Source organism: Lithobates pipiens, unplaced genomic scaffold (genome assembly GCF_037356315.1).
Source record: "Lithobates pipiens isolate NorthernLeopardFrog02 unplaced genomic scaffold, aLitPip1_a1.2 Scaffold_8, whole genome shotgun sequence".
Taxonomy (NCBI): Eukaryota; Metazoa; Chordata; class Amphibia; order Anura; family Ranidae; genus Lithobates; species Lithobates pipiens.
The window spans coordinates 655,028,328-655,100,416 of record NW_027507903.1 but is presented as its reverse complement, the minus strand read 5'-3'; the positions used below and the strand labels follow the sequence as shown (position 1 = coordinate 655,100,416).

The 72,089-nt window shown below is 46.2% G+C and overlaps 1 protein-coding gene across 1 annotated transcript; it reads left to right on the top strand.

Moving 5' to 3' along the window:
* Nucleotides 1-30,334: 30,334 nt before the first annotated feature.
* Nucleotides 30,335-67,705, top strand: LOC143962475 (asialoglycoprotein receptor 1-like). Its single transcript, XM_077471749.1, has 9 exons — nucleotides 30,335-30,401; nucleotides 37,650-37,730; nucleotides 43,142-43,180; nucleotides 46,200-46,271; nucleotides 50,098-50,111; nucleotides 52,370-52,469; nucleotides 57,533-57,684; nucleotides 59,319-59,425; nucleotides 67,555-67,705. Exons 1-9 carry the CDS (start codon nucleotides 30,335-30,337, stop codon nucleotides 67,703-67,705), a joined length of 783 nt encoding a protein of 260 aa, XP_077327875.1.
* The last annotated feature ends 4,384 nt before the right edge of the window (nucleotides 67,706-72,089 follow it).

Below are 72,089 nucleotides of genomic sequence, written 5' to 3'. Positions count from 1 at the left end.
GTATCATGCCATGGGGACTATTTCCCCGGGAGGGAGTCTGGCCCTCCTTGGTTCAGGATTCTGTCCCAGCTGTTGGGTTCAGGCTGTAGCATGACCCGATCGTATCCGGTGGGACCTGGGTCCTGCGTCCGGTATGGTTTCTCCTGGTTGACAGTATTATTGCCATGGTGCATGGGCCTTATCCGCTTACTCCGTCACATCCATCAGGTTTCCAGCTTTTCGCACTCCTGCTAGTGGTCTTTTTTTGCCACTCACCCTCTTGGGGGGGTATGACTCTGGACTATTTCACTGGAGTTCATTGGGGTATTTCGCCATCTTTTGCAGGGGTTTCATCGGGCCAGGCCTTGTTCCTTTCCCCTCTCGTATTCTCTCATTTCACAAGCAGTTCATTCTCGGGTCTGGGTGTCACGGGCATCCGGCTCATTCAATCTTTCAGGGGTTGTTCAGTTGGGTTCAGGGTAATGTCACAGGTTCGATAGGGGGTTCCTTCTCATCGCCAGGTCAGGAGTCGGTGTGTTCTTTGCCATTGCGAACACTTTCCGGGTACTTGCGGGATACGTACTGCTGCCGTCCGGGAGCACACCTTTATCCGTGATTGTTCATTACCTTCCCTTCTTCACCTAAATTTTGTGTCTTTTTGCCCTCTTCTCAGGCGTACTGACCAGCTAGGCCAAGGCACACCTCAGGCCTTGGTTCTTAGGAGTATCACTTTTCCCGCTTGAAGACTCTGACTACAAGTTGTAAGGCTGGCCGCAGGCCAGCCTGGATTTGTAGGAGGAGCCTGAGAGGGCTATTTAAACCCCCTCCTCTGTCAGGGCCAGTGTCGGTGGGATTTCTGGATTCCCACCCACCCGTTCCCCAGTTTCATACATTCTCATAGTATTTTGTTCTTATTCTTACATTCAGGGTATGCCCTCTTCTCAGGCGTACTGACCAGCTAGGCCAAGGCACACCTCAGGCCTTGGTTCTTAGGAGTATCACTTTTCCCGCTTGAAGACTCTGACTACAAATAATAATCATTGTACTGGGACCAGTCCAGGAATTGTACGACACGTCATCTGAGACTGGGAGGAAGTTGGGAGTTTTAGTTTCAGGGTAATTCTTAGTTTTATGTGGTAAAGGTGAAATTTAATCTGCTTGTGGGGGTACCTTTTGCATGTGTGCGCACTCATCAGTGCCAGGGAACAGAGACGGGGACTGCGTTTATGTGAGCATCAAACATTAAAGAGGAAGTAAAGTCTTCCTCTTTAATTGGTATAATAAGGCCTATAATAAGGCTTTCCTGTAGGTACTGTAAATATCTCTTAAACGTGCACTTATTTAGGAGATACAGTATTCACTATATACTCCGTCATCTGCGCATGCGCACTAAAGAAACAGCCCGCTCGTGCCGTTTCTTCAGGACCCGTGCAGTAACCGGCGGTACACGCACGCATGCACGGGAGTGACGTCACTGTGGCTCTGTCCAATCACAGCGCCGGAGCCTGCAAACCCCCCCCCCGAAGGAAAGATATCAGCCATGGGAGGCACTGCAGGGCATCATTCTAAGGTAAGTATTTCATAATGAGCTAGTACGTGATGCATACTAGCTCATTATGCCTTTGTCTTGCAGGTCTTTTTTTTTTTTTTCCAGAGCTTTACAACCTCTTTAACCACTTAACCCCCAGACCATTTTGCTGGCTTAAGACCAGAGCACTTTTTGCGATTCGGGCACTACATCGCTTTAACTGACAGTTGCGCAGTCGTGCGACGTGGCTTCCAAACAAAATGGACGTCCTTTTTTTCCCACAAATAGAGATTTCTTTTGGTGGTATTTGATCACCCCTGCAGTTTTTACTTTTTGCGCTATAAACAAATAAAGAGCAACAATTTTGAAAAAAATGCAATATTTTTTACTTTTTGTTATAATAAATATCCCCAAAAAATATATAAAAAAAACATTTTTTTTCCTCAGTTTAGGCCGATACGTATTCTTCTACATATTTTTGGTTAAAAAAAATCGCAATAAGCGATTATTGATTGGTTGGCGCAAAAGTTATAGCGTTTACAAAATAGGGGATAATTTTATGGAATTTTTATTAATATTTTTTTTTACTAGTAATGGCGGCGATCAGCAATTTTTATCATGACTGCGACATTATGGCGGACACATTGGACATTTTTGACACATTTTTGGGACCATTATCGTTTATACAGCAATCAGTGCTATACAAATGCATTGATTCCTGTGTAAATGACACAAAGGGGTTAACCAGAAGGTGGCAGTGTAGGTGTTAAGTGTGTCCTAGGGCGTGTTTATAACTGTGGGGGGCGTGGCTGTGATTTACAGAACACTGATCTCTGCTCCAATCACAGGGAGCAGAGATCAGTGTCACTTGTTGCTAGGCAGAACGGGGAGATGCTGTTTACATCGGCATCTCCCCATTCTCTTTCCCCGTGAGACGATAGCAGGTATCCCTGCGGCGATCAAGTCCGCGGGAACCGCGGTCGGACTCACAGGGGTCCCGATCGACCCACAGTGGTGTTTCCTATGTCGCATGGTATTTGGGCAGCTGGGCTAACTGTGTGGCTTGGAAGTATTTAGTAAAGTTGAGATTCCTTGGCCCCCTTTGGTTTTAGGAAGAAAGAGGATGTTTCTGGCAATGTGGGGTCTAGTGTTGCCCCAAATGTAGCAGAGTGTACGACATTGAAGGATTCGTAAGTAGTACGATGGGACGGAGATAGGTAAGACCCTGAATAGATAGAGTATCTTCGGCAGTATGGTAATTTTAACAATGGTGATGCAGCCCAGCCATGCCAGGGGCAACGTAGACCAAGAGGACATAAGGTTTGTTAGGTGTGTCAGCAATGCAGGGTAGTTGGATGATTATAATGCCGCAGGGTCTGCGGTCAGTTTTATACCAAGGTAGGGAATGTAATGGGGTGACCAGGACAATGGGAGGACCTATTGGAGTTGAGAAAGGATCTATGGGGTTAGAAAAATGGTTAGTGATTTGGACTTTTGCAGATTACCCACTAGGCTTGAGATTGCCGCAAAGCTGTCTAAGGTCCTGAGAAGATTAGGGGAGGAAATTAGCAGAGAGGAGAGGAAGAGGAGGATATCATCTGCGAACAGGCAGTGCTTATGATGGTGGCCACATAGCTCAACGACTTTTATGTCTGGGTTGGAGTGGATTAGTTGGACTAAAGGTTCAAAAGCCAAGGTAAAGAGAAGTGGAGACAGGGGGCAACCCTGTCTTGTGCCTTGTTGTACAGGGATGGGGTCTGACTTATATACTGCATACCTTAGATAGGCCACGGGGAAGGTGTCTAAGGAAGTTAGAAAATGGGGACCAAAGCCCCGGCGGCGAAGTATAAAGTTCAAGTAGGGCCATGACAGGGTATCAAAAGCTTTTTTAATATCTAATGATACTTGGTGGATATGTTGCAAGTACGGGCAGCGTGGGCGATCAGAACTGCCCGTCTGACATTGTCTTTAGCTTTCCTTGAGGGTGCCAAATTGATTTTCCTTGTTAAACGTTTGCTCTGGTATTTGTCCCTCAATGCAGTGCCCAGCCTCTCCTTGTCAGTTGTTTGACAATCCCTTGCCTAGAAAATGGCCAGAACCTTTTATTACCATTCAGCTTCCATTGACTTCAGTGGGCTTTAGATTCAACACTTGAACTTTAGTCAGTTGGAACCAAACACAGGTACATTTGGCTCATTGCTGTTCCTGACCCCAAAAATGGGAATACAACCTTCACACTTCCCATTCTGTTTTTGATCAATCAACATTCGCCTTTACATGGTGACTTGATGAAGATGTTGGCGCTCCCTGTGTGGATAGAAATGTTGGGGGATCTTCCTGACACTCATTAGAAGTGACTTGGAGAAGCTACAAAGCATCTTCAACATTACAGAAGAAGTCCAGTTGAGTGTTACCAACAGGGCAGGACTTACCATTGGGCTTGACTGGGCTCAAGCCCATAGGCCCCACCGAGATACATAGCTGAGTGCACTCGGCTCTGTTCCGCTCACAGTCACGCCCAGTCCTGCCCTGTGATGGACATAACACAGGGACTGGGCGTAACTGTGAGCCGAGCCAAGTACACTCAGCTACACTCAGCTCTGCTCGGGACTGTGAGAGACTGAGAGGACCCGAGAGCCGCCAAGAGCCTCCAAGAGGACCCTAGAGCCGCCGAGAGGACCCGATCGCCTCTGATATACACAGGACTCTGTATCTCGGAGGCACCATTTTTAAACTTCAAGACTGCAATGACAAGGCTGCCAATGGATGACAAGGCTGCAGATGGACACTGATAAGGCTGCATTGATGGGCATTTACATGTAAGTTTTTTTCCTTGAAATTCCCTCCTAAACTTGGGGTGCATGTTATACGCCGATAAATATGGTAATGTATAGAAGGTAGGGCCTGAAAGTGACTCAAGCCCAGGGGCCCCCACCACCCTAAGTCCTGCCCTGGTTACCAACTACTACTATCTGTACCAATGATAATACATCGCCCAAACACTATGCGGTGCAGCACTGTCATAAAGTGTCTGTAATGCTCGGGGCCACAGATCATATTCTATATCAGTGTTACTTCTATTTCTTGCAGTAAGCTCTGAACTTCCACAATTGCAGATGATAGAAATATCATGGCAAATGGCCAGAACTCTGAGACGACGGCCGAGGAAGGTTAACCGCAGACCCGAGGAAGGGAAGTGGCTTCCGCTAAAAAATGTCCACAGACAGTCTGGTGATATCCGTGTGATGTCATCAATGACTGTTATTATAATATTAGATTCATAGAACATTACTATTGTGATTACCTATTTAATGTATGTGTGGGAGATCCAATCTCATCTCCCAAAATCAATAATTATTATACAGCAATATTATACATTGTGGGTGCCTTTACGAGGACCATCTCTGTACCAAGTTCCCAGGTCTAAACACATTATAAGGGGTTCCCTCCCTCCCTGAAAGAAGTTCCCAGGCCTGCATTCCTGCTGTACCCATTATTAGAGCTTCCAATCTTCTCTACACCGATTTAAAAGGTCTGTACACCTGCAGTGTCTATTATGAGGGTTCCCCCATCCATGTGCCTTGTTCTAGGGTCTGCACATTATGAGGGGTTCCCACAATTACTGTGCTGAGTTCCATTGTCTGTATATCTACTGTTCCCATTTTGAGAGGTTCCTCTGTGTTCTCTGATCTTTATACCTCCTGTGTCCATCATAGGGGCTCCAACCATTTCTGCACTAAGATCCTGGGTCTTTGCACCTGCTATAATCTTTATGAGGAACTTGCACCATCCCTGAATAAGGTTTCTGGGTCTGAGCACCTGCTGTGCCTATTATGAGGGGTTCTCACCAATCCTGTGCTGATTTCCTGGGTCTGTATACCTGCTGTGCATATTATGAGGAGTTCCCACCATCCTTGTGTCGAGTTCCTGGGTCTGTACACCTGATGTGCCCATTATGTGGAGTTCCCGCTCTCCCTGTGCTGATTTCCCAGGTCTGTACACCCGCTGTGCCCATTGTGAGGGGTTCCCACCATCCCTGTGCTGGGTTCCTGGGTCTGTACACCTGCTATGTCCATTATGTGGGAATTTACTGTAACTGGGACTGGGTGGGGGACACTTAAAACGGCGGGCAAGATTTTTTTTCTTCGTGAAATGTCACTTTCCTGTCTATTGTATTTCATTCCGCTCTGGTTTGTGGTTGGAATATATGAGAAGGTCAGTGTGGTGAAATCTTTCTTCTTCAGAAGTCTCTATCAGAAAAATCTCTAGTTCCTTATGAAGCGTACAGCACAGAGCACATATTTCTACTTACCAGCGGAGAGCATTAAAGGGGAAGGAAGAGATTGAGATGGTGTCACGTTATCTACATATAATAATCATTGTACTGGGACCAGTCCAGGAATCGTACGACACGTCATCTGAGACTGGGAGGAAGTTGGGAGTTTTAGTTTCAGGGTAATTCTTAGTTTTATGTGGTAAAGGTGAAATTGAATCTGCTTGTGGGGGTACCTTTTGCATGTGTGCGCACTCATCAGTGCCAGGGAACAGAGACGGGGGCCACGTTTATGTGAGCATCAAACATTAAAGAGGAAGTAAAGTCTTCCTCTTTAATTGTACCTATAATAAGGTACCTATAATAAGGCTTTCCTCTAGGTACTGTAAATATCTCTTAAACGTGCACTTGTTTAGGAGATACAGTATTCACTATATACTCCAATGTCATCTGTGCATGCGCACTGAAGAAACAGCCCGCTCGTGCCGTTTCTTCAGGACCCATGGAGTGACCGGCGGTACACGCACGCATGCACGGGAGTGACGTCACTGTGGCTCTGTCCAATCACAGCGCCGGAGCCTGCAAACCCCCCCCCCCCCCCCCAGGAAAGATGTCGGCCGTGGGAGGCACTGCAGGGCATCATTCTAAGGTAAGTATTTCATAATGAGCTAGTACGTGATGCATACTAGCTCATTTTGCCTTTGTCTTGCAGGTCTTTTTTTTTTTACCGGAGCTTTATAACCTCTTTAACCACTTAAGCCCCAGACCATTTTGCTGGCTTAAGACCGGAGCACTTTTTGCAATTCGGCACTGCGTCGCTTTAACTGATAATTGCGTGGTCATGCGACGTGGCTCCAAAACAAAATTGACGTCCTTTTTTTCCCACAAATAAAGCTTTCTTTTGGTGGTATTTGATCACCTCTGCGGTTTTTATTTTTTGCGCTATAAACAAAAAAAGCGCAACAATTTTGAAAAAAAACACATTATTTTTTACTTTTTGCTATAATAAATATCCCCAAAAAATATTAAAAAAAACATTTTTTTTCCTCAGTTTAGGCCGATACGTATTCTTCTACATATTTTTGGTAAAATAAAATCGCAATAAGCGATTATTGATTGGTTGGCACTTTTTTTTTACTAGTAATGGCGGTGATCAGCAATTTTTATTTTGACTGCGACATTATGGCGGACACATCGGACATTTTTGACACATTTTTGGGACCATTGTCATTTATACAGCAATCAGTGCTATACAAATGCACTGATTCCTGTGTAAATGACATGAAGGGGTTAACCTAGTCCTACGGGCGTGTTTATAACTGTGGGGGGCGTGGCTGTGATTTGCATAACACTGATCTCTGCTCCAATCTCACAGGGAGCAGAGATCAGTGTCACTTGTTGCTAGGCAGAACGGGGAGATGCTGTTTACATTGTCATCTCCCCGTTCTCCCTCCCCGTGAGATGATCACGGGTATCCCCGCGGTGGTCGAGTCCGCGGGACCCACGGTCGGACTCACTGGGGTCCCGATCAGCACACACGCGCACCGCTGGCGGCGCGCACGTGATGGCATGGGGGCAATTTTAAATGGACGTACCTGTATGCCAATTTGCCTGCTCGTGCCATTCTGCTGAGGTACATCGTTGTGCTTTAGTCAGGAAGCGGGTAACCATATCAATACAGGGCACTTACACCCCCTTCCTGCCCAGACCAATTTTCAGCTTTCAGCGCTCTCACATTTTGAATGACAATTACTCAGTCATGCAACACTGTACCCATATGAAACGTGCATCCTTTTTTTTTCACAAAAATTTAGATTTCTTTTGGTGGTATTTAATCACAGTTTTTTTTTTTTTTTATTGTGCTATAAATAAAAAAGTTTTTAAATTTTGTGAAAAAATGCCTTTTTCATTGTTTCTGTCATAAAATTTTCCAAATTAGTAATTTGTCTTCATAAATGTTGGTCAAAATTTATACTGCTACATATCTTTGGTAAAAATAACCCACATTAGTGTATATTATTTGGTCTTTGTGAAAGTTATAGAGTCTACAAACTATGGTGCCAATATCTGAAAATTGATCACATCCAATCACACCTGATGTACTGAAGGCCTATTTCATTTCTTGAGACACTAACAAGTCAGGAAAGTACAAATACCCCCCAAATGACCCCTTTTTAGAAAGTAGAAATTCCAAGGTATTAAGTAAGTAGCATGGTGAATTTTTAAGTTGTAATTTTTGTCCCACAATTCTTTGCAAATGAATATTTTTTTTTTTTTTTACAAAATTGTCATATTATCAGGTTATTTCTCTCACAGAGCATATGCATACAACAAATTACACCCCAAAATACATTCTGCTACTCCTCCTGAGTATGGTGATACCACATGTGTGAGACTTTTACACAGCCTGGCCACATACAAAGGACCAACATTGAAGTAGCATCTTCAGGTGTTCTTCGAGCAAAAATGACACATCTCATTTCTCAACCACCTATTACAATTTTAAAGGCCCTGGAATTTCCCCCAAAATGACCCCCTTTTGGAAAGAAAACACCCCAACGTATAATCTATGAGGTATAATGAGTCTTTTGAACAGTTCATTTTTTTTTTCCAGAAGCTTGGGAAAACGTGAAAAAAAATGAAAACGCATTTGTTTTACACAAAGTTGACCATTTATAAGATATTTCCAACACATAGCATGTATATAGCAAAGATGACACCCCAAAAATACATTTTGCTACTCCTCTTGAGTATGTCAATACCACATGTGTGAGACTTTTACACAGTCTGGCCACATACAGAGGACCAACATCCAAGTAGCACCATCAGGCGTTCTAGGAGCATAAATGACATATATAATTTCCCGGCATCCTATCATTTTTGAAAGCCCTTCATATTTCTAACACATAGCACGTACATACTGAAATAGATATTTTGTAGATAGGCAACTCCTATCCTCATATTGATTAGTGGTTCCAAATTAATAGTAACTACTGCAGTAGGGAACAGACACAAAAGATACACTCAGCATCTTTCCAAATAACTGTTCTCCTTTATAATGACGCATTTGAAGGTTTTTATACACATGATTACGTAGGTATCACATTAATATTACAATTGTACGTTTATGGTAACAAGGGGCGTTACATAGGCAGGCTAATTCTAATCAGGACTCGAAAGAATGCAAAACATGTATTGAAACGGTGAGGGCAGTGTGCAATACATACAAAATAGAACACAATTATATACAGAACTTACAAATTTCCATTACAATACCAAGAATTACAATCGAAAAATTCTATTGCGGAAAGGGTAAAAAACAGTATTACCTGTACTTTTAGTAGTATCCACAGAGGAGAGCACTGGTCCAGGCAGCAGGCAGGGATGTGCTTAGCGACAGCAATAGTAATTATCCAGGCAGCAGGCAGGAATATTGTCTATAGCCAGTACAAGGATGTTGTCAGCACAGCACAGTCCATAGAAATTATCCAGGCAGAGACAGCCAGCACAGCCATAATATTGGTCCTGATACACTGTTACCTGCAGACACTCATTATTGTACATCTCTCCAGCCCTTCATAAACATACTGCCTCTTGCTACAGCTAATTATTTGCATAGTCCAGGTAGCGGTGTGGTCTGTTCATGCAGCAGGCAGAGGCAGGGTGGAAGTAAGTCAGCAGCAGGCTGAGGGCCACAATCAGGTAAGACCTGTGCACAGGGCCACAGGGGTAGAGGCTTCGACCCACCCAAATCTCTATGAAGCCTCCGGACTCCAGACCCTAATCCGGAGATTCTGAAACCTGGAGAAAACAAAAAAAAACAGTTTTCTCCATCTGGAAAAACAATTCTGGAGCCCCTCACATATGTAAGACCCCTGTGTACTACAGTAGCAGGGCAACAGATCAGTCCAAGCAGTAGACAAAAGCATAGTCCATAAAACAGGCCAGGGTCAGTTCACGTGCAAGCAGTCCAAACGGTAGGCAGCAGCATAGTTGATAAAACAGGCCAGGGTCAGTTCACGTGCAAGCAGTCCAAATGGTAGGCAGAGGCATAGTCACAAAACAGGCCAGGGTCAGTTCACATGGAAGCAGTCCAAACGGTAGGCAGAGTCATAGTCAAAAAACAGACCAGGGTCAGGTCACATGGAAGGCAGTGGCATGGTTATTTGGGTAAGCATGGAAAATGGTCAGCACAGATGATGAAAATGGGGAAATGGTTAAAAATATGGGCTAATATTTTAGGCATGTATGATAAAGTTAGAAGCATTCACCAATGCAAAGACCAGGTTGGGATGGGACACTGGGGACAATGGTAGCAGGTATCAGGTATCTTTTCATAATCTTCTTTTGGTGCACATGCGTCTTTGGCCTACTTCAAATGGTGCGCTCATGAAGTCAGCAACCAGCCTCAGAGCGAAGGTCTTCGGGGGGGGTGGGGGTCTTTGGTGATAGATGAGGGACGTGACAACTTCTTCTATGAATTTTAGGAAGGGGGCGGGGCTTTCCATGGATTTGGTGTAGACTACGTAGGAATTATAAATGGCCAAATGGATGAGATAAATTGCTACTGTATTTTATCAGAATTGGGACCCCCTTATTGACAAGTAGGGCTGAATCATTTGATCATTGAAATCCACCCTCCCCATGTAGAGATTATAATCTTGGACACATGTTGGCTTTTCAATGGGACCTCGTCTTCTTTGAACCTCAATTGTAGTGTCGTCATGGATGGTGAACATCATTTGCACATCCCTTTTATCCTTCCACCTCAAGGCCAGCACTTCGTTGCGTCTCAATGATGCTCATTCCCCCTTTGCAGCTTTTTGTTCGCTAGAGATTGTGGGAAGCCCTTCCTATTTTTTCTGGAGGTTCCATGTATAAGTGTTTGAAAAGGGGCAGGCTAGTGTGGCATTTGTCAAGGTATATGTGATATCCTTTGTTCAGAAGTGGGTATGCCAGGTCCCATACAATCTTTCCAGATGTGCCCATGTAGGCCAGGCATTCAGTGGGCTGGAGCTGGGAATCTCTTCCTTCGTATATGCAGAATCCATACAGATATCCCATGGCTCTCTCACAGAGCTTGTATAATTTTACTCCGTATCTGGCCCTTTTGCTAGGAATATATAGCTTTATTCCTAAAGGGACTCATCGACACATATATTCTGATCGGGGACATAGAGTTCTGCAAATTGTTGGTAAAAGAAATGTATCAATGGGCAAATTTTATATAACTTGTCGTAATTTGGATGATTGTGAGGAGGGCACTGGGTGTTGTCGCTGAAGTGAAGAAAGGGCATTATCATCTTGTATCGGGACCTGACCATTACGGCAGAATAAATGGGCATGTTGTGGACCAATAGGCATGTCCTTAATTATTTTTTGTAATCCCCATGTTTATGGTGAGGCCCATAAACAATTTGAACTCCTCCAAATTCAGATCTCTCCACTAGGGATGAGCTTCAAGTTCGAGTCGAACCCATGTTCGACTCGAACATCGCATGTTCGGTTGTTCGTTGAATTGCGAACGTTATGGGTGGTTTGCGCCAAATTTGCGTGGCGCTTCACGGCCCATAATTCACATTGTATTGCTGGCTGATGATTGGCCAAGCATGCACTATGACCCGCATGCTTGGCCAATCACAGTGCCTTGTGTTGAGGCGGCGGAGAGAGATAGACAGAGAGACAGTGTCATTTGATTTAAGTTAGATAGAGTAGGCAGGCAAGACAGTTAGCTGCAGTTAGTGTATGGAGGATATATATGCATCTCAGGTGTTTTATATATATATATATATACATATATACACACTGTATTCAGTTTAGCTAGATCCGTTCCTGTTATTCTCTTCCTAATATACTAACAGGCAGGCAGGTGATTTTAGTACTTGCAGTATTTACAGTTAGTGTACTGTGTCCTCTGCACAGTGTGCACCTAAAGATACCTTAAAGACAATTGCTGGTGTTCTGATCATATTAATACCACAGACAGGCAACTGCAGTATTTACAGTTAGTGCACTGTGTCCACTGCACAGTGTGAACCTAAAGCTACCTTCGAGACAATTGCTGGTGTTCTTCTGATCCTATTAATACCATAGACAGGCAGCTGCAGTATTTACAGTTAGTTTACTGTGTACTCTGCACAGTGTGCACCTAATGCCGCGTACACACGATCAAACAATCGGGTGGAAAAGTCCGGCAAACTCAAGTCAAGACAATCCCCCCGTGTGTATCCTCCGGCAGACTTTTTTGACCCAAAAGTACGGCGGACTTAGAAAGTAGTTTTGCACTCCAATCTTCCCGCCGGACTCTCATTTCAGCGGACAATCCGGCCGTGCGTATGCCAGTCTGCCGTACTTTTGAAATGAACTGACTTTTCCCACCCGGAGAAAAGTCCACTCACTTCGAGCGGGTCTCCAGGTAGGCGGGGCCCGCGAAGGAGACGTCGCTGGCCCCGCCACCTGGTATGGACTTAAAGGGGAACCCCCACGCCGAAAAAAATCAGCGCGGGAGTTCCCTCCCCGGTCCACATCAGACCCTTGTCTAAGCACGCCACCCGGCAGGCCAGGAAAGGGGGGGACGAGCGAGCGCCCCCCCCCCCTCCTGAGCCGTACCAGGCCGCGTGCCCTCAACATGGGGGGTGCCTTGGGGAAGGGGGGGCAATATGGCACCACATACTTGACCAGACATATGTTGACCTGCCATGCAGTTCATTGGCAAGCGTACCTAAAAGACCCACACCAAAGAACAAACCGGACCTCTCCTTGCTCCTCATCAGCTGGGATCTCCAATGAAGGTGTAGAATTAGGTGTGTCACAGCCAAGTACTTGTGGACAATCTGCTATCGGTACACTGACATCAGATAGTACCAGGTAAATGTTCCTGCCCCAACTGCTGCACCGCCGAAAGAAGTTAGCTCCCAGCCATCCACATGCCCAGCGGTTGAATGCTAGCTTGGCTAAATTGCTAGCACTTCAACTGCTGCCTTTTCAGTTGGTAGACTCTGCCCCCTTCCATGAGTTTGTGGAATGTGCAGTTCCTCAGTGGCAGGTTCCCAAACACCACTTTTTCTCACGGAAGGCGATTCCGGCTCTCTACCGGCATGTAGAAGGAAATGTCTTAGCCTCCCTGGACGGGGCGGTCAGCGGTAAGGTGCATATTACCGCTGACTCATGGTCCAGCAAGCATCGGCAGGGACGTTATCTATCTTTCACTGCCCATTGGGTGATTCTGTTGGCAGCTGGGAAGGATTTAGGACAAGGTGCAGTAGTGTTGGAGGTTGTTCCACCACCACGTTTCCAAAATACTACTACTGGTGATTCTGACACAACTCTCTCCTCCACCCTTTCCTCTTCTTCTTCCTCCATGGTCTCTTCCTGTGCTTTGTCCTCAGAACCAGCGGTGCTCTGTAGGTGTTCAAGGGGCTACGCAAGTACGCAGGCAAATAGATGCTTGAGCTGGTGTGCTTGGGGGACAGGAGCCACACTCGGGCAGAGATTCTGTTAGCTCTGCAGGGGCAGGCTGAGAGGTGGTTGATGTCACGCCAGCTTAAGCCAGGAATGGTGGTTTGCGACAATGGCACCAACCTCCTCTCCGCCCTCCAACAGGGACACTTCACCCATGTTCCCTGTTTGGCTCACATCCTTGACTAGGGATGAGCCGAACACCCCCCCCGGTTCGGTTCGCACCAGAACTTTCGAACGGACCCCAAATTCGAACGAACTTTAGAACCCCATTGAAGTCTATGGGACTCGAACGTTCGAAATGAAAAGTGCTAATTTTAACGGCTAATATGCAAGATACTGTCCTAAAAAGGGTTTGGGGACCTGGCTCCTGCCCCAGGGGACATGGGTCAATGCCTAAAATGTTTTTAAAAATGGCCGTTTTGGCGGGAGCACTGATTTTAATGACGATTAAAGTGAAAAAAAAAGTGAAATATTCCTTTAAATATGGTGCCTGGGGGGTGTCTGTAGTATGCCTGTGAAGTGCCACGTGTTTCCCGTGTTTAGAACAGTCCCTGCACAAAATGACATTAAACGGAAATAACACCATTTAAAACTGCTTGCGGTTTTAATGTTATATCTGGTTCCTGCAATATGGTTGAAAATCATTGAGAAAAATGGCATGGGTAGCCCTCCCTGCCCATTACCAGCCTATTTGGGTCTTGTACGCATATTAAGGGGAACCCCGTACCCATATTAAAAAAAGGAAATGCGTGTGGCCCCCAGGCCCTATATACTCAGAACAGCAGTATACAGGCGGTGCAAACAAGACAGGGACTGTGTAGGTTTGTTGTGTTAAGTTGAATCTGTTTGTAATTTTCAACTGGTACATTTTTAAAGTGTAGCTCCAGTCCAAAAAACTATTTTTAAGCTTTTTGGAAAACATAGGGAAGGGTTATCACCCCTGTATAATTTGTTTTGTCGTCCATCTTTTTTCATCTCACTTGCTGTTGTCTCCTTCCGTTTGCAAGTAGGAGATGTTTGTAAATTGGATGTTTGAAAGTAGGGGCCTGCCCTATATGCTCTGCAGAAATGGCGGAACAAGGTGTTGGTTTTGCCACAACATTGTAAGCCCTCAAAGTGACTCTTGGTGGGCGCTGGAGCGCCCTGCTGTGAACGATTATATCAAGAATTGTAATTACATGCCATTGTTGAACAGTGGTAGAAAAATTGACCTTTGGTGGTTGTGGTGCTGGTGCCACAACACTATAAGTCCTCACCGTTACTCTGGGTGGGCACAGGAAGGGGCCCTCCTGTGAAATATTATATCAAGAATTGTAATTACATGTCCCTGTTAAACAGGGGCAGAAAAATTTGGCCTTAGGCACTGCTGCTGGTGCCACCACACTGCAACCTCTTCCATATACTCTAGTTTTATTGCAGGAATTAGCCCTGCTGCAAAGCATTGCATCAAAAATTGTACTTAAACGCCCCTGTTAAACAGGGGCAGAAAAATTGGGCCTTAGGCCCTGGTGCTGGTGCCACCACACTGCAACCTCTGCCATATACTCTAGTTTTATTGCAGGAATTAGCCCTGCTGCAAAGCATTGCATCAAAAATTGTACTTAAACGCCCCTGTTAAACAGGAGCAGAAAAATTGGGCCTTAGGCACTGGTGCTGGTGCCACCACACTGTAACCTCTCCCATATACTCTAGTTTTAGTGCAGAAATTAGCCATGCTGCAAAGCATTGCATCAAAAATTGTACTTAAACGCCCCTGTTAAACAGGGGCAGAAAAATTGGGCCTTAGGCCCTGGTGCTGGTGCCACCACACTGCAACCTCTGCCATATACTCTAGTTTTATTGCAGGAATTAGCCCTGCTGCAAAGCATTGCATCAAAAATTGTACTTAAACGCCCCTGTTAAACAGGAGCAGAAAAATTGGGCCTTAGGCCCTGGTGCTGGTGCCACCACACTGCAACCTCTGCCATATACTCTAGTTTTATTGCAGGAATTAGCCCTGCTGCAAAGCATTGCATCAAAAATTGTAATTAAACGCCCCTGTTAAACAGGGGCAGAAAAATTGGGCCTTAGGCACTGGTGCTGGTGCCAACACACTGCAACCTCTGCCATATACTCTAGTTTTATTGCAGGAATTAGCCCTGCTGCAAAGCATTGCATCAAAAATTGTAATTAAATGCCCCTGTTAAACAGGGGCAGAAAAATTGGGCCTTAGGCACTGGTGCTGGTGCCACCACACTGCAACCTCTGCCATATACTCTAGTTTTATTGCAGGAATTAGCCCTGCTGCAAAGCATTGCATCAAAAATTGTAATTAAACACCCCTGTTAAACAGGGGCAGAAAAATTGGGCCTTAGGCACTGGTGCTGGTGCCACCACACTGCAACCTCTGTCATATACTCTAGTTTTATTGCAGGAATTATCCCTGCTGCAAAGCATTGCATCAAAAATTGTAATTAAACGCCCCTGTTAAACAGGGGCAGAAAAATTGGGCCTTAGGCACTGGTGCTGGTGCCACCACACTGCAACCTCTCCCATATACTCTTGTTTGATTGCAGGAATTAGCCCTGCTGCAAAGCATTGCATCAAAAATTGTACTTAAACGCCCCTGTTAAACAGGGGCAGAAAAATTGGGCTGATGGCATCAACCAGAACCAGAAATGTTCTTCCAACATATCAGCGGAGGAGGAAGAGGATAGACAATCAACATAACAGGACAGTCACTCAGCATCAGCATAGGCAGTCTTGAAGGGATGTGATATTTCAAAAAAAATTATTCTGTTACATCAGCTTCAGGTGCTTGGTAGCTGTGGGTGATCCAAGACTGATTCATCTTGATGAAGGTCAGTCCATCAACTGATTCGGTGGACAGGCGCACCCTGTGATCGGTAACAAAGCCACCAGCAGCACTGAAGGTGCGTTCCGAAAGAACGCTGGATGCAGGACAGGCCAGTAGCTCAATTGCATACTGTGCAAGCTCTGGCCAGTGATCCATCCTCAAGACCCAGTAAGCCAGAGGATTTTCGGTGGGAAAGGTGTCCAAGTCTGACCTTGCCCCTAGGTATTCCTGCACCATGTAAATCAGACGCTGGCGATGGGTGCTGGAACCGATCATACCTTGGGGCTGCGGACTAAAAAACTGTCTAAAAGCATCAGTCAGACGGCCACCTTCTCCACCGCTCCTTCTGACCGATGCCTCAGCAACACGTTGTCCAGGACCAGGAGTTTGTAACCTCCCAGTCTCTGGGAACGCGTTGCACAGACCTTTCTGCAAGGCCTCCCGGAGATGTCTCATCCTCTGCTCCCTCTGCGATGGCAAGATAAGGTCGGCACCCTTACCCTTGTACCATGGATCAAGGAGAGTGGCCAGCCAGTAATGGTCCCCCTCCTTGATCCGAAGAATACGAGGATCCTTCCGCAGGCTTTGCAGGATCAGGGAGGACATGCAGCGTAGGTTAGCTGAGGCATTCGGTCCGGAGTCCTCTGGGTCACTAAGGACAACATGATCCGCAGCTACCTCCTCCCAGCCACGTACAAGTCCACGTGTTTCTTGGGACTGTAAATCATCCCTACAAGACTGCTGCTGCTGCTGCTGATGCTGAGTGCCAGCCTCCACCTCCATGCTGACACAATCATCCTCCTCCTCCTCTTCCTCCTCCTCATCCTCTTCCTGTGTGATGGGTGGCACAGCAGGAACTCTGTCTGGATAAAGGGGGCCTTGAGAGGCAAGGAAGTCCTCCTCTTCCTGCCTCTGTTCTGCCTCAAGTGCCCTGTCCATTATTCCACACAGCGTATGCTCCAAGAGGTGGACAAGAGGTACAGTGTCACTGATGCATGCACTGTCACTGCTCACCATCCTTGTGGCCTCCTCAAACGGTGACAGGACAGTGCATGCATCCCTGATCATGCCCCACTGGCGTGGTGAGAAAAAACCAAGCTCCCCTGACCCTGTCCTGGTGCCGTAGTCGCATAGGTACTCATTGATGGCCCTCTGCTGCGTGTGCAGCCGCTGCAGCATGGCCAATGTTGAGTTCCATCTGGTGGGCATGTCACATATAAGGCGGTTCTTGGGCAGGTTCAACTCCTTTTGGAGCTCAGCCAGCCGAGCACAGGCATTAAATGATCGGCGGAAATGCACACAGATTTTCCTGGCCTGCTTCAGGACATCATGTAAGCCGGGGTACCTGCCCAAGAACCGCTGCACCACCAGGTTAAGGACGTGAGCTACACAGGGCACATGGGTCAGTTGTCCCTGTCAGAGGGCGGAGAGGAGGTTGGTGCCATTGTCGCAAACCACCATTCCTGGCTTAAGCTGGCGTGGCGTCAACCACCTCTCGGCCTGCCCCTGCAGAGCTGACAAAACATCCGCCCCAGTGTGGCTCCTGTCCCCCAAACAAACCAGCGCAAGCACGGCATGGCATCGTTTTGCCTGCGTACTTGCGTAGCCCCTGGAACGCCTACGGAGCACCACTGGTTCTGAGGACAGAGCACTGGAAGAGGCCATGGAGGAAGAAGAAGAGGAGGGGGTGGAGGAGAGAGGTGTGTCACAACCAATAGTAGCATTTTGGAGGCGTGGTGGCGGAACAACCTCCAACACTACTGCACCTTGTCCTGCATCCTTCCCAGCTGCCAGAAGAGTGACCCAATGGGCCGTGAAAGACAGGTAACGTCCCTGTTCATGCCTGCTGGACCATGAGTCAGCGGTAATATGCACCTTACCGCTGACCGCCCTGTCCAGCGAGGCAAGGACATTGCCTTCCACATGCCGGTAGAGAGCCGGAATCGCCTTCCGTGAGAAAAAGTGGCGTTTGGGGACCTGCCACTGAGGAACCGCACATTGTACAAACTCACGGAAGGGGGCCGAGTCTACCAACTGAAAAGGCAGCAGTTGAAGTGCTAGCAATTTAGCCAAGCTAGCATTCAACCGCTGGGCATGTGGATGGCTGGGAGCGAACTTCTTTCGCCAGTCCAGCAGCTGGGGCAGGGACATTTGCCTGCTACAATCGGACGTGGGTGTACCGCTAGCAGAGTTCCCGGAAGCACTTGGCTGTGACACACCTAATTCTACACCTTCATTCCTCTCAGAGCAGGTTTCAGAGAGGACTGAAGGTCTAGTGGGGTTGGAGATGCCAGCTGATGAGGAGCAAGGAGAGGTCCGCTTTGTTCTTTGGTGTGGGTCTTTGAGGTACGCTTGCCAACGAGCTGCATGGCAGGTCAACATATGTCTGGTCAAGCATGTGGTGCCCAAGCGGCTGATGTTTTGTCGTTGGCATGTTGCGGTTCAACATGTCCAGCTGCCGAAAAGAAGGACAAGCGTGTCCCATGGCCACGTGCTGATGACAATGCACCGCGTCCACGACCAGCACTGTTGTCTCTAGACACAGAGCCTGCTTGCCCTCTTTTATCGGCTCGTGCCTGTCTGCCTCTCCTTGCTGGCCTTCCAGACATGGTAATGGCCTGAAGGGAGTTGGGTAAAAAGCAGTTGGGTAGTGTATATTGTGCTAGAGGCACACAACACCCACTAACTCCTGCAGATGCCTTTATTATAGAACCCCAGAGATAAAGGGGTATATACAGATGTATACTGTGCTGTGCTGGAGGCACACACAACTTCCAATAACTCCTGCAGATGGCAAGTGGTCTCAAATAGAGAAGAGCTATGTAGGTGGATATAGCGGTATGTACTGGGTACAGAGCACGCAGACAGCACACACTATCTCCTAACACTACTGACTGCAAGCTCTATTATAAAAGATAGATCACTAGCTATATAGGTGAGGTGAATATAGCGGTGTATACTGCGGTCAGGGCACGCAGACAACAACCACTACACAACAGCAAGATCGAAAATCGTCCGAAAACGATCGGTGTGTACTGTGTTGAAGGTACACAGAACACCCACTAACTCCTGCAGATGCCTTTATTATAGAACACCAGAGATAAAGGGGTATATACAGATGTATACTGTGCTGTGCTGGAAGCACACACAACTTCCAATAACTCCTGCAGATGGCAAGTGGGCTCAAATAGAGAAGAGCTATGTAGGTGGATATAGCGGTATGTACTGGGTACAGAGCACGCAGACAGCACGCACTATCTCCTAACACTACTGACTGCAAGCTCTATTATAAAAGATAGATCACTAGCTATATAGGTGAGGTGAATATAGCGGTGTATACTGCGGTCAGGGCACGCAGACAATAACCACTACACAACAGCAAGATCGAAAATCGTCCGAAAACGATCGGTGTGTACTGTGTTGAAGGTACACAGAACACCCACTGCTTCAGACGCCAACACACTACACAAGGCCGCCGCGCTGGCAGCCTTATATAGTGTGGGGCGTGCACTACACAGCCTGAGCTATGATTGGCCACAGGCATCCTGCCTGTGGCCAATCATGGCTCTCCTCACTGCTGGCGCTGCGATTAGCCAAGCATGCGGGGTCACAGTGCATGCTTGGCCAATCTTGAGCCAGCAATGCACTGCGCCATCGCAGTGCATTGTGGGCCGTGAGCGCCACACGAATTTGGCGCGAACGGACCAAAATGTTCGGACTTCGCCGAACAGACGAACAGCCAATGTTCGAGTCGAACGTATGTTCGACTCGAACACGAAGCTCATCCCTATCCTTGACTTGGTGGTGCTTTATCACCAATCCTTGTTTCAATAAAAATCCCACATTTTCAAAAAACATTTGTCATCTACATGCAGAATCAGGCCTCGACCCCTACAACCCTGGCAAACAGATGACACTAGAATTCTTAAAAAACGTAGTCGCGCTCTTGAGCGTCTGTGGCACAAGACCAAGTCTCTCAAAGACTTCAACGAGTACAAATCTGAGCTCCAAAAATACTACTCTTTCCTCCACACTGCCAAGCAGACCTATTTTAGAGTGTCCATTGGCCGGCTGTTTACCAACGTGATTGGCTGTGATCCTTTCACAGCCGATCACTAAATGTAAACACAGAGCAGTAACTAGCTCACACATCTTTTCCAGTGTGAGGAGAGAAGAGCCAGGAGCAGTGAGTTACCGATCTATGTTCTGTAGTGTCTACACCAACACCACACTTGTCCCATCGCCTCCCCATTGTCATCTGTCACCCAACAGTCACCACAGTCACGCCATAAAGTGCACCTGTCACATAAGAGACTGCCATCAGTGATCATCAGCGGTGCACCTGTCACCCGTCACCCATCAGTGACTGTCAGCCATGACATATCACCCATCAGTGACCGTCAGCCATCACCCGTCACCCATCAGTGACCACCAGCCATCACCCATCACCTGTCACTCATCAGTGACCACCAGCCATCACCCGTCACCCATCAGTGACCATCACCCGTCACCCATCAGTGACCATCACCCATCAGTGACCATCATCTATCACCCATCACACATCAGTGACTGTAGCCTGTCATCCATCACACGTCACCCATCAGTGAACGTGCCCTGTCACCCACCACCCATCAGTGACCGTCAGAGGTGCACCCATCACCCATCAGTGACTGTAGCCTGTCACCCATCTGTGACCATCACCTGTCAGTGACCATCACCTATCACTGTCCGTGGCCTGTCACCCATTAGTGACCATCGTCTGTCACATGGTCATCACCTATCAATGAACGTCACCTGCCACCCATCGCACAGCCCATCAGTGACCGTCACCTGCCACCTGTCAACACCCATCAGTGTCATGTCCAAAAGAGTTTACAAGAGGAATGAGGCATTCCAGATCCTCTCCATGACCAATCAGAGCAACGGGGTGTTCTTATCAGATTCCAATTCTGATTCCGAATTAAATTCGGCATTTGAACCAAATAGTGAATCGGCAAATGATTCAGGGGAAGAATGGGTCCCTCCTAAAAGGACATGGCACTCTGGAAACCAGGATTATATTCCCAGGCCCAGTACCAGCGCTGCCGCCAGCAATAGGCCCCAAGAACAAATTCCCAGGCCCAGTACCAGCGTTGCCGCTAGCATTAGGCCCCGGGAACAAATGCCCAGTACCAGTGCTGCCACTGGCGATAGGCCCCAGGAACAAATACCCAAATCCAGTACCAGTGCTGCCACGTCACGCCCAGCACAAGAAATTCCAATCCAACTACTGGAGTGTCACTCCCCCCAAGAGCCAGGGCCTCTACGTACATGCCAGATGGTCTTGCCAACCCAACTTGGCTGCCTTAAAACTCGGAATCACCAATTATTCCCCCTTTCACAGCACAGCCAGGTATGCAGACCAACTCTCAAAATTTCTCAGAGATTGATTGCTTTAATCTGTTTTTGCCCGACACTTTGCTGCAATTTATTGTGGACCAGACAAGTTTATATGCCCAGCAGTATATTGCCAACAACCCCCAATCATCATATGCCCGTCCATTTGAGTGGAGAGTAGGGATGAGCTGAACGCCCCCCAGTTCGGTTTGCATCAGAACCTGCGAATGGACCGAAAGTTCGCGCAAACTTTAGAACCCCGTTAAAGTCCATGGGACTCAAACATTCGGAATCAAAACTGCCAATTTTAAAGGCTAATATGCAAGTTATTGTCCTAAAAAGGGTTTGAGGACCCGGCTCCTGTCCCAGGGGACATGTATCAATGCAAAAAAAAAAGTTTTAATAACGGACGGTTTTTTGGGAGCAGTGATTTTAATGATGCTTAAAGTGAAAAAAAAAACAAGTGAAATATTCCTTTAAATATCGTACCTGGGGGGTGTCTGTAGTGGTGTGTGTTTCCCGTGTTTAGAATATGGATGCCAATCATTGAGAAAAATGGCATGGGTATCCCCCCCCAGCCCATTACCAGGCCCTTTGGGTCTTGTATGGATATTAAGGGGAACCCTGCACCCAAATAAAAAAAAGAAAAGGAGTGGGGCCCTATATACTCTGAACAGCAGTATACAGGCAGTCCAAACAAGACAGGGACTGTGTAGGTTTGTTGTTACGTAGAATCTGTTTGTAATTTTAAACTGGTACATTTTTAAAGTGTAACTCCAGCCAAAACATTTATTTTTAAGCTTTTTGGAAAACATAGGGAAGGGTTAACACCCTTGTAACATTTGTTTTGCTGTCTATGCACCTCTTCAGAAGATTTTGCCTAACATTCTGTCCCAATTATTATTATTATTATTATACAGGATTTATATAGCGCTGACAGTTTACGCAGCGCTTTACAACATTAGGGTAGACATTACAATACAATTCAAGAGAAGGGGAATCAGAGGGCCCTGCTCGTTAGAGCTTACAATCTAGGAGGGAGGGTCAAGTTATACAAAAGGATAATAGCTGTGGGGGATGAGCTAATGGAGAAAATAGTGCAGTTGTTAGATGGAGGCAGGATAGGCTTCTCTGAAGAGGAAAGTTTTCAGGGATCGCCTAAAAGAGGATAAATTTGGAGACATTCTGACAGATTGGGGTAGTGAATTCCAGAGGATGGGCGAGGCTCGGGAGAAGTCCTGGAGGCGGATATGGGAGGAGGTGATGAGGGAGCTAGAGAGCAGGAGGTCTTGGGAGGAACAAAGAGGGTGAGTAGGTTGGCATTTTGAGACTAGGCTAGTGATGTAGCTGGGGGCCGAGTTGTGGATGGCTTTGTAAGTAAGTGTTAGTATTTTGAATTTAATTTGTTGGGCAAGTGGCAGCCAATGGAGGGATTGGCAGAGAGGGGTAGCAGACACTGTGCGGTTTGTAAGGTGGATGAGTCTGGCAGCAGCATTCATGAAGGGCTGAAGGGGGGATAGTCAAATTTAAAGGTGAGCCAATGAGGAGGGAGTTGCAGTAGTCAAGGCGAGAGATAACCAGGGAGTGAATCAGGAGCTTTTGTGGTTTCATTGGTTAGAAAGGGACGTAGTTTAGAGATGTTGGGGAGGTTGAGGCGGCAAGCTTTGGAAAGTGATTGGATGTGGGGCTGAAAGGAGAGTTTAGGATAACACCTAGCACGCTGACACGGGGGGATGGGTGGATGGTTGTGCCATTGCTCTTGACAGAGAAGTCAGGGGAAGAGGCGCGGGGGGGAGGAAATATTATAAGTTCGGTTTTGGACAAGTTGAGAGGAAGTGGTGTGACATCCATACAGATATGTCTGTTAGTATTTCACCCCGAAATGGCCACTTGACACTTGAAGTACCTGACAGATCTGCAGGATATGTGACTGGGGGACAAGGATTTCCAGGAATATACCACCGCGTGAAGAGAATATGTGCCAGATGGTAGAGTACAGTGCTGAGTTTCCAGCTGGTTCCAAAGATTTGTCGGCATTTCATGGGTGTGTGCAATTTTTAATCTTGACATGTTTGGTATCTATTTACTTGATGAAACATCATGGGTATTATATTGTGTTTGTTTGTACTTAAATTCATTTAAGTGTATTTTTTCCATAAAAATTTGTGTTTGCTATATGGCTGCACAAATATTATGTGACGAACAGGGCCGGACTGGGACAGAAATTTGGCCCTGGACTTCATCCAGACCGGCCCACTTATATTTTGAGTGTCCCATCAGCAGCCCCCTTACATTAGAGTGTCCAATCACCAGCCCCCTTACATCAGAGTGTCCCATCACCAGCCCCCTTACATCAGAGTGTCCCATCACCAGCCCCCTTACATCAGAGTGGCCCACTGAGCCATCGGCCCACCGGGAAACTCCCTGTAGTCCCGATGGCCAGTACATGCCTGGTGACGAAACAACATTTCAATGTAAAAAGATTACCCAGGACAGCAAGTGCTCAAAAGACCCTCTCCCAACTGGATGATATTTTTTAATTCTTTTTTTTTTCATTGCTATATGTCACCTATGGCACTACTCAGCTCCCCGTGCCTTTTTTAAACAACCTTGCGAGCTGGCCTTGAAAAAGGTCAGAAAAGGGGAAAAGAAAAATTGGTTCCCATAAACTTCAATGGGGTTCTGAGCAATTTTGGGGTTTGGCTGATTTTTTATTTTTTTTCCTGAATTCACCAGACCTCCTGAAAACAATGTTTTGCCCAGTTTGCTCAGACTTAACTACAATGACAGGAAAGACAGCTAACTTTTAAGTCAATGGTAAAAATGTAAAAATAAAGATAGCTTTTACCTCCTTGAATCAATAATTAATAACAATGGATCCAAAAGTAAAAAATAGGATGGGCTGTGGAAAAAAGCAAACATGAGAGACCTTAAAAAGACCCTCAAAAGGTACTGATAGGTCCATAAATATGAGGATCAGAATTGTCCAGGCCTTGGTATGTTCTGTTACCATCTATGGGTTTGAAAGCTCGACAAAGCACGTCAGGATAAAATATTGATGCCTATGAACGTTGGTGTGGATGACCTCCATGGACAGCAAGAAAACAATTGGAACCTTCAGAAAATCAAGGCCAACTTCTCACTAGAAGCATTCTTAAAGCGGAGTTCCACTCAAAGATGGAACTTCTGCTTATCTGTCTCCCCCCCCACCCCCTCTGATGCCACATTTGGCACCTTTTGGGGAGGGGGGGATGGGTACCTGTTTTAGACAGGTCCCCCTTCCAGAGATGGCGCCGCAGCGACGTCCCTAGGAATTTCAGCCCCCCTCCTCCATCCTCGTCTGCTGGGCCATAAGAAAGCACAGCACGCTTTGCACATGCACAGTAGGGAACCAGCTTCACTGCTGACCAGGATGGCCGATAGCCGATTCGAAAACTGTCTAGGGTGCTGACAACCCTGGACAACCCTGGACTGGTAAGTTTCCTAATATTCATTTTTCATAGGGGGGGGGCTCTTTAATTTAGACGTATTTTGAGTAGAATCAATACAATGGAAAAGGCAATTATGCTTAAAAGGAAAAGAAGACAACAACGATAAGATCAAAGAATGAACATTCCACTTCAAAGACTTAAGACCCGAACAGAAGACGTATCACTCTGTAGAAACACCATCCATGTTGTTACCAGGAGTCTACATCAACTTGATGGTGATTAGGGATGAGCCGAACACCCCCCGGTTCGGTTCGCACCAGAACTTTCGAACGGACCCCGCGTTCGAAACGAACGTTAGAACCCCATTGAAGTCTATGGGACTCAAACGTTCGAAATGGAAAGTGCTAATTTTAACGGCTAATATGCAAGATACTGTCCTAAAAAGGGTTTGGGGACCTGACTCCTGCCTCAGGGGACATGGGTCAATGCAAAAAAAGTTTTAAAAACGGCCGTTTTGGCGGGAGCACTGATTTTAATGACGTTTAAAGTGAAAAAAAAAAAAGTGAAATATTCCTTTAAATATGGTGCCTGGGGGGTGTCTGTAGGATGCCTGTGAAGTGCCACGTGTTTCCCGTGTTTAGAACAGTCCCTGCACAAAATGACATTAAACGGAAATAACACCATTTAAAACTGCTTGCGGTTTTAATGTTATATCTGGTTCCTGCAATATGGTTGAAAATCATTGAGAAAAATGGCATGGGTAACCCTCCCTGCCCATTACCAGCCTATTTGGGTCTTGTACGCATATTAAGGGGAACCCTGTACCCATATTAAAAAAAGGAAATGCGTGTGGCCCCCAGGCCCTATATACTCAGAACAGCAGTATACAGGCGGTGCAAACAAGACAGGGACTGTGTAGGTTTGTTGTGTTAAGTTGAATCTGTTTGTAATTTTCAACTGGTACATTTTTAAAGTGTAGCTCCAGTCAAAAAAAACTATTTTTAAGCTTTTTGGAAAACATAGAGAAGGGTTATCACCCCTGTATAATTTGTTTTGTCGTCCATCTTTTTTCATCTCACTTGCTGCTGTCTGATGTTTGTAAGTTGGATGTTTGAAAGTAGGGGCCTGCCCTATATGCTCTGCAGAAATGGCGGAACAAGGTGTTGGTTTTGCCACAACATTGTAAGCCCTCAAAGTGACTCTTGGTGGGTGCTGGAGCGCCCTGCTGTGAACGATTATATCAAGAATTGTAATTACATGCCATTGTTGAACAGTGGTAGAAAAATTGACCTTTGGTGGTTGTGGTGCTGGTGCCACAACACTATAAGTCCTCACCGTTACTCTGGGTGGGCACAGGAAGGGGCCCCCCTGTGAAATATTATATCAAGAATTGTGTAGGAAATCACTCATATGTCACCTCCTCAATGCCGCTAAGGCGTGCATCCCCCTTCACTGGAAACGAAGCTCCCCCCCCCCGACTGTGGCTCAATGGCTGCAGAAAATAGAGGATATACGGAAAATGGAGGACCTAATTCTTACTGCACAACACAAACAAGAAATATATAAAAAAAACTGGGACATCTGGTGTTTGTTCATATTCTCCACTGAAGGCCAATCGTTGCTGAAGCCCTGACTCTCCCCTGGCTCCCCTACTATGGAACTGTCGACCTGCACCACCGCCATGTCTGCCTCTCTGTCTATTGACTGTCCCTTCCCTTCTCTGTTTATCCCTGCCCTCTTTCCCCCTCCTTTCCCCCTTTCTTTTTCCCCCCCTTTTTGTTTTCCTTTTTTTCTTTCTCTCTCTATCTCTACCCCCGTTCTTCCTTGATGCTTCCCCTTATACACCTCCGGCGACTCTGGGCTTCCTCCCCTCGCTTAGGAGGAGGAGGCACAGAAACTGTACTCCGCTTCTGTACCCTTTCAATGAGCTCTCATCCCCACGGTTTTTCTTCCGGCTTACTACACGTGGAAGCAAGGACCCCTTATCTACCCATTTGCTTTACCATGTCTTCTTTCATTGCACTACTCGGGTTGTTACTCTCTCTTATATCGGAATGCTTTCTGTATTTATGGCTCTAATTGTTCTTTCTGTTTGTATTGTGGGGTATGCCCCCAACCGGAGATAAATACAATAAATTTTATATTTGAAAAAAAAAAAAAAGAATTGTAATTACATGTCCCTGTTAAACAGGGGCAGAAAAATTGGGCCTTAGGCACTGGTGCTGGTGCCACCACAATGCAACCTCTGCCATATACTCTAGTTTTATTGCAGGAATTAGCCCTGCTGCAAAGCATTGCATCAAAAATTGTAATTAAACGCCCCTGTTAAACAGGGGCAGGAAAATTGGGCTGCTGGCATCACCCAGAACCAAAAAACTCCTGCAGATGCCTTTTAAAGGGGTAGATAAAGGGGTATATACAGATGTATACTGTGCTGTGCCGGAGGCACACACAACTTCCAATAACTCCTGCAGATGGCAATTGGGCTCAAATAGAGAACAGCTATGTAGGTGGATTATAGCGGTATGTACTGGGTACAGAGCACGCAGACAGCACGCACTATCTCCTAACACTACTGACTGCAAGCTCTATTATTAAAGATGGATCACTAGCTATATAGGTGAGGTGAATATCACGGTGTATACTGCGGTCAGGGCACACAGACAATAACCAGAAAACAGCAGAGATAAAGGGGTATATACAGATGTATACTGTGCTGTGCCCGAGGCACACACAACTTCCAATAACTCCTGCAGATGACAATTGGGCCCAAATAGAGAACAGCTATGTAGGTGGATTATAGCGGTATGTACTGGGTACAGAGCACGCAGACAGCACGCACTATCTCCTGACACTACTGACTGCAAGCTCTATTATTAAAGATGGACCACTAGCTATATAGGTGAGGTGAATATCACGGTGTATACTGCGGTCAGGGCACGCAGACAATAACCAGAAAACAGCAGAGTTAAAGGGGTATATACAGATGTATACTGTGCTGTGCTGGAAGCACACACAACTTCCAATAACTCCTGCAGATGACAATTGGGCTCAAATAGAGAAGAGCTATGTAGGTGGATTATAGCGGTATGTACTGGGTACAGAGCACGCAGACAGCACGCACTATCTCCTAACACTACTGACTGCAAGCTCTATTATAACAGATAGATCACTAGCTATATAGGTGAGGTGAATATAGTGGTGTATACTGCGGTCAGGGCACAGACAATAACCACTACACAAGAGCAAGATAGGAAATCAGCCAAAAACGATTGGTGTGTAACTGTGTTGAAGGTACACAGAACACCCACTGCTTCAGATGCCAACACACTACACGAGGCCGCCTCAAAGGCGGCCTTATATAGTGTGGGGCGTGCACTACACAGCCTGAGCTATGATTGGCCACAGGCAGGACGCCCGTGGCCAATCATGGCTCTCCTCGCTGCCGGCGCTGCGATTGGCCAAGCATGCGGGGTCACAGTGCATGCTTGGCCAATCATGAGCCAGCAATGCACTGCGCCATCGCAGTGCATTGTGGGCCACACGAATTTTGCTGCGAACGGCCCAAACGTTCGGAATTCGGCGAACGCCCGAACGACCAATGTTCGAGTCGAACGTACGTTCGACTCGAACACGAAGCTCATCCCTAATGGTGATTATAGAGATGATGACACCCTGGGTATCAGAGTTGTCTGTAGTGTGATGGTGGTTGTACTCTCTCTCCCAGTGTTCTATGATCATAGATAGGGTTGAGCCGAACACCCCCCGGTTCGGTTCGCACCAGAACCTTTGAACGGACCGAAAATTCATACAAACTTTAGAACCCTATTAAAGTCTATGGGACTCGAACGTTTGAAATCAAAAGTGATAATTTTAAAGGCTAATATGCAAGATATGCAACAGACAACACAAGCAATAAGGGGTATCTTCAGGTGTATACTGTGCTGGAGGCACACAACACCCACTTTAACCCCTGCAGATGCCTGTATTAGAGAACACCAGCAATAAAGGGTAGATAAAGGTGTATACTGTGCTGTGCTGGAGGCACACAACGCCCACTAACTCCTGCAGATGCCTGTATGAGAGAACACCAGCAATAAAGGGTAGATACAGGTGTATACTGTGCTGGAGGCACACAACACCCACTAACTCCTGCAGATGCCTGCATTAGAGAACACCAACAACAAAGGGTAGATACAGGTGTATACTGTGCTGTGCTGGAGGCACACAACACCCACTAACTCCTGCAGATGCCTGTATGAGAGAACACCAGCAATAAAGGGTAGATACAGGTGTATACTGTGCTGGAGGCACACAACACCCACTTTAACCCCTGCAGATGCCTGTATTAGAGAACACCAGCAATAAAGGGTAGATACAGGTGTATACTGTGCTGGAGGCACACAACACCCACTTTAACCCCTGCAGATGCCTGTATTAGAGAACACCAGCAATAAAGGGTAGATACAGGTGTATACTGTGCTGTGCTGGAGGCACACAACACCCACTAACTCCTGCAGATGCCTGTAAGAGAGAACACCAGCAATAAAGGGTAGATACAGGTGTATACTGTGTTGGAGGCACACAACACCCACTAACTCCTGCAGATGCCTGTAAGAGAGAACACCAGCAATAAAGGGTAGATACAGGTGTATACTGTGTTGGAGGCACACAACACCACTTTAACTCTTGCAGATGCCTCAGAAAAGAACACACTGTCCCTGCCTATCTAGCTCTTTCCCTGCACGCCGGAACACACTACACAAGGCCGCCGCGCTGGCAGCCTTATATAGTGTGGGGCGTGTACTAAACCCCCCTGAGCTATAATTGGCCACAGGCATCCTGCCTGTGGCCAATTATGGCTCTCTTTGCTGCCGGCGCTGTGATTGCGGGGTCACAGTATATGCTTGGCCAATCATGAGCCAGCAATGCACTGTGATGGCGTAGTGCATTGTGGGCCGTTCGTGCCACATGAATTTTGTGCGAACGGTCCACAAAGTTCTGAATTTGCCGAACAGACGAACGGCCGATGTTCGAGTCGAACACCGAGCTCATCCCTAATCATAGATACCTCTCCGCTCCATCGTACACCATGATCAGTGTCTGCTCTGCTCCTCATCCTCATCCAACCCCCTCCCCTCCAATGTGGCCGGTTCAAGTGATGGTCCACACTTGAACAAGCAAAAGTTATTTTTGATAAGTAGTAATACACTTCAACGAATTATAAATCAATCACAGTCCAGAACCCCCTGAGATTAAATATACTGGTCATTGGCAGGCACACTTTAGATCGCAGTATTAAAATACAGAATATTACAGAACTCCACACACTTCCCCTTTATTGTGGCATTTTTAAGTTGCTAAAATTGAGATACAGTAAGGGGGTGACAGCTTCTTTTAAAAAGATTACAAAGATAATAACAACAGATATTAAGGATGCAGATAACACAATGCCCACAATCGTGTTTTGTCTGCAGCTGGCAATGAAGGGAGCTGAAAATCTGGAGATGGAGCCAGGTAGGTCATAAATAATTAATGAATACAGAGGGAGGCAGAAATTCTGAAAAAAATAACATTAAAGGGTGTGTAATCAATGAGCCCCTCTTATCTACGCCCTTCTGGTCTGGTAAATACACCATTGAAACGGTTTGGTGATATTTGTTTAATTGGGGCAAAACAATTCTATTTGATCCTGACAGAAATCTTGTCAGCTGATATCTGCTATATTCTACTTCCGGTGAACACATTTGAGTTATGAAGAAAAATATTGGGTGGGGGTGGTTGGTCTGTAGTCTTGTCCTGAAAAGAGATATAGACAGTGCAAGGCCCTGCCACTGTATTAGGAGGATTGAAGATAGAGTTGCCACCTTATCCCTTTGAACCTGACCACATATTAATTACACAGGTTCTGAGGCTGATTAAGGTGGTAATTAAACTCACTTGGTGCCTTATCTGCATTAAATTAGTCTCAGAACCTGTGTAATTGATATGTGTTCGGGTTTAAAGGGATGAGGTGGCAACCCTAATTGAAGACAACACAGGGGTCTCAAAAATTGGGCTCCAGAGGTCCAGCTCAGAGGGGGGAAAACAAAGCTTTTAGTTTTATTTGGGTTTTGCAATTCTCAGACCAGGGTCTGGAAAGAGCTTTGGGTATGAAAAAGCCTCTATGACTGTGTCCAGGTCTTACCAGAGACCAGCATGCTGAGTATGCAGGTGTACACACCCGTTATATTCAAGGGTCTGTCTGTAGTTCATGGCTTCACCTGGGGGGGGGGACAGAAGACTCCTTCCCCAGGAGACAAATGGCTGCAGGGGCAGTATGTGTGTGTGTGTGTGCATGCCAGGAGTCTGTCCAAGGTGGCAAAAAAAAGGGCTTGTCCAGTCAGACATTGGACAAAAAAAAATGAGGATCACTTTGAGGCAGTTTTGACGTGGTTGGCCATAGAGAGATCATTTTGACATAAATAGCCAGCGTGCTTCCAGCCTTGTTATCCCAGTGTGTCCCAGCCTTTTTTTTAGCTTTTTGTTCCCAACATTTACCAGCCTACTTCCAGGCTAGTGTTCCCAGTGTGTCCCAGCCAGTGTGTCCCAGCCAGTGTGTTCCAGCCTGATTCTAGGGTTGTGTTCCCAATGTGTCCCAGTCTGTATGAAACCTAGTGTACTCAGTATGTAGCAGCTTGCTTATAGTCTTGTGTTCCTGTGTCTCAGCCTGTGTCTCAGCCTCTTTTCAGCCTTGTGTTCTCAAAGTTTGCTTCTACTTCCAGTATAGTGTTTCTATTGTATCACAGCCTGCTTCCAGGCTCGTGTTCCCAGTATGTCCCAGCCTGCTTCCAGCCTTGTGTTCCCAGTATGTCCCAGCCAGTATGTCCAGGCCTGCTCCAATCCTTGTGTTCCCAGTATGCCCCAGCCAGTATGTACAAGCCTGCTTCCAGCCTTGTGTTCCCAGTATGTCCCGGCCTGCTTCCAGCCTTTTGTTCCCAGTATGTCGAAGCCAGTATGTCCCAGCCTGCTCCCAGCCTTGTTTTTCCAGTATGTCCCAGCCAGTATGTCCCGGCCTGCTCCCAGCCTTGTGTTCCCAGCATGTAACAGCCAGTATGTCCAAGCCCTTGTATCCCAGCCTGCTTCCAGCCTTGTGTTCCCAGTATGTCCCAGCCGGTATGTCCGAGCCCTTGTGTCCCAGCCTGCTTCCAGCCTTGTGTTCCCAGTATGTCCCAGCCAGTATGTCCCAGCCCTTGTGTCCCAGCCTTGTGTTCCCAGTATGTCCAAGCCCTTGTGTCCCAGCCTGCTTCCAGCCTTGTGTTCCCAGTATGTCCAAGCCCTTGTGTCCCAGGCTGCTTCCAGCCTTGTGTTCCCAGCATGTCCAAGCCCTTGTGTACCAGCCTGCTTCAAGCCTTGTGTTCCCAATATGTCCAAGTCCTTGCATCCCAGCCTGCTTCCAGCCTTGTGTTCCCAGTATGCCCAAGCCTTGTGTTCCCAATATGTCAAGGCCCTTGTGTCCCAGCCTGCTTCCAGCCTTGTGTTCCCAGTATGTCAAGGCCCTTGTGTCCCAGCCTGCTTCCAGCCTTGTGTTCCCAGTATGTCCAAGCCCTTCTGTCCCAGCCTGCTTCAAGCCTTGTGTTCCCAGTATGTCCCAGCCCTTGTGTCCCAGCCTGCTTCCAGCCTTGTGTTCTTTATCCTTTTAAACGTATTGCCGATGGGAATATACTTGGCAGTGAGTTTACATACAGGCCTTATTAAATTCTTACCTGTAAATTTTGAAGCGTGACATGTTGGGTATCAATATACTCGGTGTAACAATATCATTCACAATATTTAAAGCGGAGGTCCACTCTAAAGTGGACCTTCCGGTCATTGGAACCCTCCCCCCCTCCGGCGCCACAATTGGCACCTTTCAGGGGGGAGGGGGTGCAGGTACCTGTACAGTACAGGTATCTGCACCCACTTCCGGCGTAGATTCTGCAGAAGGTACGCCCCTTTCCGCAGAATCTACGCCCCTTTCCGAAGGTCCCCCGCTGCCTGCTGGGAAACACACGGATCCCAGGGACAGCGGGGTCCATCCTTATTGCGCAGCGCCACTCGCACATGTGCAGTAGGGAACCAGGAAATGAAGCTGAAAGGCTCCACTTCCTGATTCCCATACCCAAGATGGTGGCGGCTTCGGGTGCCGGCATTGCGGGCGCGCTGGGCGGGTAAGTGTCATTATTTTAAAAGTCAGCAGCTGCAGTATTTGTAGCTGCTGGCTTTAAAAAAAAAAAAAAAAGGCGTACTCCCGGCGGACTCCCGCTTTAAAAAAAAGTTTAACTTTACTGTTGTCGTATTTTTTAATTAAAAAAAGTGTAATTGAAAAAAAAAAAACTGCACTTGTAAGACCGCTGCGCAAATACCGTGTGACATAAAATATTGCAAAGACTGCCCTTTTATTCGCTAGGGTGTCGTAAAAATATATATATGATGTTTGGAGATTCTAAGTAATTTTCTAGGTAAAAAAAAAAAAACGATTTTAACTTGTAAACATCAAGTCTGAAAAATAGACTTGGTCTTTAACTAGGTAAAGTAGAACTAACAGCAAGAAAGGAGGGCTATAACCCCTGTCGGCTTTTTTTTTTTTTTTTGCTTTCTGTGGGGGAAGATGGAGATTTGGTATGATCAGGCAAATTGCATCTTCGCCTGTGTAGGCATAAATCCCTGCACCGGCCCTGCTTGTATTCCCAGTGTGTTGTAACCCGCTTACAGTCTTGTGTCCCCAGTGTGTCCCAGCCTGTTTCCAGCGGTGTGATCCCAGTGTTCCCCCAGGTGTATCCTGCTCCTGTTACTCTATGTGCTCCTTCCTGCATCTAGTCTTCCTTCACCTCCATGTCTCCCTTTGCAGGTCAGTCTGTTCATTGCTCCTCATCTCGTTTGTATTCCTGGGTATTGTGGCCTGTTCAGGTAATGCCGTGTACACACGATCAGATTTTCCGGCGTACTTAGTCCGCCGAAACGCATTTCAGCGGACAATTCGATCGTGTGTGGGCTTCAGCGGACTTTTCCAGCGTGAAGTCCGGCGGACTTAGAAAGTATTTTTGCAGTCCAATCTTCCCGTCGGACTTGGGTTTCAGCGGACAATACGTTCGTCAGTATGCTAGTACGGCGGACTAAGAATGGCGCATGCTCAGAAGCAAGTACGAAAAAGGAAGCTATTGGCTACTGGCTATTGAACTTCCTTTTTCTAGTCCCGTCGTACGTGCTGTACGTCATCGCGCAAGCGAAGGTCAGACTTTCTGTGTGTCCATGTGTGGCCAAGTCCATTTGGTAGAAAGTCCGCCAGACTATCCGCCGGATTGTATGTCGGACTAGGTACGCCAGACAATTCGATCGTGTGTACGCGGCATTAGTCAGAGGACCACAACCTGGATACCACCTGCAGCACAACATCTCCACCTCTTGGTGTTCTGGTGAAGACTCTGGCCCGTGGCCTTTTCAGGGCTCTCACTATTGCTAAGCCAGCAGCCACATCCAACATTCCGTGGCGGCTATGTAGCTTTCACCACCATCTGCCCTATTGCATCAACCAGTCCTGGTCATCCACTCTGTCCCTAATAGGCATGAGGTATATCGTGATGGTTTTGGACCCATCCAGGCTTTGTTTTCCATTGAGTTTTTGCCCCGTCTATTTTGGCGAGTGGGAACACAATAGCTTTTGGCATTTGAAGCATGGGGTCTTTTCATAGTGACCAGGTCCTTTTCCCTCACATACCTTGCAGCCTGACAGGCCGGCAACTTTGTCCTTCTGCCAGGCCAACATTCGAGTCATCTTTGGGGGTGCTGCTCAGAGCGCCCTCTGTGAATTGACAGTTTACCTTGAGCAGTCTGTTTTATCCATCTTGAGTGCATCCATCTCCTCCAAGCCCATTTGGTCGTTTTTAGGCTGCAGCATTTCTAAACTCATTTTAAATCGGGTGCAAAAAGTTTGGCAAATCGTCATGCGATGTGCAGGGCGTAATATCGTCTTGATGTAACCACCCATCCCTGAAGAAGAGACACATTATGATAGATTTGAAACGCGTTGGGTTACCTGTTGTTATAATTGTTTCAGTAGAGTGTTGGTTATTGCACATTCTATATCCATTATTGCATTGCCTATCTGCATCCTGTATTGTCATGCTTTGTATATTTGTGATATTGTTAAAGTGGAAGTAAACCCTTCTATCGTTTTCAGTCAAGGAAGCCGCCATCTTGGCCTCTAATAATTATTCAACTGCTAATAATGCTGCACATGTGATCAGTTATGACACCAGCCATTGGATGGTTTGAAAGTTTGGTTGAGAGCACAACCAATGTGAACGTTAGCATTTCCAGAATGCCGGGAATGTAAGTGTTTTTTGAAACTGGGTTTACTCCCGCTTTAACTTTACTCAAATAAATATTTTGATAGTAACTACTGCCTGAACCTAGTGAAGCAGTCCCCCGTTTAACCACTTGTCGACCGCTGCACTTCGATATACGCCGGCACAACGGCAGCAGCGGGCAAATGGGTGTACCTGTACGTCCCCTTTAAGAGCCGGGGATAGCAGGCGTGCTCACGCCCGCCACATACAGCGTGTCTGTGCCCGCAGGACCGGCAGACTCAATGTACGCCGGTCTCCCGTCGATCTAGTCACGAAGCCTCAGAACGGGGAAGTGCCTATGTAAATAAGCCATTCTGCCTTGTGACATGACAAAGATCACTACTCCATGTCATCGGGAGCGGTGATCGCTGTCATGTGACTTGAAGCCCCTCCCTCCCACAGTTAGAATCACTCCCTAGGACACACTAAACCCCTTCATCGCCCCCTAGTGGTTAACCCCTTCCCTGCCAGTGTCATTTACACAGTAATCACTGCATTTTTATAGCTCTGATCGCTATATAAATGACAAAAGGGTCCCAAAATAGTGTCAAAAGTGTCCGATGTGTCCGCCATAATGTCGCAGTCCCGATAAAAATCGCAGATCGCCGCCATTACTAATAAAAAAAAATGAAAAATGAAAAATGCCATAAAACTATCCCCTATTTTGTAAACGCTATAACATTTGCGCAAACCAATCAATATACGCTTATTGTGTAGAAGAATACATATCGGCCTAACTGAGGAAAAAAAAAATATTTTTATTTTTGGGGGATATTTATTATAGCAAAAAGTAAAAAATATTGAGTTTTTTTCAAAATGTATGCTCTTTTTTTGATTATAGCGCAAAAAAAAAAAAAAAACGCAGGGGTGATCAAATACCACCAAAAGAAAGCTCTATTTGTAGGGAAAAAAAAGAACGTCAATTTTGTCGTGTGCAATGTCTCACAACCGTGCAATTGTCAGTTAAAGCGACGCAGTGCTGAATCGCAGTGCTCTGGTCAGGAAGGGGGTAAAATCTTCCGGGGGGGGGGGGGTAAGGCAGTTAAAGTCCCATTTAGAGGAAACTACTTTTTAGTGATCTACTCCACTCTGACCCTAGTAGGAGCCATGATAAGCCATGACAGCAATAATAACTCTAAAATCGAATAATCTCTGTTGTTCTGTTAAATTCTTAAAATGTTAAATTATACTTCATTATATAAGTCCACATATCTTGGTATATTACATGTAAAAGATTTAAATAGATGGGGTTTGATCAAAAAATAAAATGGTACCACATCTCAGACTATAAATTTTTAAAGATACAGGGAAGAAACAAACAGGGGACTGGAGGGTAACCAACCCCCGGGACTTTTAAGACGGTACCCAATATCAAGACAGAGAATAAAATCAATATAATTTTATTTGAAATACAAATATATAAAACATTTCCGGAAATGGAAAATATGTAAATATTAAGCAATAATTATATAATTAATTATTATTAATTAATTATTATTAATTATTAATAATATTAGCAAGTCCTAACATACAAGAACTAGTGCAGAATCATACAGAACTACACATGTTACCGATTTTGTACATTATATATGCTGCATTTTTCTCTCTACATGTTTCGCTCTTCTGAGCTTCTTCAGGACATTGCAGCGTGTACAGTTACACAGAGAAACTGAAAAAATATACAAAATAGTCAATAAATTTGTTAAATGCATCCCAAGAATTTGAAACACATATTCGTCTGTTCAACTGAGTATCTGCTCTGACCAACCTCAGTTGATCAAGGCAGATACATTCCTTATTAAATTCAAATTTTCAAGCAAGGACATTATTACAAAGTAACAAAGAGTAGATACAAATGAATATATCATAGAGTTATATATACATAAACTTTAACATTAGAACAAAATCGGACAGTTTCAAAGCTATCCCATGAATTTAAAGACCCACTGGGTAAGGCGGCCATTTTGAAAGCCTAATTTAAATCTCTAATTGGATAGCTTTGAAACGGTCCGATTTTGTTCTAATGTTAAAGTTTATGTATATATAACTCTATGGTATATTAATTTGTATTTTCAATAAAGTTATATTGATTTTATTCTCTGTCTTGATATTGGGTACCGTCTTAAAAGTCCCGGAGGTTGGTTACCCTCCAGTCCCCTGTTTGTTTCTTCCCTGTATCTTTAAAAATATCTTGGTATATATTATTGGTGAAATAAGAATGTGAACCTGTCGGGAACCTTTCAAGTCTCCATGAATCATCTAAACTACGTCAATGGTATTCAGAAAAGCGAGTATACATCGCTCTCACAGAGCTCCATTATATCCGAATTACATTACCTGAATATCCTCCCTCAACACTATTTATATGAAGGTCTATGTTCCTCTTGTTCCTCTTCAGGGCAATCTTGCGAGGACAATATTTATGCCAACATACATGATCTCAAAGTTCAAAGAATGAGGGACGCACCAACAGCCGTAGGTAAGTTACTATAATGAGGGGTATCCTCTTCATCCATTATGGGCAGCTGAGGACCCGAGTCTTCATTTATACTTATAGGACACGTCTACTAATACTAATACAGTAAAACCTTGGATTGAGAGTAACTTGGTTTGAGAGCGTTTTGCAAGACAAGCAAAAAAATTTTTTTAAACATTTTGACTTGATCTACAAGCGATGTCTTGATATACAAGAAGCGTCACGTCACAACTGAGTATAAAAGAGAAGAGAGGCGCCTCTAATGCCGCGTATGCACGATCTGAATTTTTCTTTGGAAAAAGCTTTGATGGTTTTCCCAACGTCTTGCAAGCTGTCTTGCATACACACGGTCACACCAAACTTCCGACCGCCAAGAACGCCGTGACGTACAATGCGTACGCGGGACTAGAAAAAGAAAGTTCAATACCCAGTAGCCAATAGCTTCCGTCTCCTAGTTGAATCGCGTTTGGAATTGCATATACACGATCGGAATTTCCGACAGAAACTTTTTCCGTCTGAAAAATTAAGAACCTGCTCTCAATATTTTGCTGGCGGAAATTCGAAACCAGCAAAATTCCGATGGAGCGTACATGCGGTCGCATTTTCCGACAAAAAGCTCTCATCAGTCTTTTGCTGGCCCAAATTTTGATGGTTTGTACGGCGGCATTATAGTTGTCCTGTGGACAGATTCTCCCACCTGAGCTGTGGATCTCCGCAGCTCCTCCAGAGTTACCATGGACCTCTTGGCTGCTTCTCTGATGAATGCTCTCCTTGCCCGACCTGTCAATTTAGGTGGACGGCCATGTCTTGGTAGTTGCCATGTCGGCCATGTCTTGCAGTTGGTCCATACTCTTTACATTTTCGGATGATGGATTGAACAGAGCTCCATGAGATGTTCAAAGCTTGGGATATTTTTTTTTGTATAACCTAACCCTGCTTTATACTTCTCCACAACTCTGGTGTGTTCCTTGCTCTTCATGATGTTATTTGTTCACTAAGGTTCTCGAACAAACCTCTGAGGGCTTCACAGAACAGCTGTATTTATACTGAGATTAAATTATACACAGGTGGACACACAGGCAGAATTTACACTATTGTTTGGCTGTATCATGACAATAAACTAATATGTGATGTATATATATATATATATATATATATATATATATATATATATATAGTAGAAGATTATTATATGATATAAGGTGTGATTTAGATATACAGTGTATATATAGTACAGTTATAGTAGAATATTATTTTAGGATTTAATATGATGCCATATAGATATATACGGTATAAGCAGGAGATTATTATAGGATATAATGTGATATAGATATATATAAAGTTATAGTGGAAGATCCATAATTCGGCTGAATATCACATCAATGCAGGGCTCAAGTCCAGCGGGAACGCATGGGAACGGCGCTCCTGTACTTTTTCCATAGCAGGAACTCAGTTCCCTTTAGCAGGACTGGGCTTTGAACAGGGGCGGGCTGAGCTGGGAGGGCAATCTGCTGCGCTGCTCTGGGAGTTGTAGTCCGGACCATGCTCAAGTTCCTGGTGGCGTTGGGTGGAGACTGGAGAGAAGTGAGCAGTGCAGGAGGAAACTACAACTCCTGAGTCCCAAACACCGGCTGTGAGTGTCCCGGTGTAATGGTAAACCTCGTAGAATCAGCATGCCTGGTGTGTGATGTCACAGGTGTGCCCCATTCCACTCTGCTTCCCAATTCCTCCTCCTTCACCCCGCTGCCACACACATGTCCACTACTACCGATACCACCTATCCTCCGCTCTACGGGGCCACCGCTGCCACCTCATGGTCAACGAAGGAACAGCACCACACCGCTGCCACTTCATGGTCAACGAAAGAACAGCACCACACCGCTGCCACCTCATGGTCAACGAAGGAACAGCACCACACCGCTGCCACCTCATGGTCAACAAAGGAACAGCACCACACCGCTGTCAGCTCATCACCTCGCTGACAGGTCAGTTGAGATCTCACCAGACCCCACTCTTCCAGGAACTGGAAATTACTGCGGGGGGGGGGGGTTAAGGGGACAGAGGACATTACTGAGGGGGAGGTGAAGGGGGCAGAGGACATTACTGGGGGTTACAGGGGGCAAAGGACGTAACTGGGAGGGGGAGTGAAGGGAGGCAGAGGATGTTATGTGGGGGGGTGAAGGGGACAGAGGACATTACAGGGGGGGGGAGTGAAGGATACAGAGAACACTAAGGGGCAGAGTGAAGGGGGCAGAGTTCCCGGCATTCCCCTTTACATCAGAATCTGCAGGATTCACCCTTACACTGCAAGGGGGAACTCTGCAGACCCTGATGAAAAGGCGATATACACACATTTTGTATTTTTGAGGTGGGGGGGTGGGGAATCTTGGGTGAGTTCCCTTACTTTTTTTCCCAGGACTTGACCCCTGCATCAATGTCATATTCAGTCAGAATAATAACATAATATAAGAGGTTTATATGGTGAGGTGGAGCGCACAAATGATCCGAGCTGAATATAAAATGTCTTTATGTGAGATAAGAATTCTGGAGGATTATTATACTGTCTGATACATGCAGGGTTATTCACTATCCTCTCCGTCTGTAGAGATTCCGCCTGCGAAGAATACTCAGCACCGGTTGTTGCTGCCTCTTGGGGTCCTCCTAATATTTGCCTTCTTTGCTTTGGTCACCCTCTCCAGTCTCTTCTTCATTTACTGTGAGTATCTCTATTGTGGTGGTATGTTGGGTTTTCCCAGATTTGGAATCTGAACTTTCATTAAGTTCATGAACTTACCCCCAAAGTTGAAACCTGGGGTGTTCACCCCAGCACCAAAAAAAATATATATAAAAGCTAAAGATAAAAAATATAAATCTGTAAAGATTTAAAAAAAAAAAAAAATGAAAATGTTGAGTGGAAAATTGAGTTTTGACCAGATTTCAGCTCTTGGCACCATCAATGACCAGGTTTCTGCCCTTTCTAATTTCAGAGACTCATTGATTAAGACCTAATCTGGTTCGTTTAAGAAGCTTCTGTAAAGGCCTTTTCAACCCATCAGAGAGCTTATTCCCTAATTCTTTCTACATCTCTATATCTTTCTCTTGGTATCTCCCCTATAAGGTGGTAATCCATGTAGCTCTCACATCTGCAAGGTGAGTATCTGAACTTGTGGCCCTAATTTGTGTAGCACTGCCCGCCCCGTAGGGATTGCTATGTGTGAACTTCCCTGGACTTACCCCTGAATTTCCTGCTGGCAGCTACTAGATGTTTTCGCGCAACCAATCATACTCTCATCTGCTCATTATCCAATAATCAATGTGTTGGTTTTTTTTGTATTCATTGTTGGAACTTGGATGGGAGAAGGGAATAGTGGGATACTCCAACTGGAACTATTTACAGAAGTGGACAACTCTCACTTGGCCTCACCAGGTTGACATCTCTGCTATACCATACTGCACTCGTATGGGAGACATAAGTCCTTTGCTTGCTCTGACAGCAGACTTGATGCAACTTTTTTTATCTTCAGGAGGACACTCGCTAGCATCCCCGTTGACTGACACCCATCCACTGACTCTACTAGCTGAAGGGATGGCCCTCATATGACAACCCCCATGACACAGATCTGTACTCACAGTAGGCAGGAACAGATCCTTTCTGGTGTGTCTCCCTTCCAGTCATATCTGCAGGACATCTGGGTTGCAGCTTTATTTGGATTCAGACCTTCAGGTCAACCACCTGAGGTCACATACAAAGAATTACCGCTCTAAGGTAATGACTTATCCCAAAACAGCTGTCTCCACAATCCCACAGGGTGCTGGCTCTGTTTGCAACAGGAACTGAAGTAGAAAAGATGTAGCTGGATAGCCGCACTCCAAATTATTCAACTTTATGTCAAAAATGTAAAATGAGGTCACATGGCAGACCCCGAGTGCCCATTGGCATATATACAGTCACCCAGCATGCACTGAGGCATTTTCCTCTGCCAATGGCCAGGGCTGTAACTATGCCTATGCTCTCATTTGTCAGGTTTCCTCTCACTGTCCATAATGCCCCATCCTTTTGGACCAGTGTGAAACATTCAGACAATATGAGCAACATCTGAGCACCATGAGCAGACCCTACCAATGGATCCCTGTTCCCTGGTAGGCAGAGAACATCTAAATTTACCTGGCACCCTACCTGGTAAGCAGAAAGATCCAAAAACTATACTCTTCTTCTAGCACCTAGGAGGGTGCTACATTTGCAAGGAACTATTTCTGAATTTGCATAGGGACAAGGTAATGCTGAGCCCCAGGACTTCCTTCTTGCCTAATGTAGTGCCAAGTTTGCATTGCCATGAAACATAGATAAAAGCAGAGGGCGCACTGGCCTAGTGCATTATCCAATGACAGATTTATTAAAGCGGGAGTAAACCCAGTTTCAAAAAACACTTACATTCCCGGCATGCCGGAAATGATAACTTTCACATTGGTTGTGCTCGCAACCAAACTTTCAAACCATCCAATGGCTGGTTTCATAACTGATCACATGTGTAGCATTATGGCAGCTGAAGAATCATTAGAGGCCAAGATGGCAGCTTCCTTGACTGAAAACGATAGAAGGGTTTACTTCCACGTTAAAAAATGCAACATAAAATATATCTGCTCACAAATGTAGATAGTAAATCGCTCATAAGGCCTCTGCAAGTGGCTGCAGTCTCTCTGTTTTGCCAAAGCCGCTAGCTAAAGGAGGACCTCACCGGGTAATGCTTTTTGAAGGATGTCCTTGGATAGTCCCTGATGATGTTTGCTTGACCAAGGCAGGGACAGCCTTATAAAAAAGGCCTCACTAGGTCTATAGTCCACCAGTGCCTCCCTACAAGGGAGCGCTGTAGAGGCCTGGTGGCAGGAGCCAAATGCCTTTGAGACACGTGCACCAACGACGCAACTGTTTTACTTTTTTATTTTAATTGTCCATTTTTACAGAAGGTTTGGAGGACAGGTCTGTTAGTGAAGTTCATCTGCAGCCTTAAGGATTTTAATCACAAATATGTGTGTTTTGGGCTTTTAAATTGTCCCACCCCGCACCATCACAGCAGCTTACAATTACCGGTAACCGGGTACCAAGTATTATGTGATCACTATGATTGGTCATAGGGATCACATGATAACAATGTTACCAAGCTGTCATGAATGGGTTTCCATTCATGAGCAGCTTGCTTACAGTTGTGATCTGTGATTGGCCTACAGTAATCACATGGTACCTGGATACCTGTACCATGTGATTAGCTGTAGCCAATCACAATCATAAGCAAGCTGTTCATGAATGCTAAAACTAATGCTATACAGTGGTCATTACTGTAAAACTTTATTTGCTCATGTGAGTTCTCCAAAAATCAAAGAACATTTTCTAACCTGGTTTTCACCTTCCTCCTTAGATAAAGGTATCGGCAAGGAAATGTCACAGATGAAGAATGGTGAGTGTGTAAGGATTCTGGATCGGCGTTGAGTTGCTTTGGAAATTAGTTCCTTCAAATACACATTGTGAAATCTGTAGGTAGTGGAAGGAGATCCTGCATACATAATTCTGTGGAGGAGGAGGTAGTGGAAGGAGATCCTCCATACATAATTCTGTGGAGGAGGAGGTAGTGGAAGGAGATCCTGCATACATAATTCTGTGGAGGAGGAGGTAGTGGAAGGAGATCCTGCAGTGGCGTAACTAGAACCTTCAGGGCCCCGATGCAAGAAACCATGAAGGGCCCCCCTGAACCTCAGCCAGGGCCCTTCCCTCTGAGTCCGGCGGTGGAACTCCAGGGCATGGTCACAGGTATGACCATTGTGAGCCCTGTAGTTCTACCACTGGTATCGGTAGTTTTTTTATTTTTTTATTTTTAAGTGCCCCATTGGGACTGTCCCTAGGCAGGATGGGGTCCCCATCCCCAGAAGAGATGAGGTCCTTTTCTCCAGGGCAGATGAAGTTACTGCCCCCAGGTGAGAAGGGGTCCCTGTCCCCAGGGGAGGTGGGCGTCCATGTCCCCACGTGAGAAGGGGTCCCTGTCCCCGGGGGGAGATGGAAGGAGTATGTAATGGTGTGTGGGGGATGGGGTCCTCTCACTCACCATGACCAAGCTGTAGGCCGTGCACTTATCCATGTTGGCCTGGGCTCCATCCAGTGTGCTGTACGGGTGATCAGCATATCTCCCAGAAAGACCTTTCATCATCTGTGTATGACGGGGGAGAAGGGGGGCTGGCAGACAAGCCTGCAGTGTCCTCCGGGAGCCGGCTCTCATAGGGCTGCACTGCATCTGTGTACTTAAAGTTTGTTTACCCGGGAGAAGTATGCAGTGCAGTGTGGGCCGGACTCAGGGGGGGCAGGACTCTGGCTGGGGAGAACAGACATCGGACTGAGCGGCAATGCATGGAGCAGGAGAGGGGTACTCTGAGGAGCCGGCCGAGGACACAGGTCATGCGGGGAATGCACAACTAAAGAGCAGCCAGTGCGATAGTCGAGCATGGAGCTCTGCTAGTCACCCTCCACCTCCAGCCACCCGTGTGCATGGTGCACTGGTACCCCTACCTGCCTATGCTGCTGCCGGCCATATGTAGAGAGGGCTGCAGGGGCCCCCTGCATCACAGGGCCTGGTTGTGGTCGCAACTGCTGCACCCCCTATAGTTACGCCCCTGAGATCCTGCATACATAATTCTGTGGAGGAGGAGGTAGTGGAAGGAGATCCTGCATACATAATTCTGTGGAGGAGGAAGTAGTGGAAGGAGATCCTCCATACATAATTCTGTGGAGGAGGAGGTAGTGGATGGAGATCCTCCATACATAATTCTGTGAAGGAGCGTCTTCACTTTGACCAAAACCCTAAAATTTCAGTCACATCTAGATGCCCCTTTCTACCTCTATAATCCTAGCAGCATAATGGAGTTCTCCTCCCATTCCTCTCCTCTCCTCTCCTCTCCTCTCCTCTCCTCCCTTCCCTACCTTCTACTACCTTCTCCTTCTACTACCTTCTCCTTCACAACAGAGTACTCCTTCCATTCCTCTCCTCTCCTCTACTACCTTCCCTACCTTCTACTACCTTCTCCTTCTACTACCTTCTTCTTCTACTACCTTCTCCTTCTACTACCTTCTCCTTCTTCTACCTTCTCCTTCTACTACCTTCTCCTTCTTCTACCTTCTCCTTCTACTACCTTCTCCTTCACAACAGAGTTCTCCTCCCATTCCTCTCCTCTCCTCTACGACCTTCCCTACCTTCTACTACCTTCTCCTTCTACTACCTTCTCCTTCACAACGGAGTTCTCCTCCCATTCCTCTCCTCTACTACCTTCCCTACCTTCTTCTTCTACTACCTTCTCCTTCACAACAGAGTTCTCCTCCCATTCCTCTCCTCTACTACCTTCCCTACCTTCTACTACCTTCTCCTTCTACTGCCTTCTCCTTCACAACAGAGTTCTCCTCCCATGCCTCTCCTCTACGACCTTTCCTACCTTCTGCTACCTTCTCCTTCTACTACCTTCTCCTTCACAACAGAGTTCTCCTCCCATTTCTCTCCTCTCCTCTACTACCTTCCCTACCTTCTACTACCTTTTCCTTCTACTACCTTCTCCTTCTACTACCTTCTTATTCTACTACCTTCTCCTTCTACTACCTTCCCAGTTTATTTATACCCTCCTCTCAGCTAACCCCTGTTTTTTGTTGGTTTGTTCCCTTATCCTTTAACACATTTTCTATAAACTCCCCTCAGCACCACTTTTCGAGCACGGTACGACTTGGGCCACCAAGAGCCCCACACTTTATCCAATAATAGATGTAAAAAGACTCATTGCTTGCCAGCTTAGCTCCTTCAGCTATATAGGTGGAGGTACATAGGGAGCTTCCGTATGAATGGAACCTCTGGATATTCTGGTTCTCTGGGCTACCATCCAAAGGAAATAAGAACTGGAGGATGCACAGAGGGCACATTGAGCAGCACTCTATGGGGGGAGAAGCAAACTCTAGAGAAATATAAATCGAAAGAGAGGTGCTTCTAAGTGCAGTAACACCAGTATTTATTAAGCGAATGCAATTAACCACTTACGGACCGCCCGCTGCAGTTTTACGTTGGTTGTTTGACGGAGGATACCGTTGTTATGGCAGCAGCTAGCTGCCATAACCCCGGTACCCTCTTCTTCAGCGGGCAGTCCGCTAAAACATAAAAGTGGTCCCTATGGCGGATTCACCACAAGATCACTTTTATCGGAGGCTGAAAATAAAAAGGTAAAATAAATAAGAAAAAAGAAAAAAATTCAACGTGCCCCATCCCGATGAGCTCGCGTGCACGTATACGTGAGTAGAGCCTGCCCGTTTCCAAATTGGGTGGAGGGGGTGCACTGGGTAAGATGGTACATCTTTTTTATTACCTCTTTAGAATATTGGAGGACGTGTTCTGTGTGTATCATGGGGCGTGATTCGTAGAAATCTCCGATGAACCTTCAATCTTATCCTTACAGATTCTCTTCCCAGTGATGTTCAGAACAGTCTGGGAGATGTGAGGGACCTGGAAGGAGTCCAGGCAGCAAGCAGTAAGATTCTCTTATTCCACTCACTGGAACACTTACCCATCAAACCATTATTTACCAGAATGTTAAAATGGGATGTAAATATCACAAAGCCTCTGTCTGTGTATAATAATAATAATAATTTATATATATATATATATATATATATATATATATATATATATATATATATATATATATATATATATATATATATATATATATATATATATATATATATATATATTATATACATATACACACACAGTATCTCACAAAAGTGAGTACACCCCTCTCATTCTTGTAAATCTTTTCTTCTAACTTTTCATGTGACAACACTGAAGAAATGACACTTGTCTACAATGTAAAGTAGTGAGTGTACAGCTTGTATAATAGTGTCAATTTGCCGTCCCCTCAAAATAACTCAACACACAGCCATTAATGTCTAAACCGCTGGCAACAAAAGTCAGTACACCCCCTAAGTGAAAATGTCCAAATTGAGCCCAAAATTTCAATATTTTGTGCGGCCACCATTATTTTTCAGCACTGCCTTAACCCTCTTGGGCATGGAGGTCACCAGAGCTTCACAGGTTGGCACCGGAGTCCTCTTCCCCTCCCCCATGATGTCATTACAGAGCTGGTGGATGTTGGAGACCTTGCGCTCCTCCACCTTCCATTTGAGGATGTCCCACAGAAGCTCAATAGGGTTTAGGTCTGGAGGCATGCTTGGCCAGTCCATCACCTTTACCCTCAGCTTCTTTAGAACGGCAGTGGTCACCTTGGAGGTGTGTTTGGAGTCATTATGTTGGAATACTGCCCTGCAATCCAGTCTCCGAAGGGAGAGGATCATGCTCTGCTTCAGTAAGTCACAGTACATGTTGGCATTCATGGTTCCCTCAATGAACTGTAGCTCCCCAGTGCCGGCAGCCCCAGACCATGACACTCTTACCACCGTGCTTGACTGTAGGCAAGAAACACTTGTCTTTGTACTCCTTACCTGGTTGCCGCCACACACGCCTGACACCATCTGAACCAAATAAGTTTATCTTGGTCTCATCAGACCACAGGACATGGTTCCAGTAATCCATGTCCTTAATCTGCTTGGACTAAGGACACAGGCTTTCTTGTGCATCATCTTTAGAAGAGGCTTCCTTCTGAGACCAATTTGATGCAGTGTGTGGCGTATGGTCTGGGTACTGACAGGCTGACCCCCCACTCCTTCAAACTCTGCAGCAATGTTGGCAGTGCTCATATGTCTATTTCTCAAAGACAACCTCTGGATATGACGCTGAGCACGTGCACTCAACTTCTTTGGTGGACCATGGCGAGGCCTGTTCTGAGTGGAACCTGTCCGGCTAAACCACTGTGTGGTCTTGGCCACTTTGCTGCAGCTCAGTTTCAGGGTCTTGCCAATCTTCCTATAGCCTAGGCTAGCTTTATGCAGAGCAGCAATTCTTTTTTTTTTCAGATCCTCAGAGTTGTTGCCATGAGGTGTCATGTTGAACTTCCAGTGACCAGTATGAGAGAGTGAGAGCGATAACACCAAATTTAACACACCTGCTCCCCATTTACATCTGAGACCTTGTAACACTAACGAGTCACATGACACCGGGGAGGGAAAATGGCTAATTGGGCCCAATTTGGACATTTTCACTTAGGGGTGTACTCACTTTTGTTGCCAGCGGTTTAAACATTAATGGCTGTGTGTTGAGTAATTTTGAGGGGAGAGCAAATTTACACTGTTATACAAGCTGTACACTCACTACTTTACATTGTAGACAAGTGTCATTTCTTCAGTGTTGTCACATGAAAAAATATAATAAACTATTTACAAAATTGTGAGGGGTATGCTCATTTTTGTGACATACTGTATATATACAGCATATATATATATATATATATATATATATATATATATATATATATATATATATATATATATATATATATATATATTGTATGTATATGTAACAATTTTCTATAGGTATTTTGTCTGCCAACATGACTTCACTGATTGTCTTCTGTCCTCAGCAGTGGGTGGGTCCTTACATCATGGGTCCTCTACTGTCCTTAGCAGTGGGTGGGTCCTGGCCTCATGGGTCCTCTTCTGTACTCAGCAGTGAGTGGATCCTGACCACATGGATCTTCATCTGTCCTCAGCAGTTAGTGGATCCTGACTTCATGGGTCCTCTACTGTCCTTAGCAGTGAGTGGGTCCTCACCTCATGGGTCCTCTACTGTCCTTAGCAGTGAGTGGGTCCTCACCTCATGGGTCTTCTTCTGTCCTTAGCAGTGAGTGGATCCAGACCTCATGGGTCTTCTTCTGTCCTTAGCAGTGAGTGGATCCAGACCTCATGGGTCTTCTTCTGTCCTTAGCAGTTGTTGGATCCGGACCTCATAGGTCTACTTCTGTCCTTAGCAGAGGGTGGATCCAGACCTCATGGATCTTCTTCTGTCCTTAGCAGTGGGTGAATCCTGACCTCATGGATCTTCATATGTCCTTAGCAGTGAGTGGGTCCTGACCTCATGTGTCCTCTTCTGTCCTCAGCAGTGAGTGGGTCCTGACTTCATGGGTCCTCTTCTATACTCAACAGTGGGTAGATCCTGACTAGAAATGGGCTGAACACCCCCCTTCAAGGCCATAAAGGGGGTATGGGGGTCCGGGTACTGCCCTGGGGGACATGTACCAATGCAAAAAATTTTTTTTAAATACAATTGTTTTTTCAGAAGCAGTGATTTTAATGATGCTTAAAGTGCAATAATAAAAAAAAAATCCTTAAATATAGTGCCTAGGGGGGCCCCATATTGTGCCTATAAAGTGATGCATCTGTAGCATGCATAGAACAACATTTCTAAAACAAAAAAGCAAGTCAAATCACATTTACAATGTGAATTTACGGTTGCATTTGCCATTGCTATTGAAAAAAAAAAAAAAACTGGACTGGAACGAAGATGACAGCCCTCCTTTCTTTTGAGTTGAATGGCAGCTGGGTGAAAGGAGCAGCAATTTGTGCAAACTTTGGGATACACCATCGATAGTATCCCACCTAGAAAAGAGTGCAGCTCAGTAATAGTCCGTGTGGACTGCCAATCCTGTGATGCCTGGACTTTGGCTGGGTTGGAGGGAGACCCTGACCTGGCTTCTATTATATGCCCAAGGTACTGGATTTTCTGATGCATTAAGCAGCACTTACTGGGCTTGAGTTTTAACCCATACTGGGTTAAACAGGTAAAGACCAAGTCCGGGTGTTGGATATGGTCCTTGAATGTTTTAGACAAAATTATAATATCATCCAAGTAGTACAGGCTCCAAATTTAAATCACTCAAGCACCTCTCCTTCAAACACTGTATTGTACTGGGGGTATTATTCAGTCTGAATGGCATCTGATTATATTCAAATAGACCCAGGGGCGTGATTAAGTCAGTCTTTTCATGGTCTTGGTCCCTCACTGGGACTTGCCAGTAACCGCTTGTCAGATCAAGGGTAGAGAAAAACTTGACATGACCCAGTACCATAAGCAACTTCTCCCGCCTGGGCAATGGGTAGGCATCCAAGTGGGTATAGGCATTGAGCTTGTGATAATCCACACATAATTGCAAAATCCTGTCTTTTTTCTGTACCAGGATAATGGGAGCAGACCATGGACTACGACTCTCTTGAATTACCCTACCTCTGTAGCATATTGTGAAAGTCTGTGACATCTTGGCACAGGGCTGGAGTAATATGACGATACCACTGTCGAATGGGTGGAGCGTCCCCCCATATGAGTTGGGTGCTCAATGGCCTCTGTGCAGCCATAATACTTAGGGGTGGTGGCAAAGACCAGTGCTTCTCTATCAGTTAATGAAGTAGCTGATGTTGAGGTAGAGGAAAAGAATGGTTAGCTGTTGCAGCAGTGATTTGTATTGCGGCTTGTTCAAGGAGGTATTGGCTGCCTGTAATGGGGCGTAGTTGGCTTACACCCTGGGATTGGCCTCCGAGATGCAGTGGCAGGGCATCACACAGAGGTCTTCTATAGTGGTATTGTTAGAGAACAGGAGCAGGGAAGTCCTCAGATTGATAAGCTGAACCACTGGTCATAGAACTAGTACTATGCCAAAGCATCCACACCGTCAGTACTTCCAGGCTTCATCTGGGTCACTCCGGAATGGATTCTTGCTCTTAGAGGGGTGTGCCGAATCCTGTTTGAATGTGGACATTTCTTGCTTCAAGGAAGGCACTTCTGGGGCAAGCTCCCATATGGCCTTCTGTATGGCCGGCAGGGGTGAAGAAGCCAAGGCCTCCTTTTTTTAGGTGTAGCGGTTCATGCCTGTTTGTCACCGCCATGGTTGCTTCCATATCTTTCTGTTCTGTGTCTACTACAGTATAATTAACTTAGAGGGTGTGTGGGTTTGATTCATTCCTGTAGGGCTCTCCTGACTGGCCTGGTCTTCATGCCCACTACGAACTGATTCATCAGTAGTTTGTCTGAAGTGGTTATATCGGCACAGCCATGTACATTCTTCTTCTCTAGGCTTTTCCACAGGTTCTGTAGCACTACCGCAAAGTGGGTGAGGTTTTTTGGTTCTCTGGCTACCTATGGATGAAGAACCTTCCACCTGTCACATTCTCCCCTATAATTTGTTCCAGGCGGGCCATTCTTTTTCTGGTAGCATCATCATCGCTCAATGGGCACCATCCTCAATGGAGTTTATTACTAGCTCCGCGATCAGCCGGGTGGGAAGTTGACACAGGTACTTAGCACTCTTCACCCTCTCCTCCCACTCAGCCAGGGAGAAATTGAAACCAGGAAACTTTGGCAACCAGTGCCAAGGCTGCTCTTATTTGTGCCATGATAGTCCCCTCTCCTCCGTCCGCCCCTGCTGCAAAGATGGTTATATCATGCTCACTGCTGCCAAGTGTGGGGAGGTGCAGCGTGATGCGGCAGGCAGAAAACAGACAGAGTCCAAGTACAGTAACAAGAATATATTGCAACAGAAGTCCAGCAATACAAAACAGACCCATCAGGAAGGTGACCCAACTGACAACACTTACACCTAGTTATAGCAAAGTGGCAATAGAGTGGTGGACCACAGGTGCTGACAGTGGCTGTCTTGAGGAGTGGAATGTTGCTTGGCTGGTCTGCACCCAAATGTGGCTTTCAGGAAGGATGGCGTGTCCCTGCACTTTCCCTACTCCTCCAGAACCTCTCCTTGATGCTAAGTATCATTCCTGGCAGACCGGTGACCTGTTCTTACTCTAGCGACTCACAAAATGTGCGACAAACCCAGAAGCCAGGGTCTTAAATTGACTCTGCCTAAGCCAAGATGGCTTCCAAAGTCACATGGGGTGCCAGCTTCCAATCAGATAGCTTCCTCCCTGTAATTGATGAAACCATCGTGTAACCAGGTTCCTCTCGACTTCCTCCTGCACCTGCATTGCTTCTGCTGGTCAGGATAATGCAATGTATGCTGTACAGAACTCACCTGTGCTACCATCCGTACCCATCCACATCTCTCACCTCTGAACTAAGCCCCCACCCATCCACAGCTCTTACCTTTGCACCCAGCCCCCACACATCCACAGCTCTTACCTGCGCACCTAGCACCACCTCCAGCCCACAGCTCTCACCTCTGCATTCAGCACCCAGCCCCACCCATCTACTGTTCTCACCTCTGCACTCAGCAGTTTCCCTTTCTTCATATCCACAGCTCTCCCTCCTGTGCCCAGTGCCCCTTATCCACATATCTCTCCTTTTGGTGCTGCAGATGCAAAAATCCTTCTATCTTCTAGGTTCACCATCTGTCCTTCTTATAGCAGCTGGCACTGCTCTATTAAGCAGCTACCAGAGCAGGCTTTTTCTTTTTGAAAAGGTCTGCATAGAGGAAGTGTGGTCTTTCTGTGAATGCTGGTGCAAACCTCTGATTGGTTGTTAGGACGCAAGCAGCCCTAGCAACCAAGCAACCCTAGAGGACACAATGACAGTGCTGCCAGGTGAGCCTGCGCTGGGCACTAGGAAGGGTGGATGTTGGGGAGAAATGGAAACTGCAGGCACGTGACAGAACGCTAACCCCTAGCTGTGGGCCAGAAAAAATATTGCAGTGGGCTGTAGTTTGGTGACCTCCGCTATAAAGGAGGCCAGCTCTCACTCACACTGTGTATTTCAGCTTCTTTTTCCAGTGGCAGTCAGAGGATTATGGAGTTGTTGGGGAAAGTGGCAGAAGAGGTCCAGAAAATGAAAGGTAAGTTTATCCTAAATTATTTCATCCAAAAATCCTTCAAAGGTCTACAATACATCTACTGAGGGCAGCACCTATGTAATTCCAGGGGAAGATAAAAACACCAATTTTTATTTTATTTTTTATAGTTAAAATTGTACGATTTACACCTCAAAACGGGATCAGAAAACATTTCCTAAAATTTTTAACCTCAAAATGATATGTGAAATCCTTTTTTCAGGGGGGTTATGTGGGATGATCCTCAACTTGCAACAATTCCAATGCTGTAACTCCAGTGTAAAGGGACCCTGGGCTTCCTCTAAGTGGGAGTTCCAGTTACTACCTTGAGTTAATAAAGAGACCCTGTTACCAATTTAAATAATTCAGGTAAAATCACATAAAAATGTTCTGTTTAGTTTTACAGGTCTGTTATGTTAGGTAATTGTCTAGATCTTTGTTAGTCTAGAATGGCTATGTATATGCAAAGGTGGATTTTACTTGCTTGTTATAAAGAATGTTCATCTTTATTGTTCTGATGAAAATCTTCAATAAAAATTATTGAAATAAAAATGTTCTGTTTACTTGAAATGTGCCTTTGAACTTACTAGAAAAATTGACTAGTCAATTCGCTAGCACAGCCTCCTCACTTCTTGCCCATCATAGCCCTCTCCTCTTCTGGTCTAAATATTGTCTGTGTTGGCATATCTCCATCATCATTCTCCTCACCTCCCATATAACACTTTATAGCTGCTGGGGGAGGACAAAGGAGAATATATAAAGTGCTATTTGAGTGACAGCTCTGAGTCTGCTTGGGCTCCTGACATCACATCCAAGATGTCTACGGCACCCAGAAACAGCCTTAGGGGTTTTAGATGTCTACATAAAGGAAGATCACACAATCTGCGTACAATTGGAAATGAACTTCTAAGCTTGGGCTCCAGATCTCTCAGCCCCATGGGGAAGATGGAAAATAAGGACTGTGACAGACCTAGCCGGGACAGAGGCTTTTGGAAAGGATTGAATGCTGGCCGCTTGTCTTCTGATTATGGGCCCTGGATTTTTAGTGAACAATACTCTTTGCAATGTGAATTAGAAATCCAGTCTGATCTGTATTAATCGGACTCAATCTTGTATATATGTATGTAGCACTGACCCCCGAAGGAGCTGCTGGTTTTATTGGTCTTACCGCTACCTTCTTGACCTCGTGTAGGGGTTTCCCAAGGTAGATGGCCCAAAGAATTGTAGAAACTGACACTGGATCCTCTTTTTGGGATATTTATTTGAAAAAACAAGTAACACAGCTTCTCAATGAAAGGTAGAGGGTTAGGAAAGGAGTTCAGGTACTTTTTGGAACTGCAAAAATAGAGAGTCTCTCACTATTGAAATCCAGAGAACCACCGCTCACAACTGGATTGTCACAGCTACCGGATAGATCTCCTCTCACCAGGCCTATCAGCCGATAGAATGCTTAAGTAGAACAAAGTCTGTGCCACAGACTTGGATGTAGAACACTTGAATGAAGTCTGTGCCACAGACTTGAATGTAGAACACTTGAACAAAGTCTGTGCCACAGACTTGGATGTAACTGAGGGACATAGGTAAATTTAGAGAGCTATCATACGGTACCAGTATCTTGCAGCCAGTCTGGCGATACCGTATGAGTGTAGATCCATTTAGTGTCCTTCAACAGAGCCTCCAGGCTCCTTCTGAGAAGCCAGTCTTATGCATGGCCTTCTCCCGAAGAGTCCTCCCTTGGGTGCTTCTCCAGTTGCTGGGCTTTTCCACAGGGGAGACGGCACCGGACCACCTTTGAATCCTCCTCTCAGTTACTTTGCCTCGGGCTAGCCAGCCCCGAGACTCGGAATTGGATGGATCCGCACCCCAGGCCATGAGGGCCATGGGGGATGGTCAGGAGGACCAGGACCAAACAGATAGAAAGATCTTCTGGACCGGAACCCAGAAGCACGTGATGTCAGCACCTTAAATACCCTTTCCCAGAATGCACAGCAGGATGACACACCCACTAGGCTGGTTCCGAGAAAAAATGGCACTCAATACGCCTGGCTAAACTGCTTTCTCACACTTGCCAGGGGTGACAGCGACACCTGTGACCAAGGAGAACCCAGTGCAATCCAGCTAGACTGGCACCGAAACCATAATTTGGCATAATTAACCCCAAAACCCAGCAGCATCTGTGGAGTAACAAACTTCTCCAGCTGAAGCGCTGGCAACCAGAGGATCCAAGACCTCTGCCCCACACCTGCGGGAGTTCCGGAGGCCCAGGGGGAAAGGAGATGGTCACTCCCCAACAAGGATTCATGCACCTGGGAAACAGTGACAGAGAAATATCATCCAAGCAACCAGATGAGGGAATGAATGAGGAAGCAGCCGGCTCACCTCCCCAATGGCAGCTACACAATTTGGGAGAGATTGAGGTCATCCTTCCACCCCAGCAGCAAATCCGCAGTCTGAGAGGTGAGAAAGCGGGCCTCCCACCCCATCAGTTAGCCGGAGTGTATGCTGTGGGGTCCTCAGCTGAAGTGCTAACAGGGCAGAATGCTACGGCCCTCTATACACAACTGCAGCTTGAGCTGATATCGGTGGATGGGTCTGCAGTCTCCACTCGCAGAAGCCCAGCAGAAGGGCTGGCAACACGGCAGAGTGCTGCTGTCCTCTGCCCTCACCTAACAGAAAAGGGAGTTCCTGTGGTAGTGGATGGGACTTCGGTCTTCACTGACACAATCCCAAAAATTGGTGCGGCACTGAGACAGGAGGATGTCAGCCTTGCTTTGCAAGCACTGGGGGATTTTTCACCTACCACATGTGGAAGGGACTTCAGTCCCCACTTTTATGCTCCAGGGATGCTGGGCATTCAGCCCAGATCCCCAACAGCATGACAGAGTGAGCCCAGATGGGTTGACTCCGAAGTTAGTCAGTAGTTCCAGTCCCCCAGTGCCGATATCCACACAGTACCCCAAATAAATTGTCCCAAACATAGCATTACTTAACCAGCCAACCTCTGCCTCTCTCAGAGAACATGCCCACTGCTGGGGAGAGGCCTGGACTGGCCCTTCTCCCTGAAGTCCTTTCAGCCGCTGGAGAGTAGGGATGAGCTTCGAACATCGGCCATTCAACCGAATTACGAACATTATGGGCAAATTAGAGTGTCAAGTCACGGCACATAATTCACTGCGGTATCGCAATGCATTGCTGGTTGATGATTGGCCAAGCATGCACTATGACCTTAGCGCTGTTAGAACGTAGAGGCATAATTGGCCAAAGACAGGATATGGGGGTGGCCTTTTTTGAGACGTGTGCAGCAGATCACACCATTGCTATTTGCAAAATATGTCTGAAGCGTATCAAGGGTGGACTAGATAGCAAGCGCTTGGGCACCACATGCTTAATCAGACATATGTCGAGTTCCCATGTAGCCCGTTGGCAACACTACCTAAAAGACCCACACCAAAGAACAAGGCGGACCTCTCCTTGCTCCTCCTCATCATCTGGGATCTCCAACCCCACTATACCTTCAGTCCTCTCAGAAACCTGCACTGAGAGGAATGAAGGTGTAGAATTAGGTGTGCCACTGCCAAGTACTTGCGGGCAATCTGCTATCGGTACACCAACGTCCGATTCTAGCAGGCAGATTTCCCTACCCCAGTTGCTCCACCGGTGAAAGAAGTTCGCTCCCAGCCATCCACATGTCCAGTGGTTGAATGCTAGCTTGGCTAAATTGCTAGCACTTCAACTGCTGCCTTTTCAGTTTATAGACTCTGCCCCCTTCCGTGAGTTTGTGGAATGTGTGGTACTTCAGTGGCAGGTTCCCAAACGCCACTTTTTTTCATGGAAGGCGATTCCGGCTCTCTATCGGCATGTGGAAGGCAATGTCCATGCCTCGCTGGACAGGGCGGTCAGCGGTAAGGTGCATATTACTCCTGACTCATGGTCCAGCAGGCATGGACAGGGATGTTACCTATCTTTCACCGCGTACTGGGTGACTCTGCTGGCAGCTGGGAAGTATGCAGGACAGGGTGCAATAGTGTTGGAGGTTGTTTTGACACCACGCCTTCAAAATTCTACTAGTGGTGATTCTGCCACACGTCTCACCTTCACCCCTCCTCTTCTTCTTCTTCTTCTTCCATGGCCTCTTCCTGTGCTGATTTGTCCTCAGAACCAATGGTGCTCCATAGGAGTTCAAGGGGCTACGCAAGCACGCAGGCAAAAATATGCCAGGCGGTGCTTGAGCTGGTGTGCTTGAGGGACAGTAGCCACACTGGGACAAAGATTCTGTGAGCTCTGCAGGGGCAGGCTCAGAGATGGTTGATGCCATGCCAGCTTAAGCTAGGAATGGTGGTTTGCGACAATGGCACCAACCTCCTCTCCACATTTTGATAGTCTCCCAGCATTTGGATATTGTATGTATTTTATATTATAGAGAACACAAGAAAAGCTGTGACACACAAAGTTAGGTGGAGACACAGGTGTGCAGGAACACATTGATGGAGTTTCCAAGACATATACGAATCCAGGGTCTGACTCGGGGATGTGATGTCTTTTTAGTTGTGATTTCCTCCCAGAGCAAGCAGTTGTGCTACAAATTTGAAAATTACTTGTTAAGCTATTGCTAGACTTACTAGGCTTCAAAAGCTTGTTGCACAATTGCAGCAAGTCCACATTGCATGACTCCAGATCAACTTTCTTTTCAAGCATTCTTCTGCAAGTTCTGGTTAAGTTATGTTGTCAATATCTCACCACAGGGGGTACCGTGGTTGAATTTTCATGCTGTAGACTTGCAGAGCTCTTGCTGTAGACTCAGCACTGCAACTTTGCTAGAGACTTCCGATTCAAATTTTCTAAAAATTGTAAAAGTGTCAACTAGAGCTTGTGCTTCAAGTGCTCTGCGAGTATACAACTCGCCAGTGAAAATGTGCAGCAGACTTACAATTCAACACTGCCACAAATGTGTGGCAAATTACCCTTGCTATCTGGGCTTTTATTATAATTTTACTATCTTGGCTGAACTGTCTGACTATAACCAAGGCAATCCAGCACGACCCTCATAATCCTCTTTCTTGTTCACTCAGGCTCTTCTAATCCATTATGCAGTGAGGGATGGAGACACTATGCACTCAGCTGTTACTACTTGTCTTCAGACTCAAAACCATGGAACGACGCCAAGAAAGACTGCAAGAACAAGAAGGCCCACCTGATAGTCATTAATAGCGAGGAGGAGATGGTATGAATGCTGAACAGATAGACACTTAAGGGCCGGTTCACACTGCAGGCGATGCGAGGCGATACCGACTTGCCTCGCCGCGACCTGCCGCGACCTCAGCGGCAACTTGCAGATGACTTCTGTATAGAAGTCAATGCAAGTCGCCCCGAGGTCGCCCGAAAGTAGTACAGGAACCTTTTTTCTGAGTCGGAGCGACTCGAGTTGCTCCTCTCAGAACGGTTCCATTGTACAGAACGGGGGTGACTTGTCAGATCGAGGTGAGGCAAGTCGTGTCGCCTCGCATCGCCCGCAGTGTGAACCGGCTCTTACACTGTCAGATCACTCTACTGCCAGCAGTATTTGATTACTATGCTCTCAACCTCACCTTGTAAATAGATTTTCCAGTTTGTAGGGCAACAATTTAAGCACTGGCAGACTGGGAGTGATTACGGCTGAGGCAGGTTAACTGAATAATTAGCCCTTTGCACACACACCTGGTAGCCACCACTATAAGTTTTAATAGAAACCTGTAACTTTTATAGAATCTGTTGGTGAAATTCTGACGTGTGTATAACATGCTGCCTCATCCAGACAGGAATGTAACAGTTTACTCTACTGTAGCTTCTTCAAAGAGACAAAGTTCTTTCCACACATCTTCTTAAGATCACCACTAGGGATGAGCCAATGGGAGCTGAGCATCATATATCCACTTGCCCACTGGACACTTAAACCCCCTTCCTAACCAGACCAATTTTCAGCTTTCGGTGCTCTCACAATTTTAATGACAATTAGTCATGCAACACTGTACCCATATGAAAGTCGTGTCCTTTTTTCACACAAATAGAGCTTTCTTTTGGTGGTATTTAATCACCGCCGAGTTTTTTATTTTTTGTGCTATAAAAGAAAAAAAGACCGAAAATTCTGTAAAAAAATGAAGTTTTCTCTGTTTCTATTATAAAATTTAGCAAATTAGTAATTTTTTCTTCATATATTTTGTCCAAAATGTATACTGCTACGTATCTTTGGTAAGAATAACCCAAATTGATGTATATTATTTGGTCTTTGTGAAAGTTATAGGCCTCATTCAGACGAACGATACGTTCAGGTCCGTCCGTCAGTTTTTTAGGCGGACCTGAACGGATGCTCCATAGACCTCTATGGAGCGTCAGATGTCAGCGGTGACATGTCCGCTGACATACCCGCTCCGATCCGAAAAAGTGTGACGGAGGAAAAACATACGTTTCCATCCGTCTACAGATTGAATCGGGTGACGAGGGACTCTGCGGTCCGTCGTCATCTGATCTCCCATAGGGGAGAGCAGCGCTCTGACAGGTCCGCCCCTGTGAAGTGTGCAGAGACGGACCTGTCATCTTCCTGCTCAGCGGGGATCGACGGAGCGATCCCCGCTGAGCAAGCGGATATTCACGGGGCGGATTATCACGGATCCGTCAAACTAACACTCTGTACAAATTTGATGATGTGACTAAGGTTTGGTGACTTTTTTCTACAGTGCAATTACACCTCTGTGTGTAATGGCCCCTCACCTTACCGCTGTAAGGTAACAGTATAAGCATATACAATAGACAGTAAGTGATTGGTACCGATCAGCCACAATAATTCATCTTCTAATAACTACTGTATTTTGTCTTTTTAAGAATTTTCTGTGCAGCATTGCAAAAGGCAAATTATTGTGGATCGGTCTAACGGATCAGGATGGAAACTGGACATGGGTGGATGGAACGCCTTATGACACAACTCCAAAGTAAGACGCTGAAACCTCAAATATCAGGACCCTTCTCTTACACACTATATTACCAAAAGTATTGGGACACCTGCCTTTACATGCCCATGAACTTTAATGGAATCCCAGGCTTAGCCCGTAAGGTTCAATATTGAGCATTCTTCCAGAAGGGCGTTTGTGAGGTCAGGCACTGATGTTTGACGAGAAGGCCTGGCTCGCAGTTCATCCCAAAGTTGTTCCATCGGGTAGAATGGTGCAGGCCAGTCAAGTTCCTCCACCCCAAACTCGCTCATCCATGTCTTTATGGACCTTGCTTTGTGCACTGCTCCAAATCATATGGTGGAGGGGGGATTATGGTGGGGGGGTTGTTTTTCAGGGGTTGGTCTTGGCCCCTTAGTTCCAGTGAAGGGAACTCTTAGCCCCTGTACACACAGTTGGACATTCTGCCAACCAAATCCGTCGGATTTTGTCCGACGGATTTTGTCCGTCGGATCTTGTCCGAAACTGTTGGCTACACACGGTCGGACAAGTTGTCGGAAAATCCGATCTTTCAGAACGTGATGACGTAATTTAGTTATGATGGGACTACGTTCAGGCTAGTCGCCAATAGCTTTGATGTAGGAATTTGATCTGAGCATGCGTGGCACTTGGTCCGATCAAAATTCTCTACACATGATCGGAGTATGTCCGATCGAACCAGTTGGTCGGAAAATATTTCCAACAAGTTGGAAAATTGGGTCCGACGGATATTCAGACTATCCAACAACACGGTCCAATAGGACACATTCCGACGGATTCTCCGACCGTGTGTACAAGGGCTTAGGCGTCAGCATACCAAGACATTTTGGACAATGTTTTGGACAGTTTGGGGATGGTCCCTTCCTGTTTCAACATGATTGAGCACCAGTGCACAAAGCAAGGTCCATAAAGATATGGATGAGCGAGTTTGGGGGCCTGATAATGTTTAAATAATTAAGTAAGGGCATTTGTGAGGTCAGGCACTGATGTTCGATGAGAAGGCCTGGCTCGCAGTTCATCCCAAAGTTGTTCCATCGGGTAGAGCGGTGCAGGCAAGTCAAGTTCCTCCACCCCAAAACTCGCTCATCCATGTCTTTATGGACCTTTCTTTGTGCACTGCTCCAAATCATTTGGTGGAGGGGGGATTATGGTGGGGGGGTTGTTTTTCAGGGGTTGGGCTTGGCCCCTTAGTTCCAGTGAAGGGAACTCTTAAGCCCCGTACACACGACCGGACTTTTCAACATCAAAAGTCTGACGGAATGATTCCGGCAGACTATTCAATCGTGTGTGGGCTGCAATGGACTTTTGATTCGCAAAAGTCTGACAGACTTTAGAAATGGAACATGCTTCAAATTTTTCCGCCAGAACTCTGCCGGACCCAGAAATCCGCTCGTGTGTGTGCTAGTCTGACGGACTAAAACTGACGCTAGGGCAGCTATTGGCTACTGGCTATAAACTTCCTTATTCTAGTCCAGTCATACGTCATCACGTTCGAATCCGTCGGACTTTGGTGTGATTGTGTGTGGCTAAGTCCGTTCATTCGGAAAGTCCGTCAGAACTCTGTTAGAACTCCGTCAGAACTCCGTCGAAAGTCTGCCGGACTTAAGTCCTGTCGTGTGTACGCGGCATTAGGCGTCAGCATACCAAGACATTTTGGACAATGTTTTGGACAGTTTGGGGATGGTCCCTTCCTGTCCCAACATGATTGAGCACCAGTGCACAAAGCAAGGTCCATAAAGATATGGATGAGCGAGTTTGGGGGCCTGATAATGTTTAAATAATTAAGTCATTTTAAATGTATTGTGATAATGACTTACAATTCTCTTTATAGAGTCATTAGGATATAGTAAAGAGTTTCAGGTTTTATACTTGCCTGATTCCATCTCTACATTCGCTCACAAAATGATCTTGCTGTTCGGTTTTCATTGTCTGTTTCCCTGCTAGGTAGATTCATCCTCTTTATTTTTCCTACAGCAAAAAATGAAAACAGAAAACGTAAATAGAGTCACCCCCCCCCCCCCCAAAAAAAATAAAAATACCTTCTAAACCTTTTGAGTCTGGTATGGATTTTGAGGCGAATCCTCACAAAAAAATAAAATAATTTAATAATCCATTAGAGAACCTTTAACCAAGTATGGAGCCTGTTTGGCCAGGAAAAGGGGAAGACAAATGTTTTCTTCCCTCCTGAACCATACCAGCCCACATGATTTTAAAAAGGAAGGGTGGCTTTCCAGAAAAGACCCCCCCCCCCCCCCCCGGCACAGAGCCTTGTCCTCATATTGATGAAGACAAGGGCCTTTTACCCAGAACCATGGCCAGTGGTTGTAGAGGGGAAGTTTATCAGAATCTAGAAGCCCCCCTGGTAAAAATATGGAGGCCTACACATACCGCCATCCCTCCATGTGAACAGTACCTGTATAACCCAGAAATAAAGACACCCACTTGTTTTTACAAGTTCTTTTTAAAAGAAATGAAAATCTCCTAATGAGTCCCTCATTGCAAATCCATCATCAATCATTATGCCCGGCGCTTGCCGCTTTGCTGGAATTATCGTCCTGATCTTGATCATACCCAATGGCACTCCCCAAGCTGCCATCAGCTATATAAGGGAAGGAGTGGGGAAAGCAATGACATTATTGACCAAAATATGGCCAGTGACCATATTTGAGCAGTGATATTGCTGCTACCCCCTTCCCTTTGCTTACTTAGCCAGAGATTCTCGCCCATGTGAGTGTAGCAGTCTCCCTGACCTCTAGAGGCCTGGTGGTGACCCCCAGAGTCAGGAAGAGCTGAGATTCCTCCTTAGCATGCAGGTTACTAGGCATGGTGGGTGTAGTGCAAGGTGGAAAGATGGGCACCAGTCACTTTTAAAAATGAATAAATAGAGTTATTTTTCTCTTAACAGGAACAGGGTTGGGAGAGGGGTATGGCACAGGACACCCTAGGCAAAAGCAATAGCAAATTATCAGACTCCTTGGACAAAAATAGCACTAGACAGACAACAATACAGGAAACGGGTCTTTAAGCTGAATGCAGCAATCTGTATCTTGTAGCAACTGCTGTCTCCTATGGCAAAATCTTTACTCACAGTATCCCACTGTAGGTCCTCAAGCTCAACTCACAGTATCCCACTGTAAATCCTCAAGCTTAGCTCCCAGCTACCTGCTGGACTTCTCAAGTTTCACTCACAATAACTGTTGTATTCTTCAAGCTTCAGCCACAGCTACCCGCTGGGTTCCTCTGACTCACAGCTACCCACTGGATCCCTCAAGATTTACTCACAGCTACCTGCTGTACTTCTCTTCAAGCTTTACTTACAGCCACCCACTGTACATCTTGGATGAGTTCTCTCTTGAAGCTTTCCCACTTACTCCACAGCCAATGAGGTGTCTGATCTGGTACTCCTTCAAAACTCCATCCCTTTGACACCTGTCCCAGGCAACAAGAGTGGTTGGCCCTCTGGCTACTTCTTCTCCTATGCCTCCTGGCAATGATCAGGCTCCCCTTGGGCTGAGCCCCTTTACACACGGCTAGGCCACAGGCTTCAGGTCCACACCTCTGCTGCTGCTCCACACACACCCACCCAGGCCGCAGCCCAGGTGGAAAAGAACCCCGGTCACCTGATTCTCTCCAAATAAATAGACTATCCTAGCAGCCTCAGCAGGCAAAAAAACTCCCACTGATTGACTGAGAAAGTGCCACCTATTGACAAAAGAGAGAATCACAGTTCCATTCAAGCTTAGGAGAAAACCATTTGATCAAGCTACAAATTAGCCAGGCTAGCTACCACCTAGCACAAAGTAAATTTAGCACAAGTAAGTTTAGGACAAGGGTGCTACATGAGTAATGTGCCAAAGGTCATGCTAGGGATGCAGTGGGTGCCAGCACTTGCTGTTCCTTTAGAAACCACTGACAGCAGGTAGCCATTTTATATATATATATATATATATATATATATATATATATATATACCACTTCTATAGATGATGCTCACCTCCCACTAAAAACACCCCAGACCAGAGGTTTAAAAATAAAGATTGGATTCCAACTCACTCGGCAGTATGGTGGGGGGGATATGATCTATAACAGGGGTCCTCAACTCCAAGGCCATGACCTGTTGATGACTGGGCAGCACACCAGAAGATGAGCGGTGACTGCAATTCGCACAGGGCTATCACTTACTGCCACTCACCTCCTGGTGTGCGGTCGTGCCAGTTTTTCCTCTCCTGGCTCCTCTGCCCATCCGGCAGATGACGTCATCCAATCAGGAGGGCAGGGGGTGGGAGGAGTTGTATATTAGAATGGAGAGCTCCTCCCACCCCCTGCCCGGCTGATAGGATGACATTGTTGGCTTGGCAGGCAGAGGAGCCGGGAGAGGACACATAGACTGATCATAGCCTCTGCCCTGCCAAAGGTAGGAGTCCTGTGCAGGGAATGCAGACATTAGAATGAGAAGGTGTCAATGGAAAAGGGAGGGGGGCAGACTGCAGGGGCACTGTGATGGAGGAGGCTGTGATTGCTTGGGGCACTGTAATATAAAGGGGTCTGCACTGTAAAGGGGCACTGTAACTATTACAGTGCTCCTTTACAGTGTAGTTCCCTTTATATCACAATATCCCCTTTACAGTGCAGTCCCTTTTACATCACAACCCACCATTTACATTACAGTGCCCCCCTTACAGAGAAATCCCCTTTACATCATAGCCTCCCTTTATATTACAGTGCCCCCTTTACAGAGCAGTCCCCGTAACAGTAATGTAAAGGGGCACTGTGATGTAAAGGGGACTGCACTGTAAAAGGGCACTGGGGTGCTGTGATGGGGAACTGAGGACACTGATATAAAGGGGGGACTGTGCTGTAATGGAGGGCTGAGGACAGATTCTTTGAACAGTCACCACAACTAGCAAACGTGGTTTGAATTTTCAATCTGGGGTTGTTTTGGACTTCATATTTTTACTGTGATAATAAAGTTTTTCTCTAAGGCTTGTTAAACAGCCTGGTTTATTGGATAGTGATTGGTTAAAATCCACATGGGGAGTAATAGCTTGCTTTCTTTTCCCAGGGATCTCTAGCAATATAGTGGGAGGTGAGCAGGGATTGGAGAGAGAAGAGGCATAGCAAGCCAGAGGATCAGCAGAGCTGGGAGTTGCTACTGAGCGGGAGATCAGAAGAGCTGGAGGTTACTACTCAGATGGGGGTTACTACTGACTAGGGGGATCAGCAGAGCTGGAGGTTACTACTCAGATGGGGGTTACTACTGACTAGGGGGATCAGCAGAGCTGAGCTGGGGCATAGTACTGAGTGGGGGATCAGCAGAGCTGGGGGATAGTACTGAGTGGGGGATCTGCAGAGCTGGGGGATAGTACTGCTGAGGGAACTGTAATGGGGGCTGTGATGGGGAACTGAGGACACTGATATAAAGGGGGGACTGTGCTGTAAAGGGGGGCTGAGGAAAAACTCTTTGAACAGTCATCACAACCAACAAACGTGGTTTGAATTTTCAATCTGGGGTTGTTTTGGACTTAATATTTTTACAGTGATAATAACGTTTTTCTCTAAGGCTTGTTAAACAGCCTGGTTTATTGGATAGTGATTGATTAAAATCCACATGGGGAGTAATAGATTTCTTTTCCCAGGGAGCTCTAGCAATATAGTGGGAGGTGAGCAGGGATTGGAAAGAGAACAGGCGTGGCAAGCCAGAGGATCAGCAGAGCTGGGAGTTACTACTGAGCAGGAGATCAGAAGATCTGGAGGTTACTACTCAGATGGGGGTTGCTACTGAGTGGGGGGATCAGCAGAGCTGAGCTGGGGGATAGTACTGAGTGGGGGATCAGCAGAGCTGGGGGATAGTACTGAGTGGTGGATCTGCAGAGCTGGGGGATAGTACTGAGTGGGGGATCAGTAGAGGTGGGGCATAGTACTGAATGGGGGATCAGTAGAGGTGGGGCATAGTACTGAATGGGGGATCAGCAGATCTTGGGGTTAGTACTAAGCAGGGTCTAAGCAGAGCTGGGGGTTACTACTGAGTGGGGGATCAGCAGAGCTGGGGGATAGTACTGAGTGGGGAATCTGCAGAGCTGGGGGATAGTACTGAGTGGGGGATCAGTAGAGGTGAGGCATAGTACTGAATGGGGGATCAGCAGATCTTGGGGTTAGTACTAAGCAGGGGCTAAGAAGAGCTGGGGGTTACTACAGAGTGGGGGATTAGCAGATCTGGGGGTTACTACTACGTGGGGGATCAGCAGAGCTGGGAGTTACTACTGAGTGGGAGATCAGAAGAGCTGGAGGTTACTACTCAGATGGGGGTTACTACTGAGTGAGGGGATCAGCAGAGCTGAGCTGGGGGATAGTACAGAGTGGGGGATCAGCAGAGCTGGGGGATAGTACTGAGTGGTGGATCTGCAGAGCTGGGGGATAGTACTGAGTGGGGGATCAGTAGAGGTGGGGCATAGTACTGAATGGGGGATCAGCAGATCTTGGGGTTAGTACTAAGCAGGGGCTAAGCAGAGCTGGGGGTTACTACTGAGTGAGGAATCAGCAGAGCTGGGGGATAGTACTGAGTGGGGAATCTGCAGAGCTGGGGGATAGTACTGAGTGGGGGATCAGTAGAGGTGAGGAATAGTACTGAATGGGGGATCAGCAGATCTTGGGGTTAGTACTAAGCAGGGGCTAAGAAGAGCTGGGGGTTACTACAGAGTGGGGGATTAGCAGAGCTGGGGGTTACTACTACGTGGGGGATCAGCAGGGCTGGGAGTTACTACTGAGCGGGAGATCAGAAGAGCTGGAGGTTACTACTCAGATGGGGGTTACTACTGAGTGAGGGGATCAGCAGAGCTGAGCTGGGGGATAGTACTGAGTGGGGGATCAGCAGAGCTGGGGGATAGTACTGAGTGGGGATCTGCAGAGCTGGGGGATAGTACTGAGTGGGGGATCAGCTTGGGGTTAGTACTAAGCAGGGGCTAAGCAGAGCTGGGGGTTACTACTGAGTGGGGTATTAGCAGATCTGGGGGTTACTACTACGTGGGGGGATCAGCAGAGCTGGGTGTTACTACTGAGAGGGGATCAGCAGAGCTTTGGGTTACTGCTGAGTAGGGAAATAGCAGTCCTGGAGGTTACTACTGAGTGGGAGAGCAGTAAAGCTGGAGGTTATTACTGAGCCGGGGATCAGCAGAGCTGGGGGATACTACTGAGCTGGGGATCAGCAGCACTGGGGGTTACTACTGAGCGGGGGATCAGCAGAGTTAGGGATTAGCGCTAAGTGGGGGATCAGCAGAGCTAGGGGTTATTACTGAGTGGGGGATCAGCAGAGCTGGGGGTTAGCGCTAAGTGGGGGATCAGCAGAGCTAGTGGTTATTACTGAGTGGAAGATAAGCAGAGCTGGGGGTTACAATAGCTTGAGGGTTCAGCAAAGCTGGGGGTAATACTGGGCAGGGGATCTGCTGAACAAGGGTAATTCTAAGCTTGGGATCTGCTGAACAGGTATAATAATGAGCTGAGGATCTGCTGAGTAAGGGGAACTACTGAGCCAGGGTTCTACTGGGCCCCTTTAAAACAAATAGAAAATTAACACCCACTGGGCATTTGCCAAGCTTCATTAAAGCTTCAAAAAAGCATCACGGAAGCACCAAAAACACATAAAAAAAAACATTTAAAATGGTAGGCTCTTTAATGTGTGTTAAAGTCAAAGCAAGTGTAAATGAGCCCTAACAGCCTAGGTTCAGGCCAAACCATTGGCTCATTCCTACTCCTCGCCTTGCCAATTAGGGAAAAAATTCCTCACATAGGCCAATAAGTAAAGCAGTGAAAGGGAACAACAACCTACATCGGAAAGGACCGGGGGGAGAGAAATTCTCACATATTCCATTAGGGAAAGAGGTGAGATGAAGAACTTTTACGTAGCTAATAGGGGCTATGTATGAACAGCATGTAAGTATGAGGTTGGCCACCACTTATCTAACCTCAGTAGATTGTACCATCACATTGTAGTGTGTGGTCAGCTCTCTTGCAACCCATCACAGTTGTTGGGCTCACACCTTAAAACCTTAAAAATCGAATTTTATAGCATTTCGGAGGTCCCAGTTCTGCTCAGCTCCTGCCTTGATCTAATCCCGATTGTCTCTTCTGTCCTTCAGGTTCTGGGGGAAGAATCAGCCCGATGATTATAAAGGTCACGGTTTCGGAGGAGGGGAAGACTGTGCTGCGTTAAGGCCTACAAATGACTGGAATGATGGTCACTGTTCCCGGAACTTCCCGTACGTCTGTGAGAAGAAGACCCCTTTATGATATGGACTGATGAACATCAGAGGACACTTGATATCTCAGCCTTGTCTCCTTCTCTATCATACTGCGGCTATATCAAATCTACTACTGTATAAAATAATGCTAGAGGATATGGTGGGACTTGCACTGAACTCCAGCCTTGCCTTTAGTCTTGCACAGCTATATAGGCTCATCTATTTCACCACACACCGTGAGCTTCTCACAATGTGCATTAAAAGCTATAGCAGGTCATATAGAGCCCCGCTTCAGTTCCTGGCTGAAGGACACCTAGCATCATCTATCTTCTTTCTGCATAGACTGGCTGTTCCTGGCCTTCCCAATTCATCCATTGGATTTCAGTTATGTCATCCATAGAGGTTAAACATTGCATGTGTGCATTATCTAGGGCAGTGGTCTCTAAACTGTGGCCCGGGAGCCATATGTGGCCCTTTACTTGCTTTTATCAGGCCCTTGGGGCACTATTTCATTCACTGGTACCAACAATGGGGCATAATCCACCCCCACTGACACCAATGAAGGGGCTCACAATTCCTCCCGATGACATCAACGAAGGGGCACACTTCCTTCCAATGACACCAACAATGGTGCCCAATGACCTCAATGATGGGGCACAATTCCTCTTAATGATACCAGCGACGGGGCACAATTCCTTTCCAATGACACCAACATTGGCACCCAATGACACCAATGATAGAGCATATTTCCTTCCAATGACACCAACAATGGTGCCCAATGACCTCAATGATGGGGTACAATTCCTCTTAATTACACCAATGATGGGGCACAATTCCTTTCCAATGACACCAACATTGGCACCCAATGACACCAATAATAGAGCACATTTCCTTACAATGACATCAACACTGGGGTCCAATGACATCAATGATGGGGCACAATTCCTTCCAATGACACCAACATTGGGGCCCAATGACAGCAACGATAGGGCACAATTCCTTCCAATGACACCAACATTGGGGCCCAATGACCTCAATGATGGGGCACAATTCCTTCCAATGACACCAACGATGGGGCACAATTGGGGACAATGCCCCATCGAATGCCAACCTGTACCTGGGGGGGGGTGGGAAAAGGATACCTTTGCATGTGATGACCTGGCCCCATTTCTTGACTACATTGTAGCATGGTACAGATATATAGACAACGTTTTGATTTTTTGGTCTGGAATTGAACTCTGACTTAAACAATTTTTCCATTTAATTTCTATTAATGATTTCAATCTTCATTTTACGTTTAAATATAGCAGAGAAGGAGTTGAGTTCCTTGACCTAAAGATAAAGATTAACTCTGATGGTACACTCGTTTCTTCACTTTTTAGCAAAAAGTTTCCATCCTGAACCATTAGTACGAAGCATCCCGTATAGTCAATATTTAAGATTAAAACGTAATTGCAGTAATGAAACTGACTATCGGATAGCAGCCAGGGAACTATACAGTAGACTTAAGGCCTGAGGATATAGCCATACCTGCTTAAAGAGAGCATACTATAAAGTGAAGGCCAAAAATAGGAACACCATAATGTTTTCATCTAAATCACATGAAGGTAGCAATACTGTTAAATTAATAACAAGATATTCCAATCAACACAACAGTTCTAGGGATATTCTACATAGCTTTTGGCCTCTTTTATTGGCAGACCCTATGATCAATAAACACATTAAAAATCATCCTGAAATAACCTACAAACGAGCACCATCATTAAAGGATCGTTTAGTTCGCAGCCACTTCTCTAATCCTGAAATTACCACCAATTTGAAAAGATCTGGAACTTATCCTTGCCAACACTGTGATATGTGCCCGTATATGATGAATTTATCCAAACTTAGGTTGCCCAATGGTAAGTGGCACCTGCCCAAATCCCACGTGATTTGCTCCACACCAGGCGTTGTTTACCTGGTACGATGCCTCTGTGGGGGATTTTACGTGGGAAAAACAAAAAGGCCTTTCTCTGTTCGTATGAGGGATCATATTAAACCCATATTAAATAAAAAGATGGTTACAGGTGTTAGCAGACATGTTGGCATTTATCATGCCTTTGATTCAGAAGTTGTTTTTTTTTTTTTTGCCCTAGATCATGTTCCACTGTCCTCGAGAGGAGGCAGTGTTGATAAAACACTGCTTCAGCTCGAGGCAAGATGGATATTTAACTTGAAGGCAACTTGCTTTCCAGGCTTTAATGAGAGCCTGAGCTATAGATCGTTTCTTTAAATTGATTGCCTATCTATCCTATGCAGCTCGTTTGACTGCCCTGGATGGGGGAGGGAGGGAAGGGAGGCTGGATGCAGTATTTTTATTTTTTTTTATTTTTTGGGGTGGTGAGGAAGGGTTGAATTATAAATGTGGAGTTTGTTTTTTTTCCTTCATCTTTTTCTCTTTTGTCCATTCTCTTTTCTTTCCAATTTTGTATATTGATTAAAATATAACTAATTTGAATTCAAACTAGTTCATTTTGTTGTGCAGTATATGTTTTTTCTTATTTTTTTATTTTCTTTAATCCTCCACACCTTGAGCTTCTGGCAGTTTTTCCCAGGACCGCAGCCATTTAGGTCCCTGTCTGGGTCGTGGGTTCATTGCCCCTGGGTGCGCTGCCCCCTTCTCCTCCCACTCCGTTCAGCGGCCCTGGTTGGTATGTAATTTTCCATTGTTTTTTCAGGGGGCAAACTCTGGCGTTTTTCACTAGGTCATACGGGGTCACCCAGGGCGTTCTTGATTGGGAGTATTCCCATTGGAGCGCCCGTTATCACGGCGGCGCTTTGGTGGGTGCCCTTGGAGGAGACAATATGGGGGTCAGATTGTATGGCTTAGGCTTGTTTCATTCCAGCCAGACGTTGCCCAAGTACTCAGTGATTGGTGATCACTGGATTATGTAAGGCTCATTGTTAGTTCAATGGCCTTATGGGTAACGTAGTCCATCTCTCTCCCCCTTCCTCCAGGACATGCGCAGTGCCGTCGGGAATGTCCGCATCGAGCCGGTGACATCAGACGCCGGCTCGATGGACGGGAGCATATAAGGCTGGCTCTACTCAGCGGGATTTAATGGTGGAAATGCTGTGCCTGCTTTAGATGCTGGAGAATGCTGTGAGTAAGTCTATACTCCTAGATACTATTTGTCCTATACTTTAGCTCAGTAATATTTTTTTATACATTAATGTGGACGACTTTTTACATACTCTTAGGCACCTAATGAACGAGCTTTCAGCTTGTGGGTGTAAGCGCGCACTGTTGTAGCAGCACATCGCAATCCAGACGCATTTAGTCCTTATCAGCATATCGGCTTACTACTATACTCTCAGCCATACACCATACTCGGCATTAGTAAGTATTGCTATGACAATTGACTTCACCCTGATACCATCGGTTTCCTCTATATAAGTTCGTGTGCATACGGTTCACACTATACCGTTTGTAATCTATTCATTCTTAATTCTTGAATAATAACTATATTCAAGTTTACTTAAGAGGTCTCCTGCCCCTTTTCTTATGTTAGAAGATATTTTTAATTAACCACTTGCTTACTGGGCATTTAAACCCCCCCCCTGCCCAGACCAATTTTCAGCTTTCAGCTCACATGCACTTTGACTGACAATTGCGCGGTCGTACAACACCGTACCCAAATTAAATTTTTATCATTTTTTTTCCCACAAATAGAGCTTTATTTTGGTGGTATTTAATTACAGCTGGGAGTTTTATTTTTTTCTAAACAAACAAAAAAAGATGCAAAATAAAAAAAAATTTAAAATCATGTTTAATAGTTTGTTATAAAATTTTGCAAACAGGTCATTCTTCTCCTTCATTGAAGTGCGCTGATGAGGCGGCACTGATAGGCTGCACTGGTGGGCACTGATAGGCTGCACTGGTGGGCACTGATAGGCATAGTAAGGCGGCACTAATAGGCACAGATAAGGTGGCACCGATAGGCACAGATAAGGCAGTACTGATGGGCACAGATAAGGCTGCACTGATGGGCAAAGATGGGCACAGATAAGATGGCACGGATAGGTGGCACAGATGGGTGGCACGGATGGGTGGCACTAAGGGGCACTGATAGGTACCACTGATAGATGGGACTGATGGGCACTGATGGGTGGCACTGATAGGTGGCTCTGATAGGTGGCACTGCTGGGCACTGATGGGCGGCACTGATGGGCACTGATGGGCACTGGTAGATGACATTGATGGGCACGGATATGTGGCACTGGTGTGCAGCACCGTTGTTGAGGCAGATTGTGGGCACTGATGGGTGGCACTGTGGGCACTGCTGGGTGGCACTGTGGGCACTGCTGGGTGGCACTGACAGGGGGCACTTATTTATTAATGAGGTGGCACTGGCAGGGCTGGCCATGATCGGGACTGATGTCCCGATCACGGC

Bases quoted from the DNA above. Each gene is read 5' to 3' on its own strand.
- LOC143962475 (XM_077471749.1), top strand. From the start codon at position 30,335: ATGCCCACAATCGTGTTTTGTCTGCAGCTGGCAATGAAGGGAGCTGAA. The intron at 30,402-37,649 runs GTAGGTCATAAA...GTTCCTCTTCAG, and splicing joins AAATCTGGAGATGGAGCCAG to GGCAATCTTGCGAGGACAAT. The intron at 52,470-57,532 runs GTAAGTTTATCC...TTGTTCACTCAG, and splicing joins AGAGGTCCAGAAAATGAAAG to GCTCTTCTAATCCATTATGC.